The 72089-nt window shown below is 36.6% G+C and overlaps 3 protein-coding genes across 4 annotated transcripts; 2 read left to right on the forward strand and 1 right to left on the reverse strand.

Annotated features, from left to right (window-relative positions):
• Positions 1–8265: 8265 nt before the first annotated feature.
• Positions 8266–12361, forward strand: Smp_016540 (hypothetical protein; the record flags this gene model as incomplete). The annotated part of the gene is made up of 2 exons (XM_018797402.1): positions 8266–8930; positions 12175–12361. Exons 1-2 carry the CDS (start codon positions 8326–8328, stop codon positions 12359–12361), a joined length of 792 nt encoding a protein of 263 aa, XP_018652447.1. The 5' UTR covers positions 8266–8325.
• Positions 12348–32809, reverse strand: Smp_016550.1 (putative gtp-binding protein hflx; the record flags this gene model as incomplete). 2 transcript variants are annotated; one of them, XM_018797403.1, is made up of 9 exons in its annotated part: positions 12348–12778; positions 14124–14282; positions 16893–17077; positions 18028–18332; positions 19750–19882; positions 22148–22337; positions 24693–24961; positions 29287–29411; positions 32650–32809. In XM_018797403.1, the coding sequence occupies 9 exons, from the start codon at positions 32807–32809 to the stop codon at positions 12619–12621; spliced, it is 1686 nt and encodes a 561-aa protein (XP_018652448.1). In that variant the 3' UTR covers positions 12348–12618. The 2 variants fall into 2 exon arrangements, with proteins under 2 accessions (XP_018652448.1, XP_018652449.1); XM_018797404.1 differs by having other exon boundaries at positions 16884–17077.
• An 18273-nt stretch (positions 32810–51082) lies between these two features.
• On the forward strand, positions 51083–70204 carry Smp_149220 (putative g/t mismatch-specific thymine DNA glycosylase; the record flags this gene model as incomplete). Its single annotated transcript, XM_018797405.1, has 9 exons — positions 51083–51198; positions 51232–51291; positions 52787–53220; positions 54395–54471; positions 54846–55239; positions 64143–64259; positions 64557–64610; positions 68381–68956; positions 69423–70204. 9 exons carry the CDS (start codon positions 51083–51085, stop codon positions 70202–70204), a joined length of 2610 nt encoding a protein of 869 aa, XP_018652450.1.
• Positions 70205–72089: the final 1885 nt, after the last annotated feature.

Genomic DNA, 72089 nt, shown 5'->3' on the forward strand with positions numbered 1-72089 from the left:
TAATTAAAATTGAATTTGTATTATATTGAGATATATTATAACAAAATAGATTTCATGAAGAAATATATATCAGAAGGGGTTTTGTGGAGATTTAGTATTTTCATAGTTGGAAACATGAGTCGATTGAAGCTAGACCACCACGGAAAACCTGGAAGCACTGGACGGTCGTTTCGTCCCATTGTGAGACTCATCAGCAGTGCGCATTCACGACCTCGCCTCACGAGATTCGAACCCAGGACCTACCATCGAATGCCAGTTCAGTGGTCCATCGGTTAAGTGCTCTGGCGCGAGACTAGTAGGTCCTGGGTTGGAATCTCTCGAGGCGAGGTCGTGGATGTGCACTGTTGAGGAGTCCCATAATAAGACGAAACGGCCATCCAGTGCTTCCAGATTTTCCTTGGTGGTCTAGCTTCAATTGACTCATGCTTTCAACTATGAAAATATATATATGTCAAATAATTCTTGTAGAACACAACAGAGAGAGAGTGTGTGAGAGAGTGAGAGAGAGAAAAACAATAAAAGGGAGTAATGTGAAATTCATTCATCGTTAGAATTGTTTATTCATGTTTGTTCTTAGTTTCAGGATATTTTCTATATTAAATGCTTAAGTAGAAAACAAAATAAATAATAGTTTACTAATTCATATCAACATTTGTTGTCATATACAATTAAATTGTCAATTCTTTTATTTCTGGTAATTGACACTAAGCAACACTGTGGACAATACTACTACTACTACTACTACGACTACTACTATTACTACTACTACTACGACTACGACTACTACTACTACTACTACGACTACGACTACTACTATTGCTACTACTACTACGACTACGACTACTACTATTACTACTACTACTACTACGACTACGACTACGACTACTATTACGACTACTACGACTACGACTACTACTAATGATAATAATAATGATAACAATAACAATATAGTAATAATAATAACCATTGTCTTTATTGTTTTTCACAAGACTAAATTAGATTTTCTTTTAATTCAACGTTCATATTTAATTAATGGCATGGTAATTAAATTTTCAGATATTTTTACAGGATATATTTACCATAAGAAACAATTGATGTCTATTCAATAGTAGAGTACTTTTATTATGCGAAGGTGAATGCCTAATGTTATATCTAGAGCTTTGATTCTTACTATGCCGCGTACTACTAGACTACTTGAACGATAGAACCCGCAACGTCGCAAGAGAGAAAACAGAAGACTAGTAAGTGGGAACTTTATTCCCCAAATCAGTGTCAAAATATAGTACAGAAATCTCATGTCTTTATAGTTTTTGACTGAGAGTAAATCATCATTTCAGACAACCAATAGGCACATAGGGGTCATTCTTATCCATCCAATGGAGAAGCTACACGTCGACATTCTAGAATATTCCCCTAGCAGTGATTGGATGGAATGTATGCGGCTCTTTCTGGGCTTCTTAAGGCTTCCTAGAGGTTACCGACGAGCCGTTCTTACACCTGAAGAGAGCTATTATTTGATATTATTAATGAAGTCAATTCTTATCGTTAGTTTCTGTGTATATTAATTGATATTAAATCAATCTGTAGGTGGGATTAGTTATTTATCAGTTGTAGGGGGGGATCGAAAAGACGAATAGTAATCACTAGTCGATCAGTCAGTAATAAGCAACTCAAGATTTAAGTCAAATGTGCACCAATCTTATTTGCTTCAGTCTATTAACAAGTGAAATGAAACGAATAAAATGATTATCAAATGAGCCGAAGTATTAGTAGTAGTTGTATAGTGAACGAGAACACAGACGAGGACAACCAGATGTAACCTAATACATTAAAAAATATCTTAGTGAAATATGAGAATCATAGAGTAAATAATTCATTTGCAAAATATCCATCTGTTGTCTCAGACTTTGTTGTTCCCTCGTTTTCAATACCAATCACTCTCTGTTCTCGTTCTCTTTTCTTTGATTTTCGCTAGGTATTCAACTTTTGATTGGTGATAAATACTACTCAAATCTATTGATATTAGTAGCACGCACTACAGTAGTAGCATTAAGGTTGGTAAAAATGATTACACATACTGAATATGGTTCACGAGGTCAACATGAATTTTGATGTATATGCTAATTCAGTGTATGTAACTACTTGAAAATTTTTATTTTGAACTAAAAATTTTTACTGAGATAAAATAAAACTCTGTAACAATTAGTAACGTAAATTTTACATACCATCTGATACAAAGAAAAGGATGTAGATTTAAGTGTTAAAAATAAATGAACTGAATTATCATCACTGTCGAAATTATAACAAACGGACGATGAATTAGTTGTAGTTAGACATTAACAACGTTCGATGCCAGCTTAGTGGTCTAGATGTTAAGCGTTCGCACACGAGAGTGATAGTCCTAGGTTCGAATCCTGTGGGTGAGATCGTGGATGCGCACTGCTGATGAGTCCCATACCAGAACAAAACGGCCGTCCAGTGTTCCTAGGTTTTCCATGGTGGTCTTGCTTCAATTGACTCATGAATTCAGCTATTAAATGGATAATAACTTTAAGATCAAACAAGTAGATAGCAGGTCACCTTAGGTTTAGCGTAATCTAAAATCTGAAATGGTATATTTTAAAAAAAATTACAAGCCCATTTATTTTAACTGACAAAATAAAACTAACTACATTATTTATTAGATAAGACTTCTTGACTTCAATTGACTAATGATCTCAACTATTGAAATTACTATAATATCCACAAAACCCCTTCTGATGATAATAATCAACATATGCTCACTAGTGACTGGCTCCATGAGGTATTTTTTGGAGTTCTAATGAGAAACAGTGACCAGTGGAGTTCAACCAGGTCTGTTGTAAAATAGTAACTCACTGAAGACAATTTTGGGTGGTTGCTCAATTTCGTGGATCGGTTGAAGTTAAACATTAACATCGTTGTATACCGGCCGGTTCAGTGGTCCTAGAGGTTAAGCACTCGTGCGCGAGACTGATAGGTTACGGGTTAGAATCTCGTGAGGCGGGATCGTGGATGCTCACTGCTGATGAGACGAAACGGCTGTCCAGTGCATCCAGGTTTCTACATGGTGGCCTAGTTTCAATTGACTCACGATCTCAACTATTGAAATACATATTATCTAATTAAAACATGCATAAAAATTTTTTTTCTTTTTTTGTAAATGATAAGCACATAGTAAAATATGTGTCAAATTATGCATACAGGTTACTTGGTAGTAATTATAACAATGATGATGGTATTTCTGGTTATATGAATCAGTGTAAAGAAGAAAAAAAATACAAAAAAAAACCATTTTGATGACAACATGAATAAACAATTGATTGTGCAAAACATTAATGAACCAATTTTCAAAGTGAAATCATATTTGTTGCTTCATACATGTATCTAGTGTGATCTAAAGTTCGTTTATTTATTTTTCTTGTTTTTTTGTGTCTTAGATACTGAATACAGTCATCATTCTGACCTAGTTTACAAAATATAAGGGTTTATAGTTAATTTTGGTCACATGTCATATATAATATGTGTCAAATGCGTTTCTTATTTGTGCATATTATATATATAAAAGAAATAGCACTCATTCATGACTTAATTGATTCTAAGACTGTTATTACAAGTGTATGAATACTTTGTGCAGAATATTTTTGTGTACAATCATTTTAAACTTATTCTAACTCGTTGTGAATGAACATATAACCTCCTGGTTAAGTGATTGTTCTTATGGTAGTTTTTTTTTTAAATGTATGCGTAATTTCGACAGTAGAAGTCAACTTGATCATTGTGAGGACTTGGAAGAGTGAATGAAGAAACAATCATGATCGAGCAAATTTATTAGAGTAAATGGAGAGTGTGTGATAAAGAAGACGAACAACAGTGGTCGACAATTCGTGCCACTGAGAATGTATAATCGCAAACCAATTCCCTGAATTAGAGGTGTTTTCCAACATTTTAATGTTCTACTTTTGTTCGAAGAATTTCTCGTAAGTCACTTGTCGATTTCATTCATTTTCGCTAAGATAGATACATTTTCGTTTATTTGCTTGAGTTATACTATTATAAAAAGTTCTCATGAATTGTTGGGGATGTTAGATCTTCAGAACTCATTTGGTAAATGACTTATTTTTGTCATTTTATTTTTAAAATCTGAATTTCGTTATTTTCGCCCCAAAAGCACTCTTTTCACCTTCATGTCGTATTTCCCACTCTGGAAAATTTTAAACGCTATTGATCCGTTGGATCTTTTATTTTGCTATTTTATAACGTTTCCCAAGGACAGTTTTATGCTGTATGTATACGTTTGATTTCTTCCTGTTGGGATTACCTTTGCTTCTGGTTGCTTACGGAATATATTTTCCTCAGTTCTGTCTTACACTTCTTACTCTAGTTAGCGGGGCCTGAGACAACGGATTAGAATAGCCTATCGCGTCACTGTGTCTTTGATCTTCGTTCCGTTACCGAGTGAGGAGACTTCGTGATTAGCATCAAGCATATCATTTTTTTGCGGTATGAATCATTATATCTCAAACATGTTAAGTTTATATACCAATCAAACTGACAACATCGTACCATAAAATAGAAAATAACATATGTACAACATTTGGCCAAATGTGGCTGTGAATCGGGGAGATAGTGAATAATAGACAAGTCATAATTCAGGGATGGTAAATCATCTAACAATAGTCTATGGGTCGAAATAAAGCTTACAATAAGAGGGATATGAATATGAATGATTTAGTTATTTAGCTATTAAACGATAAAAAAAATATATGCACAGTATTTGGTTCATAAATAGATCCCAAAGTTACCATTCATTATTCTTATCGGGGCATAACATAAATATTCAGTCATAAGAAACAGCTTCAAAAGAACATGGTAGATAGATCTATTTCATAAAAACCTATTACTAAGTGAAATTCATTTTTATAGCATCAAAAAAAGTACTTCAGTTAATAGAATGCTCGGATTTTCAATTTATTGTAATTCTGAAAGAGCGTATGAAATCTAATCTCAATCATGCGTATCTATATTTACCGTAAAATAGTAGATATTTAAAGGTTTCTCAACAGAACCTAAAAACTAGTACACAATTCAACTAGTCTGTGGAAACTTTATGCCTGCAGTCATACGAATATTTAGATGGAACACTATTTACAGTACAGTATATCTGGTCGGATCATAAATATAATTTTCAGTACTTTGGGGTAGTCTGGACTTGAAATTTCTAAGTGATCCAAAAACGTTTCGTAGAGTGCTTTTCAAAAAATTAATGTTTTTCAAAATACTATAATATCATCTGTTTCGGTCTCATTCATTTACTGAGGATACTTCATCTTCCGGTTGTTTCCATATACGTAAGGATCGACCCTTTATGATTTAGCATAGTGGTTCGTTAAGCGTAATGTTCATCTGCCCTATCCCTAACTTTCCTAAACCTTCCCAATGTCATCCATTATTTTCACAGATTCTTGCACGATTTTCTAACTTCCTCAATCATAATAGATTCATATGTTCAATTATAATACACAGACACTTCATCGCCAACTTTATCAAAAGGTTTTATGACTGACAGAACGAAAGTACAAGCGATAAAAACCCTGGTTAAATGAGAGATACAATATGTAAGTAAGAGTTAATAAAAAAACTGGGCATCAACGTGTCACAGTAGCACAGACCAGAAATCTATTTAAAAGTTCAGAACAATTACCACGAAATATTTTATTTTCATTTCTGCGACAACTATCAAGGAATAAACCTACTTCTGATTATGATCTGCAATATCTAGAAGCTTAAACTCTTAATACACAGCCTATGACGTGATCACTCGAACGCTAGAATCCTCCAAGCTGCAAATAAAAAGAAAGGAGAAGACTGGAGAAAAGCGCTTATCGGGCAGGAATCAAGATGTACAGAAAATCATGGGTATGTATAGATAGTAGAGTTTATTAAATTAACATTATAATTCAACCAATCTGCAGAGAGGCATGTTATGCTACTGACCAATAGTAGCATGCCACGTTGATGTTCTAAAAAGCTGCATTGCGCTCACGTTGTATGGAAATCTTCGGTTCCTCTAAGGCCCTAAAGGCTCCGTCATAGTTCTCGTGAGCCATCCCAACACGAGCAAAATATGAGCGTCCGTCATAATTCATCGATTGTTCGAAACCTGAGAAAAATGAACTCGCGACGGGCAGTCAAGTTTTCGTTTTGGTTGAGGATGAATTTATCATTTCTTCACCCTCCGCCAAATGTTAAAACACCGTGAATAATCGTAGTGTCTCTTGACATTAGTGTCGCCTTCCATTCGTTGGACAGGGCTGTTCCCTTGCTTTGTTTGTTGAAGAAGGGTGTGCCCAAGAAGTTTATTGACATCTTGAAACCCCTATTTATTAATACCTCAGGCAGAGTGAGGGCATACAACCACCTCTCTCCGCTGTTTCATTCAGGCATTGGGGTTAGGCAGGGTTTCCCGATCTCACCATTCTTCTTCAGAGTTGTTATCGATGATGTTTTGGAAACAGCTCTGATGGATGCATGTAATAATGGTGTGGATCTGTTGCCTGGAGAAAGACTTCTCGACCTTGAGTTTGCGGACGATAGTCTTACTGTGCGATAATACCCAAGTCATGTAATCCATGCTTAATCGGTTGGCAGTCAGTGTCCGTAGGTATGGCATGCGCTTTGCACCTTCTAAGTGCAAAGTACTTTTGCAAGACTGGCAGGACTCTGATCCAGTACTCACTCTGGATAGTCAACAGATAGAAGTTCGTACACCTGGGTAGCTGCGTAAGTGCTGGTAGTGACGTGATTGATGTGATCGATGCACGTATAGTGGGAGCCAGAGTGACTTATACCAATTTGGACCATCTCCAGCGCCTTCGTGATGTTAGTTTGGCTGTAATAGGTTGGATCTATAACGCGTCGGTGAGAGCAGTTTTGCTCTATTCTTGTGAAACCTGGCCTCTTAGAGTTGAGGAAGGTAGACGCCTATGTATGTTTGATCATTGTTATCTCTGAATGATTGCTGACATCCAGTAGTAACACCATGTTGGTAATGAAAAGATTCGGCATCGTGTGTTCGGGCACAGAGACGATGATTCAATTGGTGTCACTATCTTGAAACAGCGACTCCGGTGGCTTGGAGATATTTTACGAGTGTCGTTCTAGAGAATCCCACGTAGTGCACTACTTGCCAACGCTGGGAATGGTTGGGAAAAGCGGAAAGGTGGTCAGTGTATGACATGATGTCATGGTATGAAAGAATGCACAGTATTAGCTTGTGTCGGTCCTTCACAACTCACAGGCTGGGGTCTGAGAGATAGTGCAACGCAGTGATTAGAGACGTTATCAGACATGGATCAGAATAGAAGCCAATGGCGATCCTACTTAAACTTTCTTCATGAAAATGGATGCAACTTCTTTAACTAGAAGAATTCTTTCTGGTTATAGTTTTCCTAACTGAACTGTTCGTCCCATCATTGTTACTTCATTCACATATACTAATTTCTGTTCGTTGTCCTTTTCACTACAAATACTATTCATTATTTCTCCACAACCTTGTTGTTACTGTGTGGCACATATGTATTTGGTGCTTTCTTCTTTTTCCATTGTTTATGTGTTCAAATAAATAAATAAATGGGTCATATTATCAGAAGGGGGTTTTGTGGATATTATAGTAATTTAATAGCTGAGTTCACGAGCCAGTTGAAGCTAGACCATCATGGAGAGCCTGGAAGCATTGGACGGCCGTTTCGTCATAGTGTGGGGCTCCTGAGAAATGTCGATGCTATTTCGTGTAGTTATCGCAGTACATGACCAAACTACACACTTGGCTGAGAATCGCCTTACTAAAATGTTGCTTACACTTGAATGTTCAACACGACACAAGATTATAACATGAAGAAAAGTAAATTTTTCTAAGGCTACCAAATGTTTTTGCCAAATCGATTAAACAATGAACCTTATAAAATTAGCCAAACCTAATAAAACGACCACTATAGTAAATTATAAATTGGGATTTTTAACTTATATTATTTCTTCACACTCATCTTTTAGTCGTAGTTCTTTGTTTTTACCTAATTACTCTTTTATTATGATTAACTGAATGACCGGCAGATGACGTGACGTCTATAGGATTCAACACTCCCACTACCCTACCAATAACATACAGCTAGTAAATAACAGAGGCAAACGAGGAGGAAATAATGAAAGATTTAATTTAGTATATATGTAACTTTGAAAAGCGACTTCCCAGTATTGTTCAATCGATTGTTTTCAAAAACCCTAGTGTGCATAATATATTTATGCAATATGTTATCGCGCACCACATCCTATTTAGGAAACGACGTATATTGTTTAACTGTCAACAGTCTGAGACAAGCGAAAGTGGTGGGTCAGTTTGACAAAAAGTTTATTCTGTTGATTGCTGATGTCAGAAGTAGTCATTACAAAATATTTGAAGAACTATCCTCCAAAAAACATGGATACACATCTAAACATCTCTACATTATTGCGGTTGATCAACATGCTGCACATGAGAGAATACTTTTGGAATGCTTTGAGAAAGAGTGTTTGAATTATTTTGAAATGTCACCAAATAAAGCAATACATGAACCCCAATTTTGGAAAATGTTTTCCAATAAAATATCGTTAAAACTATCAAAAGAATCGGTTCCCGATATCTTTAACTTGGTAAACCGAGAACCAGCTAAGTTGTGTTGTCTATCAAAATATGGGTTCTCGGCTACTCTTGATTGTAACTCTATGGGGCAGTTTATCTTCATTACCATGATACCTCGAGTAATTCCTCAAAACCATTTGCCAGAAAAACTTTTTAGCAAAACCATTATAAGTTGTATTCGGGTTATATTGTTAAACAAAGGGGAACCAAACGTCAATACCATACACCACATCATGTATGTCACCGAAAGATATACGTATTTTTACTTTATATATTAAAGGTCTATATTTGTGTTAGAATTCATTCAACTGTTGTGTTAAACCTTGCAATATCTTTGTAAATATCCAATTATCCCCCATCAAATGGAGTTGATACCATTTCTTTGGGTTGTCGGTATTTAGCACATGACTTCTCTGTGAGAAAATAGGAATTCCAACCTAGATTCATTCAGTCAAAGTTCAGTTAGATCCCGACGATGTTCTCATATTTCATCGGCCGTCATCAGAGTAAAAGCATTATTAAGGATACCGAGTGATAACACAAAGTCACTCTGTATCTCAATATTAGGTTATAAATATGCCTAAGCGCTTCAGTAACACTGTACAAAATATTTGACGTTACGGTTATCAAATTAGCATCTTTTATTTATCGAAGTCCAAGGTTTTTAGTTTGATGGAGCTTGAGCAAGCTTTCATGTGTTATTTTAGATGATATTTTTGGTAGGTTCAGTTAAATTCTTGAGCATATTCTAGTCAAGTTGTCTAGAGATTCTTAAGTGAAATTTTAGCACATGAGACCCTTTAACAACTTCTACATATCAGTGTTCTGATGTTTGCAATTACTTCCAATTTTTTTTCGGGGCTTGTGGTACTGATGCTCATGTTATATCAAATATTGCTGCGACTGACTTGAATTTGTGAACACCTAATTTGCATGCACCAATACCAGGACTATCTTTGTAATCCACTGCTACCACCTTGCAGTTTTGTGCCACTAATTAACACAGACTTACGTACTATGGTGAATTTCCTCTTACATGATACCTTGTATAATAATGTTACGTTTCTGTAAAGTTACATAAAACACCTAGGTGTTTTACTAGTCAATGAATAATATACCAATTGAGGAACCGTTATCTTCAGCTATATCTCCAGTCTTCTCTCAATGAGATTTGTCGGAGAAATGTTTAGTACCCAAAGCAATTTATTCTGGTGCTAATAGATTCTGTGATTGCATGGGACTAAACAGCTTATTCTGAATCAATTTATTTCTTGAAAACGTTAGTACATGTACTAGCCAAACTGACAGGGATATAATGATACGAGCTGTTTAGTTCAATCCTTAACAGAAGTTTCTAGTTTCTTGTGAACTAAGCCCAGGGTAAGGAAACAGCAAGAAACTTAACCAGCAACTTATTAATGTCTGTAGAGATTAAAAACAACATATGGAGTAATCATTTACAACTTGGATTTAGAGATGGAAGTCCATCCCCGCATATAAGTATAGTAAGTCACTGAAATAGTAAGTTATAGGAGGGATTGTAGTTGTGAGAATCAAATTTTCGCTCAAGACGTTGATGGGAAGTCCCAGGTTTTGATTAACTTGTGGAAAATTCAGAATCCGACTTTTATTTCGATTATGTTTAAGTACATTGTATTGGTTATGGGGATCATCAGTTTTGTGTGAAAAAAAGCAGAAACGGTTCGTGACTTATTATATCGAACACTTCCGTGAGAACAGCTTCTACTTCAGGATAGAACCTAGGAAATGTCAAAACTCAAGATATAGAGTAGGTACCTACTTTTAGACATCTAGAGATGTTTTGTGGATATTATAGTAATTTAATAGTTGAATTCATGAGTCAATTGAAGCTAGACCTTATTAGGACGAAACGGCTTACCAGTGCCTCCGGGTTTTCCATGGTGGTCTAGCTTCAATTGACTCATGAATTTAACTGTTAAATTATCTAGAGATGTGCCAGCTTTTTTCTAAAACATCGGTAGCCGTAATGTTCTAAATGAGACTTTGTGTAAGTTGATTACAAAAATTTATATATATTTATACTGAACTAATCGAAGGTTCTGAGAATTTATTAAACAATTTAAAACTATGAACTCAATCTCATTCAAACGCGCTTCTATTTTGAAGTCACTATTATTAATATGTCACAAATAATTGTAACCCACAGTTAACTGAATTGGTGGCTAATCAAGGGTATAGAAGTGATACATGATGTAACGTATATATTGGACCCGAAGAGAAAATACTTACAAATATGAATAGATAGTATTATAGCGACACTCCTATGAATAATTTTTGTCAAGCCCTTTTATTAACTTATTTAGCAGCAAATGTTATTTGGACAGTAACAATTCGTCTATTTATTTGTATCATTATGATCGCTATCATGTCTGAATCGACGTGTACTCCTGATCACATGTGACAGCCTACGCGCATATCTCTCTCTAGACTAAATGTTGCTTGATGAATCATTCTCTTTTTCATGTATATATGTGCTCGAATCTTATCAATAGCCTTTGCGTTGCCTCGCCTTGATTCGATTTGACTATAAATTCACCTCTATATTTGCTCGCACATACACATTAGCCTGTCTGCTCCAATTCGCTCTATGTGCATGTAGATTTGCTATCTGTGCTATCCTCTGTAGTCGCCGCTTCTTATTGGATTCTGAATTCAAACACCGCTAGGATTTACGTAATAACGGTTATCAAGTTGATTGATAAGCAAAACCTGCGGAATTATTTTGAAGCCAAGCGACTACAAATTAAAACTACTTCATTTTAGCAAATTCACTCACAAAATTGTGATCCAAAGCCTATAAAAAGTTTTAGTTAGCAACTGAAAAAGGTTTCTGTTCGTATTACTCTGTGAATTGTAAGAACTAAAGGGTAGAATACAATAATAGTTAATATTCAGTAGAAAAAATTAGAGTTGGGAGAATTCCGACTGAGCAGGAATGTTTTTCAGTCAGTTAATCATTGTGGTTACACAAGATTATAAACATTACAAAATCGATAGATGTCATTTATATAGTGAAGGTAGGTTTTCTAAATAATTTAGGAAGTAATCCAAGAGTAGTTACGAAAATCCGAAAAGTAGCTAACAGCATATATACAATAATCCCGTCAGATGCCAGGTGTGGTTAAATAAAAAGAACCGTAAAACTTGAAACAGTGATAAGTAGTATTTGTAAGTCTACCTAGCCTATTAGAAGGTCAAACTATGATGGGTTTATGGATTCAACTTAAATACGAAGTCAATCTGACAAGATGAATATCGATAGTTCCTGTTTGTGCGGTAGACATACAACTAAACCATATAACAGACTAAATGACATACTGCAAATAGTAAGTGTACAAGTACAAAAATCTTTACATGGTTTTGGTACGCCTGCACAGTTAAAATTAACATTATTATTTACAATTATTTAAATAAAGGAAATTTTCTTTCGTTTTTAGACAAGCAATTCATCCTCTCTTAGAAAGTCGAGCATGTCATCAAGCAATTCGTTTTGGAAGTAAACTTAACAAAAAACAAATGGAGAAACTTATAGTTGACCTAGCAAGATGTCGTATACCTTTCCAATGCGCACATGGACGTCCAACGTGTACTTTAATTAAAATGATCGATAAAGAATATGATTAAATTTTACATATAAAAATGTCCAATATTACTAAGAAGTAAATATTTCAGAATAAAATGTATACAGTACTATAATTGTCTAATTTTAATCTGTACACCCTAATCTGAAGACAATAGTAAGGTCGGCATTACTATTTTTTGTTAAAATAAATCTTAAAAAATAATCTATGAAAATAGAACAATGTTGCATGCCAAACAATTTGTAAAAGATTATGGTTCAAGGAGAGAAATACAGTGTTCGATATTCATGAAGAACATCGCTACTTGAAACATTGAGAAACATTTTCAGAGGATGCCATTTTAAATGTTCTGCAAAATTTAATCCAACCGACAGGAGTGAATATTGCGGTTATTCTAAGCCTTTCTGAATTTGAAGGGGAGGCTTCCACGCTTGTGACCATAGCATTAGAATAAATCCATCTATAAAATCAAAATTCAAATCCACTTTTTGGGAATTACATACTTGTTAGTGGTTGACATTAAATACAGAAATATAATTTTAAATAATTACTATCGAAAATACCATCAAATGCTTTAACAGCGTTGTACTAAATATACTACGTCTAAGATTATTTCTGCGTAATTTATAAACTACTTATTTCGAATTATTGAAATAAATGGGGATTATTAAAGTGCTTATGCGTTAAAAACATCTGATCACCTAACAATTAAGATACTGAATATAGCTAGTCCGATTTATTCTCAGTTCCAATAAATTCACTCCAACTTCAATGGAGGATTCTTCGTTATATCTAAACATATATATTACTGAACGGAATGATGACCATTAATGACAAGAACGACTTCAGTTATTAATCTTAGAAAATTAATATTTTGATAAGCGGGATTCATTATAAACTGCATTTTTGTATAAGACAGTTGTCATAGTTCAAATTATTTTCTGAAGACTTTGATAGTCTAATATATAGACAAGATGATAAGATTTCTGCTAAAAATATCCCACCTTAAATGTTTCTTTTAAACAGAACTCATTTTGTACTGCAATACCGTAACCTGTTGTATTATAACCTGAGAGATGATAGCAAAATTTGGTAGTCGCAAGGCTAACCCTAAAAGTCAAACATTTTATGTTTTAGGAGGTAAGAATGGGAGATTCGTTAATAGTAGTTGATTACCGATGTATATAATACACCTCTCCTGATTAGCTGATCTACTGATTGACCAATGTTGAGGTCAAGTAAGGAGTTTAAAATATATGTTACATTATAGACCTACTCAAATAAGACACTTATTAGATAAGTGGAGGAACTTTCTACCCCGAAATAGTATATTAATTTGAGTGGATTTCAGGCAGAAAAAACTGAGGGTAGTATCAACAAAACAAGGTATCAATTCAAGTTTCTGACCATAATCCGAATAATAAGCACATTATACATCTTATATAGTTTTGCTGATAACGTTCACGTTAGTTAAATAATCACATCCACCATTCAGGTTATGAAAAATCCTACCGATTAAACTCGATGCACATAACCGGATTTCATGCTTGAAATGACCAATATTATCTGAGAATAGAACGACTATTATGCAAGTATATATAGGAAAACTAAAATTCTTAAGTGTTTTAAGCAATTTCCACCTCTAATAACAAACAAAGCTGTTTCTATAAATTATTTGTATGTTTTTCTTATCTGAGATTTCATACGATTTGTCGACTATAATAATTCTGTAAATCTGACAGTTAATTAGATATTACGGGTGAAACAGATGTTAAAACTGCTATATTAGAGTTACCAATACTCACTGAAAACTAGGACCACCTTGGCGAACATCCAAGGTGCGTGAAAACCATCCAAGACGTTTCATTATAGCTAGTCGAACTTTTGAAGTCAACTCTTCCATACCTGTCCCATTTTTAGCAGATATTAATGCATCAAATCCAGTGTACACATCATTTGATCCACTAAAAAGTCCATACAAAAAAACAATAAAGTAACTTAATAAGTACACGAAATATAATGTTTAAGATAATGATTATAGTAGAATATGTATCAGCTACTTTATTCCTACCATTTTATATATGGTGAATAATTTTAGTCAACTAAGTGTTTACTGAAACGATTTCTAATGTGCTTTAAACTAGTGTCAGTAAGTGTTAGTTATGACTCTGATATCTGAATACCTCCTCCATTTTCTTTCTGGCCACAGCTACCGCAAAAACATCTTGAGAAGATTTATCAGTAGAAACAAAAAGATTGATTTAAGCAACCAACACAAGCGAATGAACACATATAAAGAATGACCTTAAAAATAGGTCAAAACCTGCTATGGTAAAAGAGCTAAGAGTCAATTACAAAAGTCTTTAAACATGATAAATTAAAGGATAACTTCCGTAGGGAAATTTGGTGTGCAAAGTAGAGATTCAAATCTCTAAAAGTAAAAAAATAATTAGTAGGTGATTTCTAGGGGAATTAACACATTCCGCCGTCCATCAACAATTCCTGAGTGAATTGCACAAAAAAGATAGCCGATATTTCATGTCATAACGAATGATGATTTATTTACACGCCATTGACGGGTCCAGTCAGTCACTTAAGTCGAATGCAACGTAGAACCTAGTACGTGTGTACACCGGTTCAGGTTTCCATACTTCATTAGCACAGCGGGATGAAATTGTTAAGCCAAATCCTAGAGTAGTAGAAATGGTAACAAAAAGGATTAGGCATTGAATGTATGCTTCGAGAAGAAGATACAAATTGGTGAAACAAAAACATTATGAGGAATTTAGAAACTTAGGATCTGGGGGAAGACGGAGAATTGATACACCTGCACCACCGCAAACGATTCTGAGCTATATCATTTAAAGTCTCTAACCACTGATTAAAATAGTTACACAGACCCCAAACGGGTAGTTTGCACCTATTAACATCCCTCAGTACAATTAATAATGACTCCATAGACTGGTACCAAGTCTTGTTTTGAACACTCCCTAGCTTTTTTTAACCTACTCCCAGATCAAACATCACTCTTTGAGGTAGGCAGTGGTTGTTTATATAAAATACATGTTTCAACAACCTCATATGACTGTGATGTATCACCCCATCAATCGATTTGCCATCTTTATCTAGTACCCTATGCTTAACCTCGACACTGCTTACTCAGTGGGACCGAAATACACAAGAAACGCTTTCAGGACACGTATGTTTAAATACTAGTAACCTATGAGTATCTTCTATTCTTAATGGTTGCTTCACACTCATAAAATAGAACAGAGCGAAAAGCTGCACAACATACACGTTGTTTAGTTGGCAGACATAAATAGATCAAGTTGGGAAAGGCCAATCGAGCTTTCTGAATTCGTGTAGAGATTTTGTCAGACACCAATCTACCAAGACTGGTGAAACTCCTAAAATAAGTGAAGTAATCGATACGCTTAACTACTTCACTCCATATTATTAACTCAGGTGCTGATGCAGGTCAGTCCTGAAGCAACATTTTCTATTTGTAGGGAAGAGAATCACATTACAAACATGCTTGCATTGTTGCTCAAGCCGATCAAAAGACTAATTTTTCAGTGTCTTCATCAACCAGAACTATGTCATCTGCACGTAATAAGTCAGAAAGTGAATCTTCTGACGGGTGATCAAACAATGAAAAATCAAACAAGAGCGTTTTCTCTGAAGAATGTTTAAAGAAAAAATAAATAAAAATAGGGAAAGTGGACAACCCTGACAAACATCACTTGAAGTTAAGAATTTTAATGATAGTTTCTAGTAAGCTCTGACTCGACCAGTAGTGTTCGAGTAGAAAGACTGTCTAGGCATGGTGCATTTGTTAGTACGCCTTCGAATGACAGATACTGTCACAGAGCCTGAATGTCAGTCAAATTGTTCTACCCTTTGGTTCACTTTCCTGGATTGAGAGTGAGTAATATTCGCATCTTTTTCCGAGATGGTCTCATTAATAGCCGAATTTTTAATACGTATTTCATTGATAAGTCTAAGTAGTTTGCTATTACCTATCGCCGCTACCTCTTCCATCTCTTCTTCTTTCGCTACCTACCACTTCTCACAATCATTGAGAGGGCTTTTTATCACTCTAAGTTGCTTCCGCTTTTCATCATGTTTAGAACCAGATGGGATAAGCTTCCAAGCAAATATCAGTTCTTTAAATAATGAATTTATCAGGCGATGAAAAGAATAAAAAAGTAGTCTGCAAATTTAATACTGATATACATACAAATGACCTCTTCTTTTAGCATTTACATGCCATTTCGTATGTTCATATGCTTTTGATAAAGTTACGAATTTTGATGACAAAACGTCTCTGATTAAATGTGAGACCATACAGAATCTCAAAAAGAAGTTTACCCTATTCCGAGCAACAACATTTTGACATAATGGCAAAGTGTACTTTATCGTATACAACTTTTTATTCTAGACAAGATTGTACTGTTATATAACAAGAAATAAATTGACCTTTTACTTTAATGGTAACCTTATATTATTCTAGAATTAAGATATTACACATTGTCACAAAAGTCAACAATAAAATGACCTCTTACTTTCCTTACATTCGATCTACTTTGTTACCGATTTTCAACACTTGAGGTGGTTCAAATGTATTGGAATCACTTGTATGTCCAGAGTTTGTCGACTTTGTTACAAGAACACCAATACTGCACAACAGCTCCTCTACATGATTCACTTGTAATTGCCATTCCGGTTGACTTACATCAACTATATGCAAAATTAGATCCTAAAATTCATCGATAATAGCATGAACAGTAAAACGAACATTGGCATTACATATTCAGTGTTGAATATATAATAATTTGAAGTGGGATTAGAATTCTACGTTCCTTACCAGTAAAACTTAGTTTATTTTAAAGAAAATTTATCCCAATTAGAAACGGTTTGGGCGCCCGGGCAATATTCCAGCTCTCACACATATCGAATGGTTTATGTGACGCATATGTAATTGGTGCCTTCTTGAATCAATGTTCATGTGTTTAAATAAATAAATAAATATATGGAATAGATAATAAGAAAGAGTTGCAGTCAGAAAACAATGTTATGAAGTGTTTAACTGGTTCACTTGCTCTTCAGTAATACCCGATAGAACATACATAGAAGTTCTAGATGAAATTGAATTTACCATCCAGATATCCCATCGAAAGCTAACTTAATATATGTAATGATATACAGATTACCCGCTCATCAAGTGAATGTAGTAACACAGGGAGAACATAAGTTACGAATAGGTAGATTTCATTGTACATTTTTTTATTTACATACACCAAACATCAAAGTAATAAATGGAGGCAAGAACAAACAATCCGAATTTCGGTAATAAGTTACATCTTTAAAAAGACTACAAGTTTAGTAGACGCTAACATACAGTAGTCTCTTCCAAACACGACAACAATTACCTACTTGATATAAATGTGCATGTCTATGCATCATACGATTTGTCAGCTAGTACAATACAACAGATGAAAAACCCATATGAATTTGAATATAAGCTTGTGTCACCCTTTGAAAAGGGGGTAATTTCCGGGATTCAAGGCAAAATATTTATCAATTGAAGCTGATATATGAATACCATTATAGTGGTAAAAACTCCGTCAAATGAAAACAACAAGCTAATCCGTAATTTGGTTGAGACATGAAATTATGTAATGAAATACAGACACAAAACAAACTCACTGCATCTAAGCATTCATCTAAAGTAGCTCGAAACGCAGCTAATAAATTAGTTGGAAGATCAGACATAAATCCTATCGTATCCAATAGTAACATTTGTATTCCAGGCAATCCTATGCTACTAGAACAACAACCATCGCTGACGTTCCCAGAAGACAACTGATTAGAAGTCATATTGTTCTCTTCTGTTTTATTTGGAAGTATAGGCAACCGACTTCGATGATGTGTAATATCCAAAGTGGCAAACACTTCTGGGGATGACGTAAGTTTGTCTGACTTGCTTAAATAGCGTATAAGACTTGTTTTACCTATGGAAGAATGAAAATGAAGTGTAATATTCATGTAAAAGTATAAAATTCAAATGGCATATATTAGCGGGATATAAATTGGATTAAAGAATGTTCCGTGAAGGATTTTATAAGAGCAAGCTGATGAGCTATTTCTTGGCCAATCAGAGCTAGTGGATACTTGGAGAAGACACTAGAATCTTCTCATGTAAAATTTTAAATAAAGTGACATTTTATCATTATGATTCTTCCTCTCATTCAACCTTGTTTATTTGGAATATAATTACGTTCAACTTTGTTATGATTTGGGGACTTTGTTGAGTGAAATAAAGTGTTCGAAGAATAAGAGTAGCTGGGTCGTTGTGAGAAAGATCATAATAGTATTGTCATTAAAAAAACTATAGGTGGGAATAATCTGTACATATCTATCTACAACTAGACAAACGCTAATAATAGGTTATATATTTTCATGATTCAAAATGTAGTAGGTACTGGAAAAATAAAAATGCATGTCAACATAGTCAATCAGTCAATCACATGGGAACTCTTTACTGAAGTTAATAAAAATATTAGTACTTATGGTTTTGACTTGAGACGTTAACTGATATATCGTGTTAGATTCAGCAATCAGAATTCTGAGTACAGTCATTTTTATCCCACATCTACTATTGCATCTAAAGTCTAGCTCCCTCAACTTGACCAATTATACGTCTGACCTCCACAGCTAAACTTGGACCAATGCAAACTAAGCAGCTCCTATTGATCCGTTATGCGCGAGCTTTTCTCTATACCCTCCCCTTGAGTCCAAAAGGAAGTCAGCGACAGTCACTTATCTGGGAAATTCATTGACAAAAGTCAAGTAAAAAAAGTTATCTTAGAGACACCACTAAAAATAAGAGTGAATTATGGATTTAACAAAATTTAGTTTTCAGCAGCATTTAAGCAAATCGACAGATTATAGTTAAAACTACTTTAGACTATGTAGTAAACTTATTGTCATACAACATACACCGATTCAACAAAATCAGAATGAAAAGAATAAGAAAATCATAACCAGTCGACCGCTAATCACTTACAGTCCCAATAGACTAATTGAAAATACACTGAGTAACGATTAATCTAAAGCGGTACACCAACTTTGAAATCTGTTTTTTGTTTATCTGGATGATGACAAGATTGGCGGACACTTTGTCAGATATAGTGTCACATGGAGTCTGTACAATCTACCATATGGATGATATTCAGCCTGCCCTCTTGTGTCACTGTGTTTTTTGCCTAGATATGATTGACAAGAGTTTGTTGCTCAATGAGCTACACCTTTGCATAAAAAACGCGACAATATTGTTGTAATTTGTTTTATGTTTACCGAATTGGAGAAAATAGATACTAGAAGATGGACCCATAAAAATAAAGCCAAATCTAAACTTATATATCGCACCAGCATTCGTATATCCCACAACTGCAACCAAAGGTAAATGATGTTTCTCCATATCTCGTCTATGATTACGCCTATGATGAATACGTTGTTTGGAAATTTTTTCCAATTGATTTAAAAGACTAGCTTCTGTTTGCTATAATGAAAACAAAATTGAAAAGGATTTTTGCAACCGGAAAAACACTAAAAATTAGTTGAAAATTGAATAAAAATAAGAGATCTGACAATACATGAGTGGCCTACAATCACTTACTTGTTAACTGGTATTTAATCATGTTTGGGTATGCAATCGACATTTTGTAGATAAGCACAATATTTTACTAGAGAAGAACGATTTATCCCCTTGACTAATAATTCCATTTCGTTTGATAACGGTTCATTCGGGGAACTTACGTCAATAATCCAATCTCATGACCAGATATCTATCAATCACGCCGCATTGCTAGATATCATCTGTAGAACAATATTCCTATTTGTTCATTATTACAACCACAACGAACGAGTCAGTATAACTCACCAAGAAAGGCCACCTCGTGTTGCGAGGTTTTTGATTCTGAAACTGACAAACAAGTTCTCTACTAGCGAGCCAAACTCGCTACTTGATATATATATATATATATATATAAGCCATATTTTTTTCTCAAACTCAGTGTATATTATTCCTTAGAAAATGAGGTCAGATGTTGACCAATGATCTATTTTACACGACTGATCTACAAGCTACGCAACAGCAAGTAATATTGAGAAACGTACCAGATAAAAGTGTTGCTCTGTTACAATTTTGCTTTAAATGCATATTTTCTCGACCGATTCAATGTCTACAATGAGACAGTAATTCTACATACATTCTTTTTACCTACTTAGATGAATTGTTGTAGGGTTATACTAATAAAAATGATAAGAAACAAGCAAATGGTTTCAGTAAACAGAAACATGGTACAACGGATAAAGCTGGAATGTCGAAAATCGCCATCTACTAGTTTTGAGGTGAGATTATATCAATATTTTGTATTTCGGCGAGACTATAATTTATGGACGAATCAATCAGATTTAAAATAACGAATCTTTGATTTTGGCGCGAAATTCATCCATCCATATGCCTAAATAACATTTTGGCATTAGGGCTGATATCCGTTCGTAATGAAAACCCTAACTTCCAACTCCAAATCCCGATTCTGATTTCTCATACTAATTTATAACCCTCTTTAGATCCTGGTAGGTAGGTGAGTTTTCCCAATTTCACTTTGGTGTCGCTCAAAGGTGGTCAATAATTATAGTCTCACCCATAATTTGATAAATACCTTTGAAAGACAAAAATAAGTAAAGGTAATATCAGAAAACTACGGAACTTAGAGCAGCCTAGTAATTAAGAACAGTATCGAAAATAAGTTTCGAGCATCTATGAAGAGGTTCTTATTGTTGTGTGAATTCAAAAATAACAGTTTTATTTATGGTATTGGGACTGGTGTGATTGGGCAGTTAATGTGCGGAGCAATCGAATTTCTCGACTGTGCTATTGACGATTTAGTCGCCCATTTCTTATAGGACAAATGACACAATAACCTTCTCTTGACCAATGACTCAACAACCGTGAGCTAGAAACCAATATCAACATGTAACGACTGTTTGTCCAAAATGAAATCCCCCTATAACTCAATATCCTGACATCACGGAGACAGCTAGTAGATAAGAATTCTATCATACAGTCCACTTATAACTGAAAACTCATGAAGTTATAGATTAAATACTTAACTGAGTAGCAACATACATAGGAAGTTACAATGTATATATGACTACGCCATAATTGAATGGGAAATGAATAATAGGTCAGCAATTTGTTAATAGTAAACTTATAAAAGAGAAAAAACCACATAACAGCAGTTCATATGTCGACCGGGGAGCTTACCTACAATAATGGGAATATCAGGATATCATAATCCACATACGTTTAATAATGATAGTAATTATAAACCGACCAAGAGTAAGATCATTAATCGATTGAACATGATAATCGTCCATCTTAATATTTGATCGAATACTGACAGATTTTGTAATTAATTATATAAAATTATATATATTTAAAGAGTAGTGTTTTTCACATAGCACATGGTTTTCTCAGTTGCACTCTAGCTTTTGTCCTCTTGATAGTTATGGATTGGGCCAACAATATTGAGGAAGCATAAGGCTGAGTAATTGTGTGAATTCAATAACTGAGGTTGCCCTTATGTTAACTATTTCGTTGATTTTTCAATTGATTAACAAAGATTTAGGCTACTGCAGACACATCTTATCAACCGAAAAAAATATGATCGCCTGCCTCAGAAATTCAAATGTTATACAAGAAAAAAGTTTCTCCAACTGATAAATACAGCTTTAAAACAAATTGATAAGTAACTCTTACATTAAGTATTTGTATTAAACGTTCCTTTGTAGCGAAATCTGATCTATCGATCAAGCGTTTAATCATATTAGGTGTTTCAAAAAATGCTGGAATACGAGCTCGAAGCAATCCGATTTCAGCTAACTTTGCTTGAAGTTTTGCTTCTGGAGTACGAGATCGAAGACTAAACAGTTGAACGACGAGGGTGTAACTGAAATTATAATTAACAGCAAAAAAAAACAACTAAACAGCTCTTTTTCCAAAAAAAGGAGATTATGTTTCATCGACCAAAAAGTACAGCACTACCCAGTTGGACGACAGTAGATAAAGTCTATGTAACGCTTGGGAGGAGGATTCCTGTCAATCATTGATAAACAACGAAAGAACTAGTTGAGATCTACACACTTAGCAACGGTACAACATAAGGACATTATCACGGTGAAAGTCAAAGTTGGGATAACAGTAGTAGCAACTTGAGTAACGAAAATCAAACCATACGATCACCCACGGTATCTAACCATAAACTACGATTACCAAACACACCCTATCAGATATAGGAGTAATTCTAGTCAGTCTTAATGACACAGGCATCCACATTTTGCCTTCCTTTAGATTTTGAGTTTTAAAATTAGCTGATACTTTTTAATCCACGACTTTATTGTTTTTCTCGAATGATAGTGTTTATGCCCAAGGTTTTCTGCTACCATTGAAACTGTTATAAATGCCACTTTGATGTACATATTGAAAATTTCAACTCGCTTGTTCATAGTCATATGCAAACGAATAATCTGGCAAATATGTGCATCTTTTTAAATTACCACAACGAAATAAAATAATCAACATAAATCTCAGAGTAGGATGAGTAATAACAACATTAGTAGTGGGAAAAACGATTAGGCATAGAAAGGAAAAAAAGGGTTAAGAAGATTTCAGGACTCCGATTCTAAGAGAAGACACAGACTGGATGTACCCAAACCACTGTGAACAGTTCTGAGATATTAACGAACGTCTCCAACCACCGGTTATAATAATTACGCGGACATTCACCAGGTAGTCTGCACCCACCTACAAGGCCCGGTCCAACAGTCAATGAATTCATGAATCGACCCCAGGCTTTGGTTTAACCTTAAAGCATACTCATATACCAGACATCATCGACAGTCGAGGTAGGTGGTAATTACTTATATTAAAACATGTCCCAACTATATCAGCCAATAAAAATTCACAACCTCATCAACCGATTTATTTTCTTTACTTAATACTCTGAGTCCAACATCAGAACTGCTTACTCGGTGGTCTCAATATATGCGAGCGATATTTTGAAGATAACTATAAATGAATATTAGTTTTCTATGAATATTCTCTATTTTTAAAGGACACTTTTCATAGCCATAAAATAGAGCAGAGCGAAGTGCTGCATAGTGTACTTGTTATTTAATTGGCAGACAGATATCTTGTCTACGCCATAAGTAGGTCAAGTGGGGAAAAGCCAATCGAACTTTCTGAATTCGTGCAGAGATTTTGTCAGACACTAATCCATCAGGGCTGATGAGACTTCCAAAATAAGTGAAGTGGTCGACGAGCTCCACTAATTCACCCCCACCACTAAATAAGGTGTTAAGGCAAACTGGTTGTATTTAGGTGAAGAAAATCTCATTCTAAACTAATGTATCGTTGTTCAAGGCATCTTCATCAAACAGAACTATGTCAGTTGTACATTATAAGTCGGCAAGTGAATCTTTCAGGAGATTGATTCCTGAAAGTTTAGATGACGAGAGCGTTATCGAGAAAAGAATATCTACAACAAGGCTGAATAAAATAGGAAAAGCGGACAGCGAAAAAGAACACTGTTTTAGGTTGGCAAGTCATCTAGATACACTGATATGGCGCGATAACTTGAACTGATGCACATATGTACCAGGTTTCACGTTGCTTGTGGCTTGACTAACTAACTAACCAGGATTTCTATGGGCTATTTGGATTATATGCTATGATTATATCAATCTAAATATTACGCTTGAAAACTGATTACGCTACCAGGGCTAGAGGAAACCTGTACTGGTTAACAAAATCCACAAGATTTAAAAAAAATAACATGGATACATTAGTGCTTATCCGACATGCTCTGAATTATGCGATTAAATCGTCAATTTCTGTATTGTTTTTTTCGCTATGATTATGAAGTTTGTACTTCTATACACAATTTAGGCCAATAATCAATGGTGTGTTCTGACCACAATGAAGCTTCTATTCCGTTTCGTTTTTTCGTTGTTTACAGCGAAACAGCTATCCAGTGCTCACTAGTTTCTAATGCTTATTCAGATAATGGCACTTGGTGAAGGAAACTATTTCTAAACTAAGCTGATTTTCCACAAAGAAAATAATTAAGCGAGATCACACACAGGAAACAGATGAATATTAGACAATAGATATATCGGTTTAAGTTGTTTCATTGAGCAAAATTAAAATGGAAGAAAAAAATCGGCAGAGAGATCTCTCCACAGTAACAAGCTAAAAACCCAATCATTCCATGATTAATTTGCAGCATGTTCAAAATAAAACTAACCGATCATAAACAGGTATTAGCCAGGCCTGTTGCATAAGTGCCAGTTGTAGTGTCGTTAAACGAGGCCAATTTACGAGGACTGCTGTTGCTCGCTTTTTGACGATATGTTCAGAGAATGTGTTATTTTCTTCGTTAGGAAGTGTATCAGCAGTCTGAACAGACTGTTTCCCATCACGATAAGCAATTACAGAATCTGATACATTTTGCCATATACCTTTACTAAAAAACGGTCCTCTATTAGTGTTGGCGGCTTTTATATTGCAAAATATCTAGAAATATGATTTAAAGAATTAAAGACAATGTCACCATCTATCCAACACTTCTCAAACTAACAAAGACAATTTCCCGCTCCCGGATAAACTAGCAAAACAAATTAGCATTCATAAATAAATTTAACCAGAGGTGTGATAACGCATGAAGATAGTTTACATCGCAAACTGATATAAATTAGCGAACCAATGGGAACCTAGAAGCACCAGACAGGTAGTTGGTTTTTGTTTCGGTGTTCTCAGAAGTTGTATACTCACAACACATATGATAAAACCTGAGAGAACATCATGTTTTGCGGTGAGCATGACATCTTTAGATAGATGGGTAGAAACACAAGTGTTCAGTTTTTCAACTCCAGTCATATCAGAGTAATGAACAGCACATGGCAGGAATCATTTATCCAAACTGGATATATTATTTATACAAATCTCTATGCCTTGCCTGATAGTTACATGTCTATAAACCTGCTATAACGGGATAAACACTAAGTAATGTCGAATTTTCGCAACGGCCCTACCTGAAGTTATTCGTACTTTTGGTTGTATAATTAATAAATAGTTGAACTATTATATTTTTAAATTCTACTTGCACGCTTTCAAGTGGTGTATAAACTCTTATTGTATGTTGTACCTTTTTCAAGCTACTGTTGCTTATTTACAAACCTATTACTCAGTCCTCTCCTACTTATGGTATAGTTATGCCGACATTGTAATTCCTTAATTATATTGACGCGTGGTCAGGATTTTACGCTATATTACTGTACGAGTGACTCATAAATTCAATTGGATAATTAGGAGCTATCTGCTTGTTGCGTTGCGTTTTATTCTGGCTATCGGGTAAAAGAGAATGGAAAACTACAATTCGTACTAATAGTCGTTTACTGTTACTGTCGTTTGTTATCTCATCATTGCCGTGTCATTGGTTAGCCGTCGATTGACACTAGATAGACAGTCTAGGCGAGCTAATCAATACTCGAACTAGCGCGATATAACTGCTTTTCTGTATAACGATTCGACTAAACGGTCTTCAAAAATAACTAACAAGAAATTTCGTTCATTTTTTTACTGTCACATCAAAAAGACGAGAAATCCTGACATCCATCCTCGTGATTTGAAAAATGAAAATTATTGTGCTAGCTATAAAAAATTCTTAGGCTATTCTACTTTACTCTCTAACCGCACATGACACTGGGGTGATTACAGTAGAAACAACAGAATGCTTTTTTTAAAATCCAGACCATTACTAAAGACAAGACAATAAGATTTGCAGTAGTAATGATATCGATGATAATAAGATTGTTAGTTTAGATCAATTAATAAAAACATTTGGAATAAACGCGAGTCGCCAGTTGCAAAGGACAGGTCTACGAAGAAAATGAACGTCTAGATGATGGAGCTTCGATGACAATCCCATTTATTCACAAGATCTAAGAGGTTTACTGAATTTGTTCCTGATTATCTTTTTACTAATTAAAGGTTAATAAACTGGAAAGTCTTATTTGAAGGTCAATGGTACTATCACCCACCCACCCCCCAGCTGACCAAACCAATGTGAGAGCTGTGATTGAGTGCCAAAAGCACTAAGCTTCTAATTAATAGGTAATGTTTTTGAAACTAGCTTATTGGACAACCTATGTAGTATTATTAACCCTCACATAAAACAGTATAACTTAAAACTGAGTAAATAACCCAATGTACTTGGTAAATGAGTTACATTAACATTTTATCATTGTACTATCAAAAATAATTGTTTTGAAACAGGAAATATACGCAATATTGTTTTACAGTGACTAATTTACCTGTTTATTATTTGGAGGAAAAAAACAAGAGTAACATTAAATGGTCAATGAATGTATGAAACTGCAAATGGTACTCTACATACTTATACTGTTTTCTCAAAAACTTTGAATAATTAATTAGCGATTGAGAAACACGCAGTGGAAACACAAATGATTTACATAGTTTGCATAAGAAAGGATAACTTCATATATTCTTTTGGAGATAGTGAAATAAAATCAGATCGAATACAACTGATTTTTCATGTTGTAACATTAATATCGTAACGAAGTTGTCGAACGCCATCATTTGGACTGATCATTGGGAAGCCCAGCTATTTTTCATTACATTAGATGAATTCATTAAATTATTCATCTTGATAACCAAACAGTTACTTTAGGACATTGAGTTTAATTAAAGAGGATATTGAAGGACTATTTTCAATAATCAGTCCATGAAGTCACTAACTTCTGGTCTGAGCCAAGTTGATTCATTTTCATTTCATTTAAACACATAAATATTGGTACAAGGAAGCACCAGATACATATGCGCCGCACAAATCTTATTTGATTTGTGTGAGGGCTGTGATACTGCCCGGGTGCCCAAACCGAAGCAGGTTGGGGTCAGCGCGACTATCGTAACCAATGGTTAGGGAGACTGGGTGACATGGCTAAGAATCGATAATAGTGGTGTATACACTCTCTGTCTTCCCTTAAACTGTGAGCTTAAAATTACTTCATAACTTTATTTCTACGAAGCAATCCTTTCTCCTTGTACTATATCCATATACATTACTACCATTAAAGTAACAGCTATGAATTTAGCAATCATCTTGTTGTGCTAATGAGGTGTGGCAACTTGAACCGACGCACATATGCGCCTGGTCCTACGTTGTAGCTGACTGACTGACTATTGAATCTTACATTTTTTAAGATACTAAAATCTCTCAAAGTTTGGTTTAAGATGTAATATTTGTAGTCAAATTGAGAATTCATTGAAATAATTGCTGTGAAATCTGCTACTTTAAAACAAGAAAATTCAAAGATCTAATGATATTGAATTAAATTTGCCGAGTGAAACAAGCGACACAATTTTCTCAGTAGATACAAATGAATTCTAGCCAACACATAACGATATCTAGTTGAATTTTCCTTGTTTCTGCAGCTACACAGCAATCGCCTGTTGTTTGAGGCTAGACTAGCAGTTAATTGAGAAATGTGTTATCTGTGTTGTAAACGCTTATATTAGTGGGACCAAAGATAAACAACCGAGTTACCACATAATAATATCATTACTATATAACTCATTTACCAAAAGTACAGCCATACTGGTTCTGTTCTACAAAACCCACCTATCCTCATGACGCTCAGACTATAAGGGAATGTGTTAGTTCTAGAGAAGTACTACAGTTATCAACGCAATGTTTACAATGTAAGGCGATATAATTGATTTAGTGAACCATTTGCAGTTTTACAGTATGGGCTTAGACGTGAACGGCTTCATCTATGGGACTAATGAAAGGACTAACCAATTCGTTCACATCTACATACAAATTACAAAGGAAGGTAATTTATCATTATACTGGTTTTCAAGAGAACCAGACATTTTTTAGGCTCTCTACAACCTGAGCAGAACAGTTTCAACTTGCAGGATAACTACACAGGTACCAAGAACTCGAATCAATTAATCACACTACACTGATGTATTACTTCCTATCAATGATCCCGTTAATCAGTTATGCGCAGCATAAACAGGACAATTCTAATCTATTTCGATCACACAACTGCTAAACCTATCATTATAAGCAACAGAGATATTAATTACGTACTAATGAAACAGGCTATTAAGAACGCAGAAAGGGATTACCGACATCAATGACGTCAGTTACCCAACAAATCAATCTGAGTATGAAAAGCCAGTAAAATCTGGGGAGATATGCTGAACCCTTCATAGTGTCATTAGTAAACACTCGGTGGTTACATAAGAAACCCTTAGTTCTTTACATCAATATAACTTATGCTATGTGCTTTAGAGTTCTTACATATAGCTGAATGTTCGGAGCCAACGATTCACAAATAACTACACTGATATCTTGTATATATGCCTAGAAGACAACATATATTCATGATCATTGGTTCTACATACACAGTTGGCACATTAAGTGCTCTTGTAAGTAATTTGAAGAGTCTTCTCTGCAGACGTAGAATACCGGAACAAATAATTATCTCTGAGACTAAATTCATGAAATTGTAAACAATGCTAAAACAACCTACTGAAGATGAATATGAGTAAGGAATACGCAACGAGCCTGAATATGATCAGATGAGACTTCTTGATTCAATAATTTTGTAATCGACACAAAGAGGTATGCTACACAGCAACCTGTTTACATCGCAGGAAAATTCTAGTTATTTGATGTTGAGGGACTTTTCATTAAAAAACGCAGGATATATTAAAAATTAAAACGAATAACATTAGTAATGCAATATTCAACCTACAAAATCTATGATCAATACTAGGCTTTAATGAACTAATAATTACACACTTACCACACCAACGGTAGTCCAAAATCCTAATGAATCTACAAGAGCGATAGCTTCGTCTACATTGGGATCATTTTTAGGTAAATACGGAAACTTGTTGTTGATCCTCTTGTACAATGCACCTTTTATATCTTTAATGTAAACATTAAACAAGTTGATGAGTTCCTATTAATGAGTAATATTTAAAAAAACTACCAGATGGTTAACTAATTTGTATTTATCTAAAAATTTATAAGATTGTGTACCATAAGTTTCCTTTCATATTTAAATCCCAAAACCTTCAGATCACTACTACATATACATCATTCTTTGCCTACCTAGAAGAAATGTTTTATGATTAGTAGTATATTACAGATTCAGGTGATCTAAGGAATAGAAACATAACTAGTTCATGACAGTATTGGCACTTAACAAGTAAAATTATCATGCCTTTTTCAATGAATTTATTAAAATCCATGATTATTGGATATGCTATCAATTTGGCTAGAGTTAAACGTTTGACAATCAATTATTAATGTGGTTAAGGATTATGCTTCAAAAACTCAAATTTGGTCAGACGAATTCAGCTTGACAATATTTTGTTCTGACCACAGTAAGTCCACCCACAAGTACAAAAGCTCTCAGGCCATCTAATAATTCGATGACTTTTAATTACTAAATATCACATTTCATCACTATCGAATCAGAGTTTTTGTTTTATTTAAACACATAAATATTGGTACAAGGAAACACCAGATACATATGCGCCACACAAATCTCATTCGATTTGTGTAAGGGCTGTCATACTGCCCAGGTGCCTAAACCGAAGCAGGTGGTTTTCTTAGGGGACCACACCTCGAGCCTTTGACCTAAAGATCTGATCTACAAGGCAGTGGGGCATCGTAAGGAGATGCAGTCCCATGGTAGCCGGTGACCAACGATTGATACATACAGAATTAGTTCCTTCAAGATCCTGGAGCCCGTGTGCACCATTGGTTTGGAATCAGGGTTTTCCAACTCCCCTAGGTGGACACTCCACATCCACCAACCCGGTTAAAGCGCCGGACATCCGCTTTTCGTCCTCTCAATTTCGTAAACAACAGTAATGCCACGAGAAGGCAGTGAGTAGGACTTCCCTGGCAGAGGCTATATACGCGTGGCCATGTGAGAGCATTTGGAGAGGGAGAGCGGACTCTCCCCACTCTCGGCCGTACCAGGGCATTTGGGAGCAGTCAGAGTGCTAACCTCAGACTAGTTTTCATATAGCTTACTATCTTATTTTCCTAAATATCTCTTAACGATGGATTGTGAGAGATAAAAACTGGTTTTGCAAACTAAGATCCGGTTTAAACCAGTAAGAAAAACACGTTAGACAGACCCTACTATCTTATATGATGGGCAGTGTCGATTGAATCTCTGTGTGAAGAATCAAAATACTTCGGGATAAATAAAATTTCATTCTCACTATCAATTCATTGCCTATAATGACTTAGAAAACAGTCTTAGATTAAGATCATGAACGCAAACGTCATTCATCTATTGCTAATTTATTATCGCTTAGTTAAAAAGCGATCCCGTCCACCCATCATCTGTCAGTTTGTTTCTTTTACAGTTCTAATCATCTACCTTCCTCCTCCCTTGGACATACAATAAAAGAGCAGCTGATTTCACTCGATAGCTTCATCTCTACAGAAAAAATAAACTTAGTCATTTATAACTTGCTAGGATAACGAATTACGATACCTAACACTTGTCCAATAAGCATCAGTTTTTTAGAACTATGAATTTCCTGTTTCGATACTTTTGTGATTCCCCAAGTCTTAATGACCTACGAACCTCAGATTGATCGTATTTACATTTTGTATACATTCCGATAGCTGTTAGTGGTGGACAGACTACGATGAAGGTACATTCAACTAACAAGCCCGAAACAAGATAGAACTTTAGTCTCGTGTATGACTGATTGACATAGATTTCGTTGAAAACCACTGCCAGAAATATAGTCGAGATATAAGTACAAGTAACATCTATTTATCTGCTTAAAGAACACATATGCCGACAGATTGATCAACTCAGTTCTGAAAATTTTGAATAATTTGGAAATCCTTAAATCCTCATAACGTAATAACCTTAATTTAAGGATTCTATAACTACCTATACGATGATGTTGCAATGCTCGGATATCTTTCTCCATAAGCATTTTTGCCGCGTTCCCGAATTAAGAAACAGAATATCTAATAATAAAATTCCCTTTCCAGTAGCTAAGGTCAGATCAAATTTCCAAACTTGTCATATAGCTTATCATTGAAATAATCTCAGAATATTATGCAAAGACAACTTATTTTTCTTTATCATAACTTTCATTTCTTCTATCTCAATTATTTACCAATTTCTGAAATTTTTTGTCAGGCGAAATCAAACTTAAGCCACGTTGGTACTTTACCTTCTTACTGTTTAACTGGACAGCGATAAAAAAAATTATTGAAAGTTCAGTTCATGAAGTCAGTGACTGTTGATTTGAGACATGTAGGTTATATGTAGACCACTTGGGTGTAATCTGTGTGCAAACCCCGATTAGTGGTTGAAGGCGCTGTGTGACACGGCTCAAAATCGATCACAACAGCATAGGTGGATTGTATGTATCGTATTGTTGTCCTCTCGATATTGAATTCCAGCATCCCTGCAAAGATACCTCTCCATCCCGTATTTTCGAATCATATATCAAATATTAAGTCTTTCTCGTTATCGTTGCCAGTACATTTTGATCTATTTTACAACGTCTTGTTATATTCATTTCGTTGTATTATTGTGGTATGACAACTTAGATCAATGCATATCTGTGAGGCTCTACGTAGATACTGACTGAATTAGCACATATAGACTGGACCTCAAAGTAACACACTCCACTCATAAATTATTACGACTACAATAAATATATGATATTTCGTGAACGTAGTCCACTTTATAATCTTAAAGAGAACAAAAACAAAGAATTGGGCAGGACAGTATGAGTTCATTTTATTTCGTTAGGTTCTCATCAGCTTTTTACAACATATCATATCTTAAGACAAAAATTATTGTGAAGCTTACATACTCATAACAGTAAAATTGGATATGTATAATCATGGTTGAGTAATGAGATTGAAGACATAAAGTGCTATAAATAAATATAACAAGGGAGAGATTCTAGGTCATCGGACATTATGACAAGAGATCACAGAGCTGAAATAGATAGTTCACTAAGTTATGAAGTAGTTGTACATAAATTAATAGCATTTAAGAATACCATGAGTTGAGGTCAGTCAGTTAAAATAAGATTATGAATTCGAAAGGAGTAATGCAATCAAAATAAGAGACAAAATTTAAACAAAGAAACGGCATGCAACTTACGTGGTTGAATAATCACAATATCATGCCCATTTTCGGGTAGTAGGTATGATTTCTTCAGTAACTCATCGTACACTTTATTTGAATCCGCATCTACCAAACTTGAACCTAGATAATGGGCATGATTAATAATAGAATAAGTTGTATTCCCATAAAATATCATTATGAACGATGGCTAATACATAACATTATAAGTTTTTAAGAAATTAATGAACTGGATCATTCATTGAATACTGTAATTGAATAGATTCATAAAAGACCTAGTCATGAGCAAAATGAGCGTTGTTAAACTGTTAAACCAAATATCTTTCAGTCCCCAAATGCCCTGGTACGGCCGAGAGTGGGGAGAGTCCGCTCTCCCTCTCCAAATGCTCTCACATGGCCACGCGTATATAGCCTCTGCCAGGGAAGTCCTACTCACTGCCTTCTCGTGGCATTACTGTTGTTTACGAAATTGAGAGGACGAAAAGCGGATGTCCGGCGCTTTAACCGGGTTGGTGGATGTGGAGTGTCCACCTAGGGGAGTTGGAAAACCCTGATTCCAAACCAATGGTGCACACGGGCTCCAGGATCTTGAAGGAACTAATTCTGTATGTATCAATCGTTGGTCACCGGCTACCATGGGACTGCATCTCCTTACGATGCCCCACTGCCTTGTAGATCAGATCTTTAGGTCAAAGGCTCGAGGTGTGGTCCCCTAAGAAAACCACCTGCTTCGGTTTAGGCACCTGGGCAGTATGACAGCCCTTACACAAATCGAATGAGATTTGTGTGGCGCATATGTATCTGGTGTTTCCTTGTACCAATATTTGTGTTGAATAATAATAAATAAATAATAGAAAAAACATGGATGGTTGTCGTGTGTATATATCACAATGAGGCTAAAATAGTTGTAAGAAAACTTGAAAACACTAATGACTTAGCGATTTAAAAATTCCTACAGAATATTTAAAAACAAAGAGCATTAGCGCGAACGATTGTTTTCGACAACTCCATCAGGATCTGCAATTATAAATCCAAAACTTTCGTTTTGTTTTAAAACAGGCAAAATATTAAAGCCAAATTGACCTATGTTACAAACCGAAAATGGAAAATACGCCGATTGATTCGTAAATATTAAAAGCTACTGTCAGAACAAAATAACGTCATTGATAGTTTGAAGAAAATGTCATAGATAAAGGGTGAGAAAAATCAAGGCATTATTAAGGTGATGAGTTGTAATCAATAAGATAAAATCGTATGCAAAGATAGTTAATACAATACCGGAATCGTCGTGTTGTAGTTGTGAGAATATTAATAATAATGAGAATAGAAATAATAGTGTAATGGCAATAGTAATGATAATAATAATGATGATAATAATAATAGTTATGATAATAATAATAGCAATAACATCATTAATTGTTGCTAATGATGTTATTGCTATTAATAATTGTGTGGCGCATATATATCTGGTGCCCCCTTGTACCAGTATTTATGTGTTCAAATTAATTAATTAATTAATTAACAATAATCATCAATGAGAGCAATAACTCATCCCAGCTGAGTTTACAGAAGAGATAAAACACAGCTGTAGCAATGTCATGCTCGGAAAAGTCAAGTAATATGATAATGGTAACACGTTAATTAATCGTTTGAAGTAAGAAACAAGGAGTACAATTTCTGAGCTACTTGCTTTCGAAATAATCAAAAGAGAGCACCCTTTATTATGAGAGTTTAGCACAATTGAGCAGTAGGTCATCGCCCTCAAAAATAAACGAAAAACATTATATCAGTTCGTTAGTTTAAGAATTTGTGTTAAAATGTTTTGCAACTGAAGGAATATATATAGAGCACATACAAAAAAAATTCATTTGAAAGCCACCTGAATGTGTAAAAGTAATTTTTGCGGAGATTACAAAAAATAGATGATGCGGGACGAAAGAATCATGGCAGAATGTATATAATCACCCCGATGGAAAATGTCAATACAGTGAAGATGTGATATAAGAGGGCACCAAGAAACGCGCCATACAGAGTAAGGGTACTGTTACAGAAAAATGAAGAAAAACACAAAAAATGAAGGATGAAGCAACGGTATGCAACAAACAATACAGTTCGAGTAAGACATTCCGTCCAGTAATTTGCATCCCTATCTTGATGAAGAATTAAAGACGGAAGAGTTGTTACTGGATTTTAATTTCAATCACGTCCAGTGATATTTCAAACCACTAAACTGCACGAACTCTAGAATCTAATTTAGGAAAATATAGAGAAATTTCTGGTGTAAACCTGGGACGTTTATCACCCAAACTCCAAGACGTCATCTTTTGTTATACGGAGATAAATCTTTTATCCTACAACAGCGTCACCAGCCCCATTTCGGGCATATAAAAATCTCGGCTATTTTTAATGGTTCGTCACAGTGTTAATGCACGGTTTTGCCATTCTTGTAAGGATACTATGACGCTAAAACTTTGATTTGGCATTTCTACTTGTTTTGCACTTTTCTTCCTATCTGGAACGAGTACTTTCTTTCCTCATCTACTTTCATTTATTTAAAATACAAATAAGCAACTAAATCAATTTTCATTACACAAATAAGGAAATGGGGTCGTGAAGAGGTATGAGAGAGATAAGAAATATGATCAGAACAAGTAATCAAATAAAGAATAGGTGAATGACAATATTTCATAATAGTAGGCAGTCTAATAAGGAAAATACAGTCAGGAATACTTCCACTCAGAGTTTCGCTCATTATTATGAAGAATATAAAAGAGAACTGCAGCATTATCTTTACAGGCTACTATTCCGAACCTCGTCTAATAACATATCAGGCCCCTGGGCTGTACTAATTTACCAATCAAGAAACACTGGTATCTCAATTAAAAATAGAAAATCACAAGGGCGCGCGTTTCAAAAAGGGCAGTGACTTTCATACTTGTTGTGATTATCGTTGCTTTTGTGTATTTGCTGTATCAAAAGCATTCTTGGTCTACTTTAACTTAAATCAATCTAGTTAAGGTTTGAAATTTTATTGAAAACTTTGTCTCTTGGTTCCTTCTTTTGCATATACTCTGACGCTTGTGCTATTATTGTGATCATATTGTTTTTAAACCTAATCTGATTACAATGGTTGGTAGTTCATTCAAATGTGGACAGCCGAACTGTTTATTCCCCGTAGATGAAGGGATGCAGTGCGATGAATGCAAAAAATGGTACCACAAGATGTGTACCCGTCTCAGTCCAGCTGCATACAAAAGATGTTCTAAGCCTAACTCGCACTGGCTTTGTATGTTCTGCTGTACTAACAAGACGACATTAATTCAAGAGGCTATGAGCCTATTGGCTCTAGCCTGTAAAAAGAAAGATAGTGGGTGCGCTAGTAACGCAAGCACTGACAGTGAAGACTGTGTCAGTGTTGTAAGTGCTGTTACAAAACGCGCTGAACAACCTACTCTAATTAATGACGAAGTGAAACTTCCGTTACAACCAACGAGGAGTAAATCACCACATGGTATTGACATGAGTAATCATGTATCTTTAGTAGAAATTGAGGACCCGGATAAAACCGTCACCGTCCCCAATAGTCCCAATGCAGCTGTCCTGAATGACCAAAAATGGACCGCAGTAAAGAGGAAAAGGAAAGGAAAAAAAGCTAATGATAAAGCACACTTGGTTGACAAGCCATTGAGGAACTCACAGTCTGAGTCACTCAATGCATTATCGCACTCTGATAGAACGGCAGATCATCATCCTAGTGCGACTGAGAGGAATTTAATATCATCGAATATTATTGTGAGTAAATTGCCAGAGTCTAACGATCCAGATCCTAAGGTTAGACACACCCATGACTTAGAGAGGCTCGGAGAATATATCCGTAGCATATTACCAGATAACACTAAAGGTGTTCAGGTCAAAAAATTAGTTAGAATAGGTAAAAGAGCCGATGACAGTGTTCTACCCCGACCGTGTAGACTCCTTAAGGTAATCTTAGGGTCGGAGAAACAACGTAATCTTCTGTTAAGTAACGCTCGAAGTCACGACAACTCTGACATTCGAATGCGACCGGATGTATCTCTTGAAGATAGAATAAAAAGGAAGACGGCACTAGCTGAACTAGAAACCCGTCGACAAAACGGTGAAGAAAATCTCCGATTGGTGGGTTTTCGAATAGTCAGGTCTTGGAAGCGAATGCTACCAAGGCCTGTGTGGATAGGTCGTTCCCCCTAGGAGTTTTATATGCCAATGCCCGTAGTCTAAAACATAAATTCTACGAGCTAGGAACACTGGTGGACAAATTAAGGCCACTCATTGTAGCTGTGACGGAAACTTGGTTAGTCCATGACTTCGATATCACCCCAGAATTATCCGGATATCATTGTTTAAGAAGTGATAGACATAGATGCAGGAAAGGAGGTGGCGTCCTTCTATACATAGCCAATAGTATAAATATCCGCTCCTCCGTTTGCGAATCCCATGATAGTGGAACTAGTGAAGCCATTAGCTGTGAACTCACTGTCGGATGTTGTACATTTGCACTCGGTGTCATCTATCGCAGCCCAATCTGCTTAGCTGATTACTTTATTTTAGAGCACATTCGGCTATGGAGTGCAAATAACAGATGCTTGATATTAGGAGACTAATGCACCTGACATTAGTTGGACTGAGATGACCACGAAATGCTCTATAAACTCATTTGATAGCAGGCTCTTGGAAACAGTAATGGAACATGCACTAGTACAACATGTATCCAAACCTACACGTTTTGGTGTAAACCAAGGTTCTTCTCTGTTGGACTTGGTAATTACTCATGAGACTGAGGATATTGCCAACCTAAATATTCTTCCCCCGTTAGTAAATAGCGATCACGCTGTTTTATCATTCACGTTTAGAGCTAGCGATATGATATACGATCAGATTAAGCCTCGCCCAAACATATGGAGAGCTAACATACCAGAAATTCAGGATTGTGCTACTAAGATAGATTGGTCAGTAGATACTAGCTCATCAGTTGATGAGGCGTGGTCTGTATTTAAAGGCAAGTTTAGTGCAGTCACGTCCCCGTTCATACCATACTTGGTGCCACGTAGACCGAACAATAGTCCACCGTGGATAAATAAAGAAGTTAAGAAACTCCTTAGGTGTAGAAAAAAACACTGGGACATGTTCATCTCTACTGGCTTAGAACAGTACAGATCTAGTTATCGTAAGATTAGAAATAATTGTAAAGCGTTAATTAGTAGAACTAGACGGTCATACGAAAAACAATTGGTTAGGGATTGCAAACATAGTCCAAAACGGTTATTCTCGTATATAAAGAGGCGAACTCAGAGAAGTGATGGAATACCATCACTTTTGATACAAGAAAATCCGTTAAGTTTGGCAAGAAATGATACCGAAAAAGCGGAAGCTTTTTCGGAATATTTCAGTAAAGTTTTTTCTTCCAATAATGAGGAACGATCACCTATTCATTGTGATTGTGGCGACTTGTTGATGGACCCTGTAGTTATTAAGAAAGAAACTGTTTTAAGCCTACTCCAGCATCTCAAACCTGATAAGTCTAGTGGTCCTGATGATATTCATCCTCGGATTATGAAAGCCCTCTCAGATGTTATTGCTGAACCCTTAGCGATGCTGTTCGATATGTCCCTACGGCAGTCCAGATTGCCCAGAGACTGGAAGGACGCAATAATCAGTCCGGTGTATAAGACTGGGGGTAGGGATTTAGTTAGTAACTATCGACCCGTCAGCTTAACTAGTGCAGTTGTAAAACTAATGGAAAAAATTATTCGGATGGCTGTTATAAACTACGTGGAAAGACATGATCTTTTGTCAAAGGAACAACATGGTTTTCGAAAAGGTCTATCATGTTTGACAAATCTTCTCATTGCAAGAGAAGATTGGGCTGAGGCAAAAGATCGCAATATTCCTGTAGATGTCATTTTCATAGATCTAAGTAAAGCCTTTGATAAGGTTTCCCATTCTGGTCTTAAATTGAAACTAGAAAGTTTTGGAATCCATTATGCAGTCATAGACTGGATAAGTGACTTTCTTCATGAAAGGAGACAAAGGGTAAGAGTAAATGGGGCTCTCTCATCGTGGGAACCAGTAAAAAGTGGCGTCCCCCAAGGCACGATTTTAGGTCCTCTTCTCTTTTTACTTTATATAAATGAATTACCAGCTATAGCTAAGTCATCCGTCCTACTATTCGCCGATGACATTAAGATTTGGAGACCCATATATAGTATGTCAGACAGAATAGTTTTACAGGAAGATCTTAACTCACTAGTTGCATGGATGAATGGGTGGTCACTAGAAGTAAACCCTAATAAAAGTGTTGTGATGCAATTAAATAACTATGATGATTCGTATCACTACACATTATGTGGACTAGTGTTGCCCAAAGTAAGAAACTATAAAGATTTAGGAGTCATACTAAGTAATGATCTCAAAACAACCAGTCACTGTAAGGCTGCTGCTGCAAAAGGCTATAGGGCATTATGGTCTATTCGTAGATCTTTCCGGTATCTGGATGGGGAAATGTTTAGATTATTATACCCAACTTTCGTACGGCCACATTTGGAATATGGGATTCAAGCAGCGAGTCCTTGTTTCAAATATGAGGCGGATATGTTGGAACGAGTCCAACGCCGCGGGACAAAAATGGTAAAAGGCTTATCTAGCCTATCTTATGAAGACAGACTGAGACACCTCAACTTATTTCCGTTATCTTACCGGCGAATACGGGGTGATCTAATATTGGCATATCGAATCCTGAACGATGACCTTGGTACTAACATGTCCTATCTTTTCCTCCCGTCTAGGGCTGAGCATTTGAGAGGACATTCAAAGAAAGTCCAAAAACCGAGATCAAATCGTCTACGTCTGGAGTTTCGTTTCTCGCACCGAGTAGTGAATTACTGGAATTCTCTACCAGAACACGTAATATCAGCACCTTCTGTTGATATATTCAAGACGAGATTGGACCTCCACAGTGTAACAAACTGCAAGGATTAAAATAGGTCACTAGACCTTCTATCCTTATTACTGAAGACTGAAGACTTTGTACGTCAAATGAAGTAGGTACTATCATGATGAATTGTGAAGTTAGAGTAGAATATATTTAATTAGTATGCTCTTATAAATAAACAACCGCTACTAACCAAATTATGGCAGAAATAAGACCTGAGTGAGTCGCACGTGCAATTGCATAATGACAACGTCCTTGAGGAAGCTGGTAGCACTAAATAACAATCTACGAGGGAAAATAATGGTTCAAATGGTTCAAATGGTTCTGAACGGAATATATGCTTTCGCTTAACGGGCTTCCGTATCTAGTAGAAGTGGATTGCCGATGCCTCCAGGTATATTAACGATGGAAGAGGGAAAAAAGACTTAGTAAATTATAGTGAGATACTGTCCTTATTCCAGAAGAATATGTCAAGTTTCCCTGGGAAGTCTTTTGAACTAACCCAGTTGGTAGCGAATTCCAACATTTGACTACTCTTACGAAGTATAAGGTGTTCCAACAGCCTGTTCTGCCGTGTTGTCTCCAGTTTCTAGGGTCTACCTCTAGAGTTTGTGTTAGGAATAAGACTAAGTAGATGTTGAAGGGGATGTTCAAGAGTGTTTATGGTTCTATTAGTCATTAGAAGGTCATCTCTAAGGCTCCTGTACTCTAATTTGCAAAGGTTAAATGATCGGAGGCTTCCTTTATTAGACTTAAATTTGAGTCTCCTAACCAAATTCGTGGCTGGCCGTTGGATACGTTCCAGAGTCTCCCTATCCCTTTGGAGTCAGGGAGGAGACACACAACATTTCTGCACTGTAAGTGGGGATGAACAAAACTTTTGAATATTAGATGGAAAGTCCTACTGTCGAACTGGCCAAAAATGCGCTTCCATGTTACCAGTGCAAGTTTGCTAGAGAGGCATTTTTGTTGCAGTCAGTATATGATAAAATATTAACACCCCTAGACCTCTTTCAACTTGAGACACCTCTAGGAAAGAGCTACTTAAGTTGTTTTCGTAGTCTGAAAAATGTTTCGGAAGAACTAATTGACCTTTGAATTGTTAAAGGTAAGTCCGTCACTTTACAGGAATATAAAAGACTTTATTTCAAACCTGTTGGTGAACTCGTAAGAAAGAGAAAACTCTGAGCAATCTATACACAGGTTTACTCTGAAATCAATGATTAATGGAACCATCTTGAACTTGATTCCATAATTCTGTTGTAGTCAGTCGTAACCATTGTGCTTAAAAACGCAGGACAAAACGTCGTAAAGTAACATGGGCTTCTCTTGTTTGGACCAGTTTTAAAGACTTTAAATTGCTCGGTGGTTGAATTGTAATTCAGAGGAATATTATTCGGTTATGGTTGGACACTTTGATCAATACGGGTATGTCCCTTTGAAATTCTTGCCAATATTGTGGTTTAAGTCAGGTAAATTGTAGTATACTGGAAACTCGCCCATTCAATCAATTATGAGCAAGTGTTACCTGTCTCAAGAACCAAATTCTCGTTGGTAACTTGGAAACATAGCGTTGACCAGCCTTGAAATAGGGCCCCTCGCCTGTTTTTCAATGCACTTATTGGGTCTTTCTTAGAGAACGGTAACATAATGTTTCCAACAATGTGCAAAACGCCCAGAACTGTCCACTAATCTTTTGTACGAACGGTTAATATGACATTTTCTGACACACCGAGTCCAGAAATCGAGAACACAGTAAGTCAGTGACGATATGGCGTCAAATTTTAGTGAATACACTGTAACGGTAATAAAAATCATTACATGCAACATTAATTGTGCCATCTTCATCGCCGTGGGCTTCACCCATTGTTTTAGTGAAGAAGAAAGACTCCTCCCTTCGATTATGTATAGACTACCGTTGCCTTAATGCTATAACGAAGCGCGACTCCTTCCCACTACCACGGATTGATGAGACATTAGATGCTATGAAAGGTGCGTGTTGGTTTTCGGATACTGGCAAGTAGAAGTACGACCTCAGGATAGAAAGAAGACGACATTCGTTGTGCCAAATGGTCTCTACGAATTTCAGGTGATGCCTTTCGGGTTAACTAATGCCCCAGCAACCTTTCAATGACTCATGCAGACTGTTCTACATGGCCTGGTACCACACAAATGTTTGATTTACCTTGATGATATTATTGTGTACGGCAGCACGCCTGAACAGCATAATGCCAACTTGAGGGCAGTCTTACAGCGTATTAAGCAGCACAATTTAAAGGTGGAACCGTCCAAATGTCGACTCTTGCAGAAAGAAGTACTCTTCCTAGGACATCGCATTACAGAAGATGGGGTAGCAACAGATAAGGAAAAAACGAGTGCCATTATTAACTGGCCACAGCCGAAATCTGCGGAGGAGGTACGTAGCTTCTTGGGGCTCACTTCTTACTATAGACGTTTCGTGCGCGATTTCGCATCCCTAGCAGCGCCTTTACATCGCCTGACGCATAAAGGACGGAAATTTTTGTGGACCACAGAATGCCAACAAGCATTTAACACCCTGAAATCATGTCTTGCTGCTCCACCCATACTAGCTTTTCCAGACACTTCAGATAAAGAAGGTGATTTTGTACTTGATACTGATGCTAGCTCGTCAGCTACCGGAGCAGTCCTTTCTCAAACAACACAAGATGGACAGGAGAGGGTCATAGCGTACGCTAGCAGGCGGTTAGATAAGAGAGAGACAAGGTATTCTACGACGCGCCGAGAGATGCTGGCTTTGGTAAAATTTTTGCAACATTTTCGTCACTATCTCCTAGGGCGCCCTTTTCGTGTACGCACAGACCATCGTGCATTACAGTGGCTTCGTTCATTTCGCGAACCAGAAGGTCAGGTGGCACGCTGGCAGGAGAGATTGCAGGAGTTCGATTTTACTTGCGAATACCGACCAGGCAGCCGTCACACAAACGCCGACTCTCTGTCTCGTATACCCTATGCTCCTAGTACCATTAGTGTTGTCCTTAGCACAGCCCCAGAGATCGACTGGCCGTCTCTTCAAGCAACAGACCCTGACCTGCAATTCATTTACCTACGACAACTACACGGAAACGATAAACCTTCTGCGGCAGAGCTAAAGGATCATTCCCCAGCGGCGCACCGTCTTTGTGCCAAGTGGAGTAACCTGAGATTGTTTGGGGACACGCTATTTATAGTCAGCGAGTCAAAACAACCAGTGTTGATAGTACCACGTGTGCAAGTTCAAAATATTATGGAGCAGGTGCATCGAGAACTCGGGCACTCAGGGAAACGGAAAACCGAACATGCGATTTGCCAGAGGTTTTGGTGGCCATCCATCCATGAAGAAGTGACTGAATTCTGCAAAAATCGTAGTACGTGTCATGCCATCAAGTCACCTCAGCAAAGACCCCGTGCACCGTTAGTCCCAATGACGACAGAAGGTCCACATCAACGAGTCGGTATCGATATCGTGGGGCCACTTACAACATTAAAGAACGGAAACCGTTATATACTGGTGATGGTGGACTATTTTAGCAAATGGTGTAAAGCCGTCCCTGTACCACAAGAAGATGCCCTCACGGTCGCTCGAGCTTTCATTGATCATTGGGTCTCCTGTTATGGCGCTCCATTCTCACTCCATTCTGACCAAGGTACAGCTTTTGAAAGCCATCTCGTCGCCCAGGTATGCCGATTATTGGGAATCCGCAAGACACATACTACTGCATACCACCCTGAAGGTAACGGCTTAGTAGAAAGAACGAACCGAACCATTAAAACCCTCCTACAATCGTTTATCAAAAATTTGTCGACGGAATGCTGGGATGATGCAATACCCCAATGCCTGTTAGCTTACCGCGCATCGGTTCACGGTTCCACGGGATTTTTACCTGCGATTTTACTCTTTGGACATGAATTACGCCTGCCTGTTGAGATCCACATGCCGCTGTTGCCTTGCGAAGCTCAAGACCATGTACCATACGTTCGTAACCTTCGTAGCCGTCTAGCCGACGCATATCGTCTAGTTGAAGCTAACCTACAAAATGCCAGCAAACACCAAAAGGACATGTACGATTGACAAGCGAACGGGCCTGTATATAAACCTGGAGATCGTGTTTGGCTACATCGCCCTATGGCCCCACCAGGAACATGCGGTAAGTTCCACCAACCTTGGAAAGGGCCTTATGAAATCGTATTTATTCGGTCCCCTACAACATTCGTCCTACGTAACCTCCAGCGACCTCAAGACGACGTTATAACAGCACACTACAACCAATTGAAGCCAGATAGAACAACGGTGCACTTAGATACTCCGTTTGTCAATCCCCCGACCGCTACCAGCCATTATGAGGTGCCACCAGAAGGAGGAATAGCATACCCATGCCCGCAACCAGGTACTGAGGGCAGTGCCTCATGGAGAGAGGGGGTAGTGTAACGGTAATAAAAATCATCACATGCAACATTAATAATGTGAGTTTGTATTTCTCATTGCAGGGCAACAAAGAGTGAATGCACTGGAAGAAGAAGAACAAGCCCTACGCGGTCTGAACCTGCAAAATAACGAGTAGAACTATTTTGTAATAACTTTCCCCTTTTTGTACTAAAAACCGCGTTTTTCAATTTCAAATATATCTGTTGCACCAGCACACCGTGTTCTCACTTCCGAGGCACTTGTCTGTTTCAGGTCACTCCTGCTCCCAAGTAAACGCCAAAATATAACGTGCTACAACACATATAACATACATTACGTTTTCAACCAGATCTAATAGCCAACCGGTTTCTACAGAACTGAATATAATGAAATAGACTTTGAAAGTGCTATCCCTGTCCAACAAGGAACAATCTTTTGCCCAGACACATGACAGGTCAGTTCAATTTGCTCCATGATGGTAGGAAACGATGACTCAGTCCTCTGCTGATAGATTCAATCGAAATAGCAGATTAGCATAATTAAAAATTCAGCCGACAAGAGTACAGAATCAAACGAAACCTAAATTTCACAACCTGTTCTCTTTTTATTTAGGTCGTAAGGTATTAGTGTATCAATCGACCGTGCTCCGACAGCAGACCGGAGAAAAGTTTAGGCATAACACCTGGGGTCTTACGATGTGTGCTCTACAATAAAGTCCGGATAATGGACACGAATTAACGGTAAGAAATAGTTTCGCATTGTAGAAAAAATCCGGCTTACTTAAGTGTATCAGAAAAACTTCTCACCGTGGTCCACTAGGGGGGTTCGCACCCTTCCTCGTAACGGGGCAAGAATACGGAAGAGGTCTTGGTAACTGCGTGCTGATGAAGCAACATCTAAGTATAGGAAAGTCAAATATTTGTGCCTCGTCCTTCCTTAGGTCCAGAAGATTCTATGAAGACAAGCTTGCTCATGAGTTCACCAAATACTCTAAATGCTTATATTCGTAAATAAACCATAGAACTAAGAAGGAGGACGGTATTTCAGAGTTACGTAGAGACAGCAGTACTATATAGCTAGTAGAAGATTACAGTCAAGTCTAGGTATTGCCTGATCAATTCGATAATCTATGTACCGTAGAGACACCCTTCCCTTGGGCTCATATCAATCCCCCATCCACACTCTGGACATGGTGATCACTACAGAACTGGATGTCTTTGGTCCGTCAAATAACTTGATATAGGTAGATTAATGGGGCCTGATAAAATGCATCCTAGATTACCATGAGAATTAGGAAATTTTATCTTAAGTCCCGTAAGCATATGTTTTAACCTATTTGCACCTGAATTCAGAATACTAAGAGACTGAAAAATACCATAGTAAGTCCTAACTTTGGAATGTGTGCAAGACACAAACCTGAAAACTATCGGCCCGTAACCCTAACCAGCATGATGACTAAGGTTTTATAAAATATTATTCTGAAGAGCAATATGGCTTCAGAACAGGTTATTCATGTCCTACAAACTGATTATTAGCCCATGGAACTCGGTGAGTTCCTAAATATCAGAAGCTACCTACAATGTCGCCATCATTGACTCCAATGAAACTTTTGGCAGCGTTCCACACAGTCAGTCGTTATCTGTGTTAGGTAATATCAGGATTTAAAGCAGTCGGTATATGTTAATGAATAATTTCTTTGTTAAAAGTCAACAAAGTGTACGGGTAAACCTAAAGCTGTTTAGCTGGGAAACTGCTTAGGTGAGTATTTCAGTGCAACATTTCGTGGTCAGTGTTATTTCTCTTGTGTATAAATGACCTTCCTGGTCTTCTACTATCATCGGTTTTGTTGAACGTCAAGATATGTCGTGATGTGGAGAGAGATAGTAGATGAAAGTGATAACCAAAAGTATCTGAATGACCTGCAGAAATTATCTGAATGATCTGAAATTCGGTCTTTGTTGATAAATGCTTCCAAGTGTATATGATCCACATTGGTCACCAAAGTGAAGATGTAGTGGTATTGGTTCTAAACCACATGGTCTTCGAAGATGAACCCATAATTACTGGGAAGATTCACCTGTAACATGTAACACTAAGAGGTCAGTGATGGTGAACGTGGGAACATTCATTCAACCGGATATCATTGCTTAGCCTCGCAGATGTCATTATTCTGTATAACTTGTCTTTATTCACAACAAATATATTATTTTATCTTCAGCTCAAATATGTTCGTCAAAAATGTTAGACATTATATTTCTGACTCTAACCGTACGACAAGTCAGAATGAACAATGCTGGGACTTCCACGTGAAATCTCATAGATTAGGTAATCACATCATGACAAATCTACAGTCTTAGGATCAGGTCTGTTATTATGGCAGTACTAATAGTGAACCAAGACCACAGTTATGGATATGCATATACACGGTAAATGACAATAGACAACTTGTGATCAAGACACACAGTGACCAGGAAGTCATTGTTTACCAAAACTTGAAAACTGCTGCATCTAGCCGTGATATGGTTGCTGAAGGTTTATGAAACCTACGCTCAATACACAGAGCCTTTAGCCATGTCGATGCTATAATTTTTTTTGGCTTTTTGTACAGTGTACTTATGTCCTAAACTCGAGTACTGCACACAATCCCAAAAGGCCCAACTTACAACGACGGTGAAGCTGCCGATCTTCTTTTTTCGGACATTTCAACCGTCACATACGGTCTACATTGGCGGCGGCTTCACCTGCAACTCAACAGGATGTTCAGAAGTTAACCTGAGCTCTGACTTCATGCGTCAGAATCTGTAGTACCTAAACAAGGATACTTTTCCTGGCCCGGACACAGTTCAATCTGCTATACTGAGGGAAGTGATTTTGATATCGACAAATCCAACATCCTGGCTGCGCTAGGCGGATGGCGAACCATGCCTGACCGTAAGGGGAATGTTGATGTTATATACCTTTACTTACATTGGTTTTCGACAGGGTCAACTATACATTTCTCATCAATAAGCGCAAAATGTTAGGTATCAAGTCACTCTGACTAACCAGTTTACGCCACATCTAAATGGTCGACTATTTAAGACCACGGTAAACTTTAGTTTTTATCAGACTATAGAATGTCTTACTGAGATCTCCCAGGGTTCAGTACCAGGCCTGTTATTTCATTAATTTGAGGGAATGATCTTCCTCAGCAAGTCTTGTATGAGTTATTACTTTTTGTTGAATACGTGAAAATTTGAAGAAAAGTTCTCAACCAAGATGATGAGCTGGCATCTCGGGAGGATCTGACTCGACATCATAGTTGGGCCAATGACAACAGACTCACCACACTTTTAAGTTTAAAGTAGTTCAACTGAGACAAGTTGTAGACTGTGCATACAACTTGGGGGGTTCTCCTCTTGAGGCATCTCAAGTTGGAAAAGGCCTAGGGGTGTTGATAACCGATGTTTTGAAATGTCACTCTAACTTCGACAAAAATGCCCTTCAGGCGAACACTAAACTGGTGACGTTGGAGAGCATTGTTGGCAAGTTTGACAGCAGAACGTTTCACTTAATTTGAACTGTCTTATTAGAGCTTACTTGAAGTGTGTACATAAAGTACTTCCGTCTTCACTCCAAAACTATGGGAATTGCAGTGTCTGGTACTGCCACATAACTATATGGTTCATTCTATCTCTTGAGCAAACTTTCACAACTCAGCATGTGACTACTGAGTCACTTTAACTTTATGTCAACTCTATTCTTTTCATAGGAAGTTTCGGAATTTGGTGAATATACGTCTTATATTCACGTTGTAACGACTGAAATACATATTCGACTTAAACGTAGAACCTCAACTTAATAGCCTTAAGTAATGCTAATAATATATTTCTGAAAAGAGTCTACATACCATCTTTACGGGCATAAAAATTAGTATATGGTGATTTGCAGCGTGATAGTTCAGTGTTGTTGTCGAAGGATAAGATTCATAAATCAGTGGAGCTCGACGACGGGATATTCATGAGATTTACTTGCCTACATAAATGCTTACTTATTCAAGCTTGTTACCCCTCGTACAGGGGCATAGGCCGCTCACCTGTATTCTCCATTAAACTCTGTCCTGAGTGATCTTTTACAGTTGCTTTGAGCTACATTTCATCTCTTTAATTTCTGCTTCCGAGTTCCGACGCAATGCACTCCTCGGTCTTTCGCTTTTCCGTTTCCTTTCAGAATTCCAAGTGAGTACTTGCCTCGTAATGCAGTTTGATGGTTTCCATAATGCGTGTCCTAGTCACCTTCAACATCTTTTCTTGATTTCCTCGTCAGCTGGAAGCTAGTTTGTTTTCTCTGACAGTAGGCTGTTGCTTGTGGTATATGGCCAACGGACATTGAGTATTTTGCGTGGACAACTGTTTATAATTACCTGTACATTTTCGATGGTGGATTTAGTAGTTCTCGAATTTTCAGTTCCGAACAATAAAACGATCTTGACGCTGGTATTGAAGATTCTTACTTTGATATTGGTTGACAGTTGTTTCGAGATACATATGGTCTTCAATCGTGTGAATGCGACCCTCGCTTTGCCAATCCTCGCCTTAACTTCTGCATCAGATCCTCCATGTTCATCGATGATGCTACCCAGATACGTTAGTGTTTCGACCTCTTCCAGAGTTTCCCTATCAACTGTGATTGAGTTGGTGTTTTCTGTGTTGTATTTCAGGAACTTGTCTTTTTCCTTGTATATATTGAGCCTTACTGATGCAGGGGCTTTTGCGACACTGGTTGTCTTGACCTGCATTTGTTCGTGTGTATGACATAGAAGAGCTAGGTTATCCGTGAGGTCCGTATCGTCTAGCCACATTAAAGCTGTCCTTCGTATTCCGTGCTCTCCATTACATGTGGAGGTCTCCATAATCCAATCGACCACCATAAGAAGAAGAAAGGATGACATTAATCAGCCTTGTCTGACACCGGTCTTCACTTCTAATGGGTTTATCAGTTGGCCTCCTGATATCAAGAGATATAAGTGGTATGTATCACTAATCGAAAGTGATGTGGCTGGAGGCAGAAGGTTAAGAAGATAGAAGGAGAGAGAACGAGGATAGACAGGGATTGGTGTGGAAATGAAGGAACATTCAAGTGTGAGACAATTGGTTGATATTTAACAAATGAGGAGTTTACTATATGGTTCTCAGATTTTCCCAAGAGATTCTGTAATTTTTTTGTTCATATACATTTGGTCGTCTCAGTCTGTACTCTTGTTCACTACAGTTCTTTCCCTCAAATCTTCCTGAATAGAACGTTGAGTTTGTTTGCAGTCACTTCGATACCCGACTTCAGTGCTTCATCAGTATGTCGTCAGGTCCTTCTGCTTTCCCATTACTCTTGAATTGTCTAATGGACATCCTGACTTACTCGATTGATGGTGGGATGATTTATATGGGAAAATCTACGTGCTGCTTTGATGTGCGATGGGTTCAGTGAGACTGGTCTATTCAAGAGTTCTTCAAAGTGTTTTACACACCTGTTCAGGTGTTCTTGAATTGCAGAGATTGGCTAATTGGGGACCACAGACCAATACATATTACCACGTTCATATCATACTTAATAGAGAGTGATAAAATATTTATTTTCTGATTTGATCGCCTACTTGAAGAAGGCTTATTGACCCCGCTCATCATGGCTGCAGTAGGACTCTGTCCTGTACTATATGTCTGATAGACATTTTTCACGAACTTGCTCACACACATGACCTAAGGCTACTGGTGGTCCTGCCGTATTTGATATCAAGAAAGTCTTTGATAAAGTGCCTCGTAATCTCTTTAGTAACAAACACCAGTCTAAAGCAATTAGTCCCTTTGATAAATTTCTATCAGAATTATTAACCCCCTTTTGCAATGGATTAAATTTTTCCTCCCGTGCAGATACCAAACAACTAAAGTCAACCCTACGACATCTACACCTCACCAATAACCAGTGGTATTGTGGTGGATGGTTTCTTAGGCCCACTGCTTTTCACAATATACATCAACAGTGTAATCAGGGGCTTCAATACGAGTATTAATAGTCTCTATGCTGTTGACTAAAAGGTCATCTATAAAACTAACACTTGTGACGTAAAAAGTATTACACAAACAATTCAATGTGAATCCAATAATGCAAATAGCCGGTGTAAACGTTAGGGCTTAGAACACAACGATGTTCAATGTGGCTGGCTATGTGACTCAGAAAATTCAAAATAAAACTCACACTTAGCAACATGTAATGCCAGAACTCGTATCTGCAACTTACCATCGAGTGCACTACTCAAATGGTCTAGATTTCTCTAAAAATATCGCTAAAAGTCGCCAAGTTTTATCCTCGGTAACCCTCTTCAAAATTAGTCTACAATTATTCTCTACAGGGCGTGTGAGACCCATCATTAAGTTCTTTTCGTTCTTATTTTCGAACTTACTGTTGGAAACCGATCCACCTACTGAGTATCCTTCCCCATGTCATACCTTAGGAATCGAACTCCTCTGGGAACAAAAGAATCAAGCCCAGCGTTCGAAAACCCTTCGCAGCGGTAGCATTGCAATGCCCAGATTTTTCAAGTTATGACATCTTACTATTCATAAGTCTTTTCCTTCTGCTTGTATGGTAGTGTGCGTACTTATGTAGACCGTCGCAAAGACTAATTCGCATTGACAAACTGTTGTCGGAATTCGCTCCCAACGACCTCCAACTTGTGTGCTGAATCAGAACTTTGGAATCTTGTAATCTTTTCTCACAAGTCACATTTTTTATTAGTCTAAAAAGTTTTTGGTTCTTATTTTGCTTTAACATATCACGAATTCTATCTGAAAGTTTTAATGGTTAGTCGGTAACATAAAGAGCATCCCTCTGATTGAACTTTACTATTTCGTCAATAACTATATGTATCAACATGAGAAAGTTGAACGTGTTTTAATGCACCACAAGTAATGTATTCCGCCTTGGAAAGGTCGAGGCAGACGTTTGATGTAATGCTTGCATACCTGTTCGGACTGTGTTTTTAGTTGAGGATATATATACATTTTATAATCACCAATCAGTAAGCAGTTATGGAGTGGAGTGAACAGTACGCACAATCAATGGGCAATATTAAACCCGAGAATTTCGATATGGGATCAGTAATAAAACGAGAAGGTTTCGAAATGGCTGTTGTTTCTCAAAATGAGTGGGTTTATTCTGTCATTTATATTATTGTTAGTGTAATGGTCTCTTTGTCAAGCGATGGGGGTACGACAATTCTTTCTACCGGAGAAATGAGGTAAGAAATATTCTGTATAAGGTTGTTTCTTTACATTTGCACGATGAAAAGTATCATTTACTGGGTCCAATTTTTTTGGTCAATCTAATATTGTTCAGGAACGTTTGATCGTTGTCGTCAAAAACAAAACAAACATATGTGACGACTTCACTACTCTGAAGCTAGCAGGATGTACGTCCACTACGTATCAAACGGATTGAGATTATGCACTCTTGATTGCTATAATATTAGACATCGATGGTATTTAGATTCTTTCGTTTGTGCCTATCGTCATGTCGTGTTCGAGGCTGTCATTCTACTTTTTCAGTGTGTATTATTTTGATTGCGAGACTGATCTAACAAGCTTATTAAAGTGAAAAAGTATGGATAATGAATAATCGTCTACATGTAAAATAGACAGGAGAATATCAATCTAATTAAAACCCTTGGGGGTAGAACTTGTTTGCATAGCTAATGGATATGATCATCTAAATTAGTCAACACTACTGAGTTTTGCAAAGTGTACTGTGGATGATTAAAAAGCTTTCGCTCCCATGTAGATACCTCAGTATAATAACATTTTTCTAAGAATTCGTGTTCACTGCGCTTTGGTCATTTGTTTATTCCCTCCGTACATATTGGTAATTGGGTGACTAGCTTTGATTCCATAGTACTCCTCTAAGTAGGTGGAATTCTTAAAGTCAATCTAACATTGCTTATAGGTCATCCATAAATTATAGTCTCACTCACTCATCAAAAATGGAGTGTAATTTTCGACAGTATACTCTTATGGCATACGTTTTTCGAGGTTGTGGGGCGAATAAAATAGCATCTATGTATAACTAGAACAATAGTGTTTTTCTTATTCAATTGTTTATCCAGTTACTCCATTATTCTGTATATTTTTTCGCTGGAATTCATCCCCTCCTTTCAAACTATATTCTTTAATGTTTAGTCTTTCCTATAATGATTGATTCTGCTGTTATTTGACTCTTGTTATTCGCCTCATTTTGCTAATTATATCTCTAGGACTTGGGCTGACACATTTGACACCGGCTCTTTGTCAGTTATAATTAACTTGATCGTTTGTCCTATGTACACAGTAACGCAAACAAAGCCTTGTCGACTTGCATGACTTAGCTATTTTTATGCGTCGTAAAGTGTAGTTAAGAAACGTCTTCAAGAGTCGAGATCTACGATATACACAAAACGTATGTGGTATCATTTGTCCTAGGGATTATTCTACAGAGTTTCTGTCAAAATGATTTTTTTAGCTTGACTACTATTCATACATCGCGTGATCACTAGATTCTAGGTTTCGCGAGGATGTGTGAATAGTAGTTTTGCGGGGAAACATTAATAATACGAAAATAGTTCAGCAAATCCAAATTGAAACCTCCAGGTAACTAAAACATTGGGAACCCTCATGTTTAAAAAAAAACGTTTCCTAAACTTATCTTTGCACTTTCAACTGCTAAAGTCAGCTTTCAGTTAACCATTTCCTTCTTTCATTTAGTAACGGGATTTTGCAAGTTCCTTCAAGTGATGGACTTATGGGTTCTCCATCGGCGAAAGAAATTGAACGTTTCAATAATCTTTCCGAGGAGGAACTAAAAAACAAATCCCTTCCTGATCACCTTAAAGAAGGACTTGATATTGTTATAGTGGGGATTAACCCTAGCTTGGCCTCAGCACATGTCGGACATCACTATGCTGGTCCTGGAAATCATTTCTGGACATGTTTATCGCAAGCTGGTTTGGTTCCAATGGCTGTCAGTTGCTATGATGATTCTAAAATGTTGGATTATGGTATCGGATTCACCAATGTTTGTACAAGACCAACCAAAGGTGCAGCTGAACTTACACGTAAGGAGATGAAGGCTGGTGCAGCAATCATGCTTGAAAAAATGAGAAAATACAAGCCTAAAATTGCCGTGTTCAATGGTAAAGGTGAGTTACTGCCATTAAATTAGGTTTTGTTATTTTAAATAGCACTTACTGTTTTATGTAGAACCTGACACGTATTCAGTGGTGCCGTGCTACATTAGCACAATGAGATGAGATTGTGTATGCAAATCTTAGAGTAAGTACGATTCGTAATGATATTAGTAATTCTACTACTCTGATATGTCTCATCTCTCTGTGTCAATGTGATGTAGTAACTTGGAACAGTTTACACATGTCTCAGGTTCTATGTTGCGTATGGCTGACTAATTTTACTTATTATTGTAAAACTACTGATATTCTTTTGCTGTTCGCAAGAGTAGAATAAGACAATGACTTGATGGTTGAAGCGCTTCCCTTATGACCACAATGTTGTACGTTCAAATTCCAGACCACCTTATTTAAGCAATATCATTAGCTATTATATTTAAAAAGGTAACTCAAATACAAATTCTCAAACGCTTACTTGAGTGTTAAGTCATGGCAAGCAAGAATCAAATTTTGTAATCCTCACACTGAACGTAATTAGATATGCGTGCTTCCGGATATTCAAAGGTGACGGATGCCTCAAATATGCACCATAAAAGTTGTATCCCAGTAAAATCGTGAGAATTTTGAACCATAAAAGTCTGCTAAACGTTATATATATATATATATATATATATATATATATATATATATATATATAGTTAAGAATACTCGTTTTTTTGTAACATAGTGCGTTTTGCCTAAACTTTAATGCTAGTAAAACAAATTCGTCTAACAAGACGAATTGTAATATTTTCAAGATAACCTTCATTGGCTCCACATTACTAGTATATTGATGTGGCATTACTGGGAATAGTGGTCATTCGAGAAAATGTAACTTGCTTTCATCACATCTTAGTATAATTTCATCTTTAGATCTCTTTTATATGGTAACTAGACTAATTGTAACAGAATTTACTTTTTATTCTGACAATCTTCAACTAACATTTATGAAGCATTATTTGGAAAAAACTAGCATACATAATGAGTTAAAACGGTGCAATTCACTAAGTTTATTATGATGAGCTTCCTTTTAGTTATGAATATGAACACTTTGCGACTTCAGATTAAATAACTATTTCAGTCTTGTTTTCCTGTACCTAAATGCTCAAAATGGATTATTAGCATTCTTTTCCATTATTTTTCTCTATAGGCATTTATGAAGCGTATGTTGGACATAAAAATTTCTGCATGGGAAGACAACCTACAACTTTGGATGGTACGGATATAGTAAGTTATATTGCAAGCTTTTACAAGTTGGAAAACTTTTTATTCAGTTGTTCTTTTTTCTTTGTATTTAATTAACTTCATGAGGTGGCCATGATATCAGTGATATAGTGTTTATTATTTTTATCTCTTGATTCAGTTGTCATTGTTTAATGAGTACGTATCGAGTTTATTTAATTTAGTATGTGTTCGTCAGACAATTTGTCTCAAAATTATGTATACAATGATGGATTCTGTGTGTTCTATTTTGAGGAATCAGCAAAGTTGAATAAAAACTTAAAGTAGACACTATCTAGGTTAATATGTTCATTGTATTTTTAACTGTGACATCTTACATGCCTTAATACATGATCATTTAACTTTATGTTTCATTACAGGTCATTTTTGTAATGCCTTCGTCTAGTGCACGATGTGCACAACTTCCACGTGCTGAAGATAAACTTCCATTCTTCTTAGCTTTAAGAAAACTACGTGATTATGTACGTGGTGATTTAGCTGAATTACCTGATTCTGAAGTAGTGTTCGCTGATTATACTGAATTTCGTGTCACTCAACCAGATCCCAAAAGTCTACGTAAAGCTGAACGACGTCGTAAACGAAAAGCTGAAGCGGCAGCAGCAGCCGCTGCTGCAGCTCTTGCCGTAAATTCTGGTGATGGAACTTTAGTGAATGGAATTGTTTCAAGTCAAGTTGATAGTGGTAATGTTACAACAGTTTCTCAAGCTTCAAATGGTGTATCCGCTGATGGTAAAGTAAAATCTAAAGCAAAACGTAAGTAATATCTGTAGAGTGTCAAATGACTTATAAATTCTTTTTTATATTTCGTTAAAATTATGTTCTTTTTATTATTTTCGATTTAAATTTTATTGTTCTATGTAGAACTAATCATATTGAAGACGTTTCTTCAAGACAATATTAGGAATCACACTGACATAATACTAATCATAACATTTTTCTATTAATATGATTGCATACATGTACATATATGATAAACACTGGATTCGGCTAAATAAGTTGTAAATGATGGTTGTACTGTTTTTTAATGGTCAACTGAAATGTATTTTATTTATTCACCGGAAAGTGTTAACACTTGTTAACTAATTCTGTTTTTGCAGTGTTTTGAAGTCCATTAAACTTTATGTTTTTTATATTCAACTTCGTCCTATGTGAAAAATCAGTAGTTTTGTGACCAATAAGTTTAATAAATGTGAAAAAAATATCTAGGTTACTAGTGTTCGACCATACTTGTCTTCAAAGCATCGCTCGCGTACTTTTGGACCACTGACCAAACAATGCTTAGACCTCTGGAGTTAGTCCATCTGGAGCAGCTGCTCTTCCTCGTTTCAGAATAGGTATAGCTTTTTGAACTTTAACTATAGTTTTGGGACCTACTTCAATGTTCCATTCAGGTTGTTTGAGATGGTGTGTAGTTGTAGAGTATCTGAATGACAAATGAACTGCTCCTTGTAGTGTTCAACCCATCGTTCTAAAGTCCTGTGCTGGTAGCAGATAAGAATGTCGTCTTTTACCGAGATCGTCGCACTTACACTTCCAGTTTATTTTATCAGTCTGAAAAGCTGTTTTGTGTTGCCCACAGCCTCTGCCTTTTCCATCTCTTTTACTTTCGTTGCCCACCACTGCCCACGGTCGTTCCTTGGACTTTTGGTTAACCTAGATTTGATTTGTTTTCGTTCTTCATCGTGTTCAGAGCCTGATGGGATGAGTTTACGAGAGTCGATCAGTTCAATAGACTGAGCAGAAATCCAATGATTTTTTGTGACCCTTTGGTTCAAATCACTAATAGATGTTACTGCTTTTTCCACAGCTGTTCCTATATCTTGCCAAGCAACATTTAGGTCAGGCTCGTTTTCAGAACTACCTAAGTGTGAGCTCAGTTGTTCCTGGAATCTACTTTTGGCTTTCTCGTCACTGAGTTCAACTCTAATGGGTCTTCTTAATGTGGTTTTTCTGGAGTGAGGGCAAACAAATGTGTGCATCATCAAAGTCCAGACAGGCATTCCAGAACGAGCGACAGTCTTCTATCGAGCCTCTCCAACGATGACTGATGGCAATATAGTCTATTTGAGTCCGTCGTTGGTTTGGTGCAGACGGTCGCCATGTTGGACGATGTCTCTCCTTATGCTTAAAATTAGTGCTAGTTAAACATAAACGGTCGTCTGAGCACAGTTGCAGCTGACTACTACTTATGGTGTTATTGCTTCTACTAACCTGGGATTTGTCTTGAAGTAACTTTTTCACCGATGCACATATATGTCGGCTTCCTATGTTGCCTGTGGTGGACTGATTGGGTATATGTTAATCATCACTGACTTTTCGTAGATATGAACATTTAGCATAATTTGTAGGAATCAAAGATGGAAGCTGAATAGAGAAATTAGTTAATTCAAATACTACTCGATCCATTAAGGTTCTTTCCACGGTATTATACCACGATATGGAGATGTGCTATCGAAGTTGTGATGAGTAGTAGATGGTTATGTAATCAAGTGTAAGTTTATTCTGAATCGTTTATGTAATTGTGAATAATACTAACAGGGTCATCAAACCTAAGTAGCAGGTACATGGTTAGTCTACGACCTGTGGGTTGATAACTATTTCAAATACTGAACCACTGTAGCAAAACAATAGATAGTTGATTTATTATACAATTCCATATTGTTGAGTCCCTAAGATTATCCCTTCCAATTGACTAAATGTAAAGTCAGAGTCCCTTTAGTTTATGCACAGTCCTTGATTTCCTGATCGTAACTGTAGTTTGGCGTTTTGTGTATTTCATTTCTCATGGTCTAGATTTTTTTAAAATAAAAGAACTAAGATACAAACTGATATAAAAACTCGTCTGATCTCTTGGTGAAACGACCTGAACTGATGGTGAGTGTGAGAAAAATACAGTATGAGAAACTTTAATCAATGATACTAGTTATTTTCTCAGATATCTGTAAATAAGGTTAGAATTTATCGGGTAGTGGCGCAGAAAACATTTAAACCTAGTTTCAATTTGATATTAAGATAATTGAAAGTAGAATGGAAGATTTCAGTTAAACAAGAATGTATTAACTAATAAAGTTATGGCTATCTCGACAATGTATCATACTAATGTACTACTCATTTACTCATTCAAACACATAAACATTGATACAAAGAAGCACCAAATATATATGCACCGCACAAATCATTCGATGTGTAAGAGATGGAATACTTCCCGGATGTCCAAACCAAAGCAAGTGGTTTTATCAGAGGACCACTCCCTAAACCTTTCACCTAGAGGTCTAATCCAAAAGGCGGTGAAGTAACGTTAGGAAATGCAGTCTCACGGTAGCCGGTTACCAATGGAACGTTCATACTCCATTTCTTCGCTCAGGATTCTGGAACCCATTTGCACCATTGGTTTGGAATCGAGATTTTTCAACTCCCCTAGGTAGACCTTCCGTGTTCACCAACCCGATTAAAGCGCCGGACATTCGCTTTTTATCCTCTTAATTTGGTAAACAACACCGCCGCAAAAAATCAGTGAGTAGGACTTTCCTGACAGTGGCTGTATGCGCGTGGCCATGTGAGAGCATTTGGAGAGTGAGAGCTGACTCTTTCCGCCCTCGGTTGTACCAAGGCGTTTGGGGTAGATTGCTCAAGATCTTGTGTGACTATATTTCTCGTGACGGACCATTTTACTTCGTTTTTTTGAACTTCATTCTGAATAATTAGTCTTTCTTATTGTCATTGTTGCTGCTACAATTATTTCATTTTCTTTGACCCTTCATCTTGTTTATTTCGTTTTGTCGTGGTGATATAGTGTAGCAAATTAAGTCAGAGTAAATTTTGTGTACCAAATTTTATGTTGATTACAGCTTGGCATGATATACTTTGTTCTTTATCTTCCCTTAAACCTTGAGATTAAAATCGCTTCGTACCTGTCCTTCTTCATGTACTATATCCTTATATACAACCTTTCTTTTATATATTACCACCACTAAATTAACTACTTCTACGAATTCGATGATGTAATGTTCCATGGAAAGCAAATTCTTAACATTGTTTGCCTAGACATTTTCACTTTGTCTCTTAATGGTTTAGAATCCATTGTTAATAAATCCTTTTGGCCAGTCACATTTAACATTAAAACTAGTCAACTACTTCAAAACTTGAATTAGTTCCAGGAAGATATACATTGTTGTTTACATGTGAAAGCGAAAGGTTAGAATCACTAATTATTTCATGGTGAAGTTAAATGCTAAAATGACGAATAATTAATTCCCAGTTTTTGTATACCCCTCTCTGGTTCCATACTTCTATGATTTTCCACCTCAGTCAGTCAGTCACAACGTAGAACTTCTCACGTACGTACATCAGTTCGAGTTGCCATACCACATTAGCACAGAGATGCAGTTGTCGATTCAAATACCATAGTGGTAGAAGTAGTAAGAGTATAAGCATCATGTGAAAGATTATGGTTTGAACATGTTATTCAAGGAGTATAATCCAGTGAAATAAATTTGGAAAGAGAAGATAGAGACATGAAGAATTCAGAAGATTAGAATTTGAGAGAACACAAAGAGTGGATGCACTTTCGCTATTGCAAACGATTTTGAGCCATGTTATTCAAGGTCTCTAACGATCAGTTGCTATCATCTCGCGGATCCTAACCACGTAGTCTATACCTACCAGCATGGCTCAGTCTAATTGTCAGTGACTTCATGGATTTGTGCCACGTTTTGGTCTGGCCACCCCTAGCTTTCTTTCAATCTACTCCTACACCATGAAACATTGCACGTCGGGGCAGTCGGTGGTTGTGCATACGTAACACGTGACCCAGACATCTCAACTGATGAAGTTTCACTACTTCATCAATCGATTTGCCATCATTACCTAGTACCCGTTTCCTAACAACTGTATTAATTACTCCGTGGTCCCAGGATATACGAGCAATACTTCGAAGACGCCTAGAATCAAAAACTAGTAGCCTACGAATATCCTCTACTCTTGCCGGTCATCTTTCACTGCCATAAAGTAGGACGGAAGATTTTCCACCTACATTATACAAGATTCAAATTTGTTTAAAAGGTTCATAGTATTATGATTAAATCACCAATATGTAGTTGTGTGTATGAGAGAGAGAGGGTAGAAAGTAGCTCTGTTGTTGTTGTTATCCAAATATACACAAGATTCTCTAGACCTAGACTAATTGAAATTCTCTTTATTTAATTATCAAACAATATAATGATTTAGTCACTTCAAAAGTTTCCTAACTAGTTCACCTTACTCTCCTGTATAAATTTTATCATGAGAAGGGGTTTTTGTGAAGATTTAGTATTTTCATAGTTGAAAGCTTGAGTCAATTGAAGCTAGACCATCAGGGAAAACCTGGAAGCACTGGACGGCCGTTTCGTCCTATTGGTGGGACTCCTCAGCAGTGCGCACCAACGACCTCGTCTCGCAAGATTCGAACCCAGGACCTATCAGTCTCTCGCCAGAGCACTTAACCGATAGACCACTGAGCCGGCATCCCATGGTGTTTATGCCTAACTCCAACCAATCCACGAAGTTAAGCAACCATTCACTGTAAAAAAGACTGTTATATTTATTCATATTCTTGTGGTATATTAGTAGTATGAAAGTAGTAGTATAGTGCATCTTATGATATACTATATCATTTTCTTTCTTTCTACACACTAATAGTTACTATCTACTCATTGTGTTCCTTTACATTTTCCACAAATTTAAATGATAAAATGCACTATATATACATACTATCTGTCTCACCCTTGTATATTTCTATTCCTCTGTCTTCCAATATTTCTGTGAACCTTTTGAAGAAATATAGTAGTTTTATATGTTTCCTTCATTATTGTGATAATGATGATGATGATGATGATGATGATGATGATCTACTTTCGTATCATTTCAACAGAAAAGGTACAATATTCTTTACCAATATTGTGTTGATGATTATACAAACAATAACAGATCTTATAGAAAAATGGATAGAAAGCTAAATATTACTGTCCATTTACAAAATATATATATATATATGTAGAGGTTATGTATATTCTCTTAACTTTTTCATTTCAATCTTACCACATCGTGTATATGTACACATTGTAAAAAGAGAGTGTTGCTATTACAAAAACCCTAACTCTTTGATCTCTCTCTCTCTTATCACACTACACACGTATACTCTGTCTCTCTCTATGGTTAGATATAGATGATTTCTATGTCCCACCAGTTTGGAACATTGACGATAATAATAATAGCAATAGCGATAGCAATACTAATCATTTCGTTTGTCGTCTCTTACATTCTACTTTTTTTTTTGTTTTTCGTTACCATTTCGCGTCATTTTTTTTTAATTTTAAAGATATTGGCTTATACTTGTAGTTGGTTTATTCATTGTGAATTTCTTTCATTCATGGTAAACTTATAACTAATAGAGAGATGGTAAGCAAAGATGGATTAATGGTTAGCAGTGGAATAGAGTGAGCTTTGTTATATGAAAATTTTAGGCACATTTTGTATACCTACTATCATAATAGGTCATTTCAATGTAGTAGTAGTGGGTTAACCATACAACAAAGTCATATCATCTACTCTTATGGGCTAGCAATTTTTATTCATGATCATCCATCTTATAGTCTCTCTAAAAATAAAAAACCGGTCAATTATTCTCTTATGTGTTTGTACACCCTCGAGGACAGTTATTACATTCATTCTCTCTGTCCATATATATATAGTTGTAGGCCTGGTTTAGCTTTGTCTTTCTATCTCTCTCTCTCTCTCTTTTCTTACCTAGTAGAATAAATTTGTATGTTCCTTTTTATATCTGCCCTTCATTTATTTTGTTTATATGTATACCTAGTTTATTTGTATGGTGATTTCATTTGTCTGCCTCCTTTGTGTATGGTAGAGACAAAAAAAGGTTAGACTATATAAATGTGTATATGTTTGTTTGGCCAATTTTCTCTCTCTATGATAGGTGAGTGATATATATATATATATATCTAGATAGGTTTACTGTTGTTAGGTTTTTATCGATCTAGCCTTATGGTCTACTTCCTGCCTTTCCCCTTATAAGTCTTATTATATTCTTTATTCTTTTATTTTATACATTGTACATATATTGATAGAATTTTTCTAACTTTGTCCTAATCTCCATACTATGTGTACTCTGTATAGAACTACGATTTGAAAAACAGCGACAACAACAACAACAATGTTCAATTGAGACAATGTTTTTACTGGTTAAAATATGTAGAAAAAAATGGCCTGTGTCTGGTTATCTCGATTACCCCTTATGATAGTAATAATAATAATAATTATTATTATTACTATTCATAATGTATTACTTACTTATGATGGTAGTTAAGAGATGTATAAACTCACAATGCTTTTCACTGAAAAATTCACATGTGAAGTAGGATATTAGTAACATAATAGACTGGGAAAAATGTTTCCTGTAATGTCTCACACTCATCCAACTCTAGGAAAAGAAAAAATAAATAAATAAACTGACATGTTTCTGTAGTATCTGTCTAACTAATGCTTCCTTTTTTTAAAAATTTATTTCTATCATATAAATTTTTTTTATCACAGTCGTTCAGATTCGAACTACCTGTACTTACTTACTTACTTACTTACTTACGCCTGTTACCCCTCGTCGAGGAGCATAGGCCAACCACCAGCATTCTCCATCCAACTCTGTCCTGGGCAATCCTTTCCAGTTCGTCCCAGTTAACATTCATCCTTTTCATATCTGCTTCTATTTCCCATAGTAATGTGCTCTTTAGCCTTCCTCTTTTCCGCTTCCCTTCACCATTCCAAGTTAGGGATTGCCTCGTAATGCAGTTTGGTGATTTCCTTAATGTATGTCCTATCCACTTCCAATATCTTTTCCAAGTTTCCTCTTCAGCTGGAAGATGGTTTGTCCTCTCCCATAAAACGCTGTTGCTGATAGTATCCCGCCAGTGAATATTGAGTATTTTGCGTAGACAACTGTTTATAAATACTTGTACCTTCCTGATGATGGATGTAGTAGTTCTCGACGTTTCAGCTCCGTACAGTAGGACTGTCTTGACGTTCGTATTGAAGATTCTCACTTTGAATTTAGTTGACAGTTGTTTTGAATTCCATATGTTCTTCAATTGTAGAAATACTGCCCTTGCTTTGCCAATCCTCGCCTGTACACAAACTAATAATTATGATTACAGAATCTTATGTTTATGTTGTCTCACGAGGTGGGACATGAAACTGTTCAGTTCACACTGTATGCTATTTTCTTAAGACTGTCTTACCAGTATTATCAATGTAGAGTTGTCGTTCTAGAGAACTCTGTTAATGACAACTTTCTAATACATTCACTTAGTATTGTTTGTTTGAATCTGCCCATTGATGTTTAGGACTGCAATTGATCAGTCTCTTATTGGCATATGTGCATACTGTGCGTATTGCCTCAATATAGCCTTAATTCACAAGCATGGTAAGCAAAGATGAATAATGGTTAGCAGTGGAATCCAGGACGCGCGTTTCGTCCTATTTGGGACTCGTCAGCTGGATGTATCTGCATCTCAGAGTTGGTGTTCATTCTGGGACTCGAACCCAGTATCTTTCGGTTCAAACGTCATCACGTTATCTACTCAGCTATTGAGTCCTGATAGCCACTTGCTTGTGCAATGGGGTGAAGTTTAAATTCACTTAGTATTGTTTGTTTGAATCTTCCCATTGATGCTTAGGACTCCAATTGATCAGTCTCTATTACGTTGTTTTTCTCGTGTTTTCTCATATTCCTTCCCCGTTGTTCACCTTCTGTCTCTCTGTCAGCTGGATGTATCTTTGTCTCGAAGTTGGTGTTCACTCCGGAATGTGAATCCAGTACCGTTTTCTTTTCCAAACGACATGTTATCTATCAACTTGTTTAGTGAGCTCAAATAGCCACTTATTTGTACAATCAGTCATATCTATTGCACAAATAAGTAGTTATTTGAATTTCAGTAACTAAGTGGATAAAACATTGGTATTTGAAGCAAATGATACTGGTTTCAAATCTTAGTAAATATCAACTCTAACTTACGCCTGTTACTCCTCGTGGAGGAGCATGGATCGCCCACCAGCATTCGTCATAACTCTATCCTGAGCAGTCCTTTCCAGTTCTTTCCAGTTGCTATTCATTCTTTTCATGTCTGCTTCCAATTCTCGACGTAGTATGTTCTTTGGTCTTCCTCTTTTCTGTTTCCTTTCAGGATTCCAAGTTAACACTTACCTCATGATTCAGTTTGATGATTTCTGTCCACTTTCAACATTCCTAATCTCCTCTTCAGCTGGAAGTTGGATCAACTCTTAGGTATATTCAACTGAATTATCTAAAATAAGATAAAATGTGAGATGGTGGAGAAGATTTGTAGCTCAGGTGGGTGATTTTGATGTGTTTGAATTTCTGCACGACCAAACCATCCAGCCCAGAGAACAAACCCACATTAAGATAAAATGTGAATTGTAGATACCATTACTTAAACTACATTCTATCTATTCTATATATAAACATATGACGATTATATTTAAGGTGATCTGTAAACAACATCTATATATATATACCAATTAAGCTTAATAGAAATTCCATTAACAACAGAATAGTGTAAATGATTGCAAATGTATTTTCTTTTAAATAGCTAAACGTAAAAAATCATCCAATAATATTAATAATTCAATGGAACAATCATTACAACAAACTACCTCCATACAACAAATTATGAATGTAACTGGTATTACTACAAATAATACAACTGGTATAACATTTACAAATTGTACAACGGATTTACAATTACAACATCAACAACAAGTCTTACAGCAACAAGTACTACAACAGCAGCAGCAACAACAACAACAAACATTTCTTCTGCAACAACAACAACAACACCAGCAGCAACAACAACAATTCCAACAACAGTTCAGTCAACAATCTGTTCAACAACAGCAACAACAACAAATTTTACAACAACCACAACCACAACATCAAATGATTGTTAGTGCTGGTGGTCATTTTATGTCTACTACACCAATGGTCACTTTGTCAACAATGGCAGCAGCGGCGGCGGCTGCCGCTGGTGGAACAGCTACAGCTATACCTGTTCATCCTGGTATGTAAAATATAAAGTTTGTGTGTGTGTGTATGTGTAGTTAATTAACTCCAGCAGATTAAAGTCGTTGATCCTTTTTGTTCGTGTCAATCTACTTATTTATTTAGTTAAACACGTAAACCTTGGTACAACGAAGCACCAAATATAAATGCGTCACACTTCGTCATTCAATTTGTGTAAGGGCTGGGATACTGTCCGGATGCCCAAACAGAAGCATGTGGTTTTCTTAGGGAACCACTCCCCGTACCTTTGACGTAGAGGTCTAATCCACAAGACAATAGAGCAACGTTAAGAGACTCATTCCTATGGTAGCCGGTTACCAACAATGAGTTGATACGCCATTTGTTCCCTCGGGATCCTAGGGCCCCTGTGGAATGTTGGTTCGGAATCAGGGTTTGCAACTCCCCTAGATAGATCCTCCGTATCCATCAACCTGGTTGAGGCGGCGGATATTGGCTTTTCATCCTCCCAATTTGGTAAACAACATTCCCGTCACCAGAAGGTAATGAGAAGGACTTCCGTGGAAGTGGTTGTATAGGCGTAGTCATGTGAGAGCATTTGGAGGTGGAGATCTGACTCGCCCTATCATCGACCGTATCAGGTTATTTAGGGGCAACTAAGATAGTTGAATGTCGAATTAGTTCCTTCCATATTAATTTTTATATCTTCTGCCTCTGCCGGGGAAGTCCTACTCACTGCTTTCTCACAGTGACGGGGGTGTTGTTTACCAAATTGAGAGGACGAAAAGCGAATGTCCGGTGCTTTAACAGGGTTAGTGGACACGGAAAGGTCCACCTAGGGGAGTTGGAAAACCCTGATTTCAAACCAATGGTGCACATGGACTCCAGTGTCCCGAGGTAACAAATGGCGTATGGACTAATTGTTGGTCACCGTCTACCATGGGACTGCATCTCCTCACGATGCTCCACTGCCGTGCGGATCAGATGTTTAGGTCAAAGGCTCGGGGTTTGCCCATCCTATGAAAACCACCTGCTTCGGTTTGGGCATCCGGGCAGCCCTCACACAAATCAAGTGAGATTTGTGTGGCGCATATATGTCTGGTGTCTGTACCTTTGTACCAATATTTATGTGTTTAAATAAATATTATTTCTTGAGGATATTAGATCAGTTGATTTTTAATAATTAAGATGATTATCAGTATGGGAATTTGTGGAGATTATTTTCAGTTGAATTCACGAGTTGATCTAAGATAAAGCATCACTAAGAACCGGGAATCTTTGGACGGCCGTTTCGTCCTATCATGAGACTCCTCAACAGTGAGCATCCACGATGCCGGTTCGGTGGTCTAAAGGTTAAGCGTCCGCGCGCGAGACCGAAGGTCGTGAATTCGAGTCCCGCATGCGGGGTCGTGGATGCTCACTTCAGACCAAGATGATGTTGAAAACTCTACTACTTCATTAATTTCAATTTACTCAACAGAATATTATCACTAATGTTCTGATACGATAAATTGTTTAGTGCTAGTCATGTATGTACTTGAACGTGGAAGTGATTATTGAAAGCGTTGAATAAACTTTCTAAATCAATACTTCTTTATGCAACTTGTCTTCAGTACATAAATAAACAAACAGATATATCGATGTGTTTGGACCTTAATGTTAGTTGTTCATATTGGCGAGTAAGTCAGTAGTAGTAGTAGTTGTTGTTGTCGTCATGTATATATGTGATCAGTTTCAGTCTGGAAAGAACAGGAGTTTAGATAGTCTGTGTTAGTTCTGGCAATTATGGTCTCTCAGGTGGTCCAACTTTCTTTTGAATGCGTTGAATGATGAAATTTCAATCAGATGTTAAGGTAACGAGTTCCATTCATTAATGAGTTGATGGAGAAAGTCATTAGTCAATTGACAAGTAATGTGTTCTGGTCTTGTAAACTTTTTTTAGAGTGTCCTCATAGATTATTTGAAGGTTTAGATACCACTAAACCTTCTAACTATCTAGGTGTAACATGACTTTCAAGTGATTTTTTGTTGTAACCTTCATTTTATAGATCAATGAATTAATACATTGAACAGATAGAAATACTTTCTAGTTAGAGTAATAACAAAGTATTAAAGTATGTGTAAGTTTTCTCCTGAACTGTCTTAAAATATTAGACGTATTATAGGGGATCATGTTCAGTTTCTGACTGACCATATCAAAATTTTCCTGAAAAGTAGGCGGAAGGCTTATTTTTAGATATTGCTATATCAAGTAAGATATGGTACCCGTGAACACTGCCAAGGTGCCCTATACTAGGACAGAACAGCTGCCTCCTCTTTGATTTTCATTGGTACCCCAACTAACAATTTCTGAATATAGTCGATTGATAAGAAATGAGTATGATACTTAAATTTGTTAATTTCGCTGCATGGTTGAAGTGTGCACGACTTTTTTACTTGGAGCCACTAGATTTGATTCTTGCACGAGTAGTCAACCTTGAAACCAATTCAAGGACATGTATTACGTATGCCTATCCATCGACTTCCTCGATGCATGATTATGGTTGGTGTGGGAATAAGTTAGAAGAAGGCTAGGGACGGCCAATTAAACACATGTTATCAGTTTGTGAAGACATTGGCTATTAAACTGAGCCATGTAGTTATATTCAGACTACCTGATTGAGGTCCATATGATTGTCGTAACCAATAGTTAGAGAATTCGGGTGATATGGCTAAGGATTGTCCGTATTGGCGCAGGTGCATGTACTCTTTGACTTATCTTAGATCCTAAGTTTCTAAATTCCTCAAATTTTTCTACTTCAGATTTATATTTCCACGAATCGTATCTCTAATGTCTAATCTTTTCTATTGTCATTATTACTCTTACTACCTCTACTGTGGGCTTTTTCCTGACAATTTCATCGCAATATTTTGATGGAGTATGACAATTAGAATCGATGTACATATGTGCCAGGTTCTACGTTTGGTTCAACTGTTACTGTTAACATTATTAACTTCAGCTCTCATTTTGTTCCTTCTTTCACTGTGCCCCGTATTCAAGCAAAGTGACTTGAAGCCCTGTTTGATATATAACTTCTAGAAGAATTTTCAATTTGCTCGAGATAAAGATTGTCTATGGTGTTGTAGTTTAATCAAACTTCATGTTAGGTATATGCTGTGTGTATGCCTTTTTTAATTGATTTATTTAAACACATAAACAGTTGTACAAAGCTATATCAAAATATGTTTCCGCCACACAAAGAAGATATCATTCGATTTATATGGGGGCTCGGATACTGTTCAGGTATCCGAACCCAAACAGTAGTTCTCTTGGGGATGCTACCCGACCCTTCGACTTAGAAATCCAACTCACAAGGCAGTAAAGATGTGATCCCATAGTAGCTGGTGATCAACAATAGGTTCATACATCATTTTTCCCCTCAGGATCATCCTGGAGCCCTTGTGGAACGTTGATTTGATTTTCTAACCCCCCCACGGGTGAATCGTCCGTATCCACCAAACCGGTTGAGGCACCGGGCATTAGTCTTCCATCATCTCAATTTGGTAAACGATATTCCTGTCACGAGAAAGCAGTGAATAGGACTTACTTGGGCGTGGCTTTATACTCGTGGCTATATGAGAGTATTTCGAAAGAGCTCTCCTCATCGTCGGGCGTACCAGGGCATTTGAGGGGCGTATATAACCCTACAGTTGTATTATCTAACTCATTTATATTATTAACTGTTATACATTACGTGTAAACTAACTGTTTATTTTGATTATCATGAAATCAATATGATGTTTGAGTTTATTTTAATACTTTGTGAATAGGTGGTACTCAGACGGCTGTAGGATCGGGTTGTTATGCTGCTGGTACGCCACAATTTCAATTTTCCAATAATCATCCAACTGGTACAACACAACAATTTTTTGTTAGTCCACAAACTTCAAATTTATCTGCAGGTAATGGTGGTAATACTGCTGGTGGTGGTCAAACACTTTTACAATGGTCCACAACTCCATGCACTCAAGGTGTTCCAACAACTGTTCAATTTCAACAGCCCAATCAACATCAACAACAGGGAATTGCTGGAACTTGGCCAAATGTCTCTATCTATCATCAACCACAACCACAGCAAATTGGTACAGCTATCCAGTCACCTTCAGGAGTAGCTGGAGGAGGTGCTGGTACTCCGACAGCTGGACATACACAACAGCAACAACAACAAATATTCACACAACAACCAGGAGTTATGCAACAAGCTTCAATTCAAATGGCTCACCAAGCACAACAACAATTATTATTTACATCACAACATCCAGTTGGATTACAAGCAGCCGCAGCTAGTGGGGGTGCTCCACAAGCAGCTTATCCACAACAAGTGTATTTGGCACAAGCTCCTGCGGGTAAGTTTTATTTCAATCATATATATATATGCTCATTCACGATCCCTCACGCGGGACCTGAAACCAGGACCTTCGGTTTTGCGCGCGAACGCTCAACCTTTAGACCACTGACCCGGCATTCAACAGTGTTAATGTCCAAGTTCAATCGACCCCATGATCTTGCACAATCCTTCATCTATTGTCCGAGGTAGATAAATGTCTCACATCCGACACGGATTGGGCTCCACTGATCACAGATTCTCACTAGAACTCTTAGAATCACATTTCTAAGCAAGTCACTAGTAAGCACATGATTATTGTCAGAATGGAGATTTGTGGAGGCTTTCAATGATGGTCTGGCTTAGATCGACTCATGAATTGAACTATTAAAAAAAATCATTTATCCACTTTTTTCTGTTCGGATTAATTATATAGGTAGTAGATATCATATTAACTTTTTAAATAAAACTTTTATTCTATATCACAGGTGCTAACGGTGCAGGAACCTCATATCATCTACTTCCTGTTGGTTGTCCTGCTTCGAATTTCACAAGTTTATTATTATCCGACCAACAACAACACCAGCAACAACAAGCATTAACACAATGCTCTACGGCAGCAACGACTGGATTACATATTCAACGAGGACAACCTACTGTTCAAATTCAAACACAACAACAACCGTATCAACAAACTCAACAGTTTCAACAACATCAACAAATTCAAGCTCAAACGCATCAATTACAATCAGCACAACAACAAGGTACTATAATGTCTACTGATAATATTACTGGTCAAACTACTGGTTCCATTGGATATTCTAATAATAATACTCCACAATTTATTACATTAGCACCAGGTGCCCCATTAAAAGTTATGGCTGTTGGTCCAAATGGTCAACTTATTCAAACTACTGGTTTACCACAGTTTATGCCAACTGGACCAGTTGGTATGACTATAAATCATCAACCTACAGCAATACAATCAAATCAGACATCGATTACAGTAACTCCTCAACGTCGTGTTGCCACACCTCAACAACAACAACAACAGCAGCAGCAACAACAACAACAAACAAATGGACGTATGGTATCGACTGCTTCAACGGTAGCAGGATTTTTCTCTGGTACAGCTATTTCATCCGGTACAATTCCACTTGTACAACCAGCAGCTGGTATAGTTGAAGATCTAGTACAGAATACAAATAATACTAGTTTAAATGCTGCATTAAGTACAGGAGATGAGAAATTAGTTTACACAGCTTTATAAGAACTGTTTTTTTAAAAAATATTATTTACAGATATGATGCATTTTTCCTATCGAGTAACAATAACCGTTTATATTGATACCATTGTGTACTACGACTCTTCCCGGATGTATAACGTCGTCCATGTATTTATTTATTATTATTATTATTATTCAATGAAGTAACTAAGTAGGATACTATCTATCTTTCCGTTTTGAGTATGCCTTTTTCTTAATCTAATCATTATGTGTAATTTTGACGAATGTGATTACTTTCTTTCTTTCGTTCTTTCTTTTGGATCGTCTTTTAAAACGTCAACATGGAATAGACAATCTCTTTGTTTTTTCTTCAACATTTGAAATGTGCATTATATACTTTCTTCTTTTCATTCCTTTACATTTGTATCTTTTGAAACATGTGTAGTGTTTATAACACCAGTAATGATGTGTGACGATTCATCATCTTGATGACTCCTATAGGTGTACGTGTGTGTGTGTGTGTAAGAGAGACCATCTTGATTGGTCAATTTCAATGTATTTTATTATTTTTTTTGTTTAAATTTCAAATGAAACTAATCTAGTCGTTGCTTCTTTCTACCTCGTCGTGTGACATCGTTTCGTTCCGCTCCGCTTTTTCTTTTTGAAGGACTTTTATTATTGTCATTTTATATTCAACAGCTATATATAAGAAGACATGTATTTATCTATCTACTTCATTCTGATTCTCCTTAGATCTTTGCTTATTTTTTATTATTTCAATACTCTACAGCTTCAAGACAATGCATTTGTCAATTTATCAATGTAAATTATAAACAGGTTTATATGTGTAAAAAAACATACAAGAAAATGACTTCTTTCCCGCCAAACCAATCTTTTAACGAACACGGCGGATAAATTGGAATAGAATGGACCTATGAAACTCCTCATTCTCTTTCTGTCTCTCGTTCCCTCTCACTTTCATACAAGAAAATGACTTCGTTCCCGCTAAACCAATCTTTAAACTAATATGGCGGATAAATTGAAATAGAATGGAAGGATGAAACTCCTCAGTCCCTCTCTCTCCCCCCCCACTTTCAGCATGTTGTTTATTTATTTATTAATTTTTTTGGTGTTTTCTGTATACACATTTTAATGTTCATGTGTGTGTGTATGTGTGTGTATTCGTGTTTTATACATGTCTCCTTTCTATTCATGTATTTCACTCATTAATAATTACATCATTAAAGGTTTCTCTATTTTTCCCTCTTCTTTTTTTTCTATTATGTATATTAAAAATTCCCCCCTTTTCTTCTCTATTGCTGTTTGTTGTTGTTGTTCTTCTTTTTGTTGTTTTTTTCTTTTTTTTATAGAACAACAAATTAGTATTATGTAAATAATGTGCATAGAAAAGAAGAAAGAATCATTTGTGTATATTTCTCTTCTTTATGTGTATTTGTTTATATCTATATCTATTCACTACTTTTATTCTGTTCATCTTTTATTTTCTTTCTTTTCTTTTTTTTATATCAATGATTGATAATAATGTAATATTTATTTTGACATGTATTCTATTTATAAAGAAGGATATGTATATGTTTATATGATGTTAGTAATGGTCAGTTAGTTAGTTAGTTAGTTAGATACAACGTAGGATCAGGCACATATATGCATCGGTTCAAGTTGTCATAGTTCATTAGAACAACAAGATGATCACCAAATTCATATCCGTTGATGTTGTAGTGAATAGAACACTATTTGGGGACAATCGAATATATTTAGTAACAAATTACAGACTATCCCCCAAAAGCCCTGGTACGGTCGAGAGTGGGGAGAGTCAGCCCTCCCTCTAGAAATGCTCTCATATGGCCACGTGTATATAGCCTATGCCAGGGAAGTCCTATTCACTGCCTTCTCGTGGTGGGGGTGTTGT

Source organism: Schistosoma mansoni, chromosome 4, assembly GCF_000237925.1.
Source record: "Schistosoma mansoni strain Puerto Rico chromosome 4, complete genome".
Lineage (NCBI taxonomy): Eukaryota > Metazoa > Platyhelminthes > Trematoda > Strigeidida > Schistosomatidae > Schistosoma > Schistosoma mansoni.